The sequence below is a fragment of the Rattus norvegicus genome, chromosome X, assembly GCF_021556685.1.
Source record: "Rattus norvegicus strain SHRSP/BbbUtx chromosome X, alternate assembly SHRSP_T2T, whole genome shotgun sequence".
NCBI classification, from domain to species: Eukaryota; Metazoa; Chordata; class Mammalia; order Rodentia; family Muridae; genus Rattus; species Rattus norvegicus.
In genome coordinates, this window is record NC_141554.1 from 49,606,740 (window position 1) to 49,678,828 (window position 72,089).

Sequence of the window (72,089 nt, forward strand, 5' to 3'; positions counted from 1 at the left end):
ACTGAGATAATCCTGGAGATGCAAAACCTAGAGAAGAGAATAGGAACTACAGACCTAAGCATTACTGTAGGATGATGTCATACAGGTGAAGGCAGGTACAAGATAGAACAAGGCCGGTCACGAGAAGGAAGGATGGGTGGGAGAAAAGTTTGAGAGAAGAGGAGGAGGCTGGGGAAGGGGAGAGAACATGGAGGCTGATGTTAAGATACCTCTCTGCACCTTTCCAGGCTGTTATGAATATTCTTAAAAGGATGGATGTGTACAGGGCTTTGTGTGTCTAGGTGGGCAATTATATCTTGTCAATTGGTTGTAAGTTAATTGTGTGGATATATTGTACATTGAGCATTTAACACATAAATCTGATTGTTGGGTTCCAGTTTGCTGAGTAATGATTTCACTGGGTGTTGGGAGCAAACAGAGTTTGTGACAGGAAGTCTTGCTAATCTACAGAATGTTTGGGGCTAGCATGGTGTTGGGCCATGGCTCTATGACTCTATGAGTCTCAGGCATGGTAACAACTGCCAAGGGGACGGTGTGTGAAAACAGTAACAGAGAAACAGCTAGAGCACACAGATCCTTGGGAGTGGGAACTCGCAGGAACCAGAACGAGGTAACTTTTTATAATTTTACAGCAACACATTACACAACAGAATACAGGAGATGGAAGAGAGAATGTCAGGAGGAGTAGATATCAATATCTCGGTCAAAGAAAATGCAAAATCTAAAAAGTTCATGACACAAATCATCCAGGAAATTGTGGATACTATGAAAAGAACAAACCTAAGAATAATAGAAATAGAAGAGAAGATTGCCAGCTCAAAGGCCCAGAAAACATCCTCAACAAATCATAGAAGAAATTATCCCTAACCTAAAGAAAGAGATGGCCATAAATGTATAAGAAGCTTAAAGAACAACAAACAGGTTTGACCAGAAAAGAAATTCCTCCTGTCACATAATAATTAAAACACTAAATATACAGAAGAAATAATATTAAAAGCTGCAAGGGGAAAAGGCCAAGTAACATATAAAGGCAGGCCTGTCAGAATTACACTCAATTTCTCAACTGAGACTCTAAAAGCTAGAATGGTCTTGGCAGATGTCTGGCAGACCCTAAAAGACCACAGATGCCAGCCCAGACTATTATACCCAGCCAAACTTTCAATCACCATAGATGAAGAAACCAAGATATTCCATGAAAAAGCCAAATTCAAATAGTACCTTTCCGCTAATCCAACCCTTCAGAGGACACTAGAAGTAAAACTCCAAACCAATGAGGCTAACCGCACACAAGAAAACACAAGAAATAAATAATTTCACACCATTAAAAATAGACAAAGAACAGACACACACACACACTACTACCATCAACATCAAAATAACAAAGTTATAAAAATCATTAGTCATAAATATCTCTCAAGATCAATGGACTCAATTCCCTAGTAAAAAGACACAGGCTAGATGAATGGATATGTAAACAGAATCCATCATTCTGCTACACATAAGAAACACATCTCAGAAAAAATATGGATATTGTTAAAGAATAAAGGCTGAAAAAAGGCTTCCCAAACAAATGTACCTAAGAAACAAGCTAGAGTAGCCATTTTAATATCTAACAAAACAGACTTTCAACCAAAAGTAATCAAAAGTGGCCAGGGAAAAATACTTCATACTCATCAAAGGAAAGAGGTCACTTTTCACCAAGAGGCCATCTCAATTCTGAACATCTATGCTCTTAATGCAAGGGCACCATTCATTAAAGAAACAAAGCTTAAATCACACATTGAACCCTGTACATTAATAGTGGGAGACTTCACCACCTCACTCTCACCAATTGACCGATCATCAAGACAGAAACTAAACAGAGAAATAAAACTAACAGAGGTTATGATTCAAATGGACCTAACAGATACCTATCACCTAAACACAAAATATACCTTCTTATGAGCACCTCATGGAACCTTCTCCAAAACTGACCATATAGTCTATCATAAAACAAGCCTCAACAGAAACAAGGAGATTGAAATACTACATGCAATTTATCAAATCACCATGGATTAAATCTGGACTTCAAAAACAACAGAAGGCCCACATACTAGTGGAAACTGAACAATTCTCTACTCAATGATCACTGGGGTCAGGGAAGAAATAAAGAAAGAAATTAAAGACTTTTTAGAATTTAATGAAAATGAAGGCACAACATACCAAAACTTATGGGACACAATGAAAGCAGGGCTAAGAGGAAAGTTTATAGCACCAAATGCTTCCATAAAGAAATTGGAGAGTTTTCATACTAACATATTAAAAGTACACTTGAAGACTCTAGAAAAAAGAAGCAAACATATGTAGAAGGAGCAGATGGCAGGAAATGATGAAAGTCAGGGCAGAAATCAATCGATTAGAAACTAAGAGAACAATACAAGATTCAACAAAACCAAGAGCAAGTTCTTTGAGAAAATAAACAAGAGAGACAAACCCTTAGCATAAACTTACTAAATGGCAGGGAGACAGTATCCAAATTAACAAAATCAGAAATGGAAAGGGAGACACAACAATAGACACTGAGGAAATTAAAAAAAATCCTTAGGTCTTACTTCAAAAGCATGTACTTCACAACATGGGAAAATCTTAATGAAATGGACAGTTTTCTAGACAGAAGCCAATTAAAAAAGCTAAATCAAGACCAGGTAAGCTATCTAAATAATCCTATAACCCCTCAATAGAAGCAGACATTAAAAGTCTCCCAACCAAAAGAAGTCATGGGCCAGGTGGTTTTAGCTCAGAATTCTACTTTCAAAGAACTAATACCAATACTCAAATTAGTTCACAAAATAGAATCAGAAGGAACATTGCCAAACTGATTCTATGAATCCACAGTCACCCTGATACCTAAACCACACAAATCAGCAAAGAGAGAGAATTTCAGATCAATTTCCCTTATGAACATTGATGAAAAAATACTCAATAAAATATTTGCAAATGGAATCCAAGAACACCTCAAAGCCATCATTCACCATGACTAAGTAGGCTTCATCCCAGAGATGTGGGATGGTTCAATATACAAAAATCCATCATTGTAATCCACCATATGAACAAACTGAAAGAAAAAACATGATCATTTCACTAGATGCCAAAAAAGAAAAGCCTTTGACAAAATCCAACACCCATTCACGTTAAAAGTCTTGGATGGTTAAAAGGTGCTTACTTCTACACAATAAAGGCAATATGCAGCAAGCCAATAGTCAACATCAACTTAAATGGAGAGAAACTTAAAGCAATTGCACAAAAATCTTGGACAAGACAAGGCTGTCCACTGTCTTCCTATCTCTTCAATATAGTACTTGAACTACTAGCTAGAATAATAAAACAACAGAAGGAGATCAACTGGATACAAACTGGAAAGGAAAAAGCCAAAATATCACTATTTGCAGATAATATGATCGTAAATGTGATCCCAAAATTCTACCAGAGAACTTCTACAGCTGACAAACACCTTCAGCAAAGTGTCTGGATACAAAATTAACTCAAACAAACCAGTAGACCTCCTATATACAAATGAGAAAGAAATTAGGGAGACAATAACCTTCACAATAGCCACAAATAATATAAAATATTTTGGTGTAACTCTAACCAAGAAAATGAAAAACCTATGTGACGAGAACTCCAAATCACTGAGGAAAGAAATTAAGAAAGACATTAAAAGATGGAAAGATCTCCCATGTTCATGGATCAGTAGCATTGTGAAAAATGGCCACCATACCAAAAGTAATCTACAAATTCAATGCAATCCCGATCAAAATTCCAACACAATTCTTTACAGATCTTGAAAGAACCATTCTCAACTTCATATGGAAAAACAAAAAAACCCAGGATAGGTAAAACAATTCTGAACAATAAAAGAACATCTGGAGGTATCACCATCTCTGACTTCAAGCTGTATTTCAGAGCAATAGTAATAAAAACCTCACAGTACTGGCCATATAATCAGTTATAAAACAGGCCTTAACAGATACAAGAAGATTGAAATAATCCCATGCATACTATCAGATCATCATGAACTAAATAGAATTCCTAACAGTGAAATCTCAAATGACTGTGAAATACCTAAAGAAATGTTCAAAGCCTTAAGTCGTCAGTGAAATGCAAATCAAAACCAGTCTGAGATTCCTTCTTACACCCATCAGAATGGCTAAGATAAAAAAACACAAGGGACAGCAGGCATTAAAAGTCTCCCAACCAAAAGAAGTCATGGGCCAGGTGGTTTTAGCTCAGAATTCTACTTTCAAAGAACTAATACCAATACTCAAATTAGTCCACAAAATAGAATCAGAAGGAACATTGCCAAACTGATTCTATGAAGCCACAGTCACCCTGATACCTAAACCACAAAAAGATTCAGCAAAGAAAGAGAATTTCTCTGGCATGGTTGTGGCAAGGTTGTGGAGCAAGTGGAACAGTCTTCCACTGCTAGTTGGAATGAGTGCAAACTTGTAGACCAACTCTGGAAATCAATTTGGAAGTTTCTCAGAAACAGTACTACCTGAAGACCCAGCTATACCACTCCTGGTCATATACCCAAAAGTTACTACACCATTCCATAAAGATACATGCTCCACTATGTTCATAGCAGCTTTATTCATAATAGCCAGAAACTGGAAACAACCTAGATGCTCCTCAACTGAATAATGGATACAGAAAATGAGGTTCATTTACACCATAGAATACTACTCAGCCATTAAAAACAAGAACATCATGTATTTTGGAGGCAATTATAAAATATCCTGAGTGAGATAATCCAGATCCAAAAATGACATGTATGGTATGTACTTACTTATAAATGGTTATTAGTCATAGTGTACAGGATAACTACACTATAATTAACAGACCCAAAGAAGCCAAATAACAAGGGCCCAAGGGAGGATGGTTGAATATTTCTCAGAAGGGGTAGCAAAGTAAATATTGGAGATCTATGGAAGGAGGGAACAGTGTGGAAGAGGGGATGGGGAGGGTAGTGGGGCTTGGAAAGTTCAGATATAGGGAGATCAGGGTAGAGAGAAAGGAAATCGGCAGTGAGAGGCAATCTCTAGGATATGCCAGAGGCCTGGGATGGGGGAATGAGGCCAAGGAGTCTATGGAGGCAACTCTAGCTGAAACTCGTAACTGGTGTATATGGACCAATAAACAGCCACTTCCTGTAGCCAGGCAGGACTCCCAGTGGAGGAATAAGGACAGCAAACCACCCACAAATCCTTCAACATAAAATGTGTCCTGTCTACAAGAAGTGTAGGGAACAAAGATAGAGCAGAGACTGAGGGAATGGCCAACTAATAACCGGCCCAAACTTGAGACCCATATTGTGGGCAAGAACCAATCCCTGACACTATTAATGACACTGTTTTACTTGCAGACAGGAAGCTAGCATAGTCTCCTCTGAGAAGTTCTGCCTAACAGCCAATGGAAAGAGATGCAGATACTCACACCTGAACATTGGATGGGACTCAGGGAGTCTTACCAAAGAATTGGGAGAAAGATTGAGACCAGAAGAAGACAGGATGCCACAGGAAGACCAACAGAGTCAACTAACCTGGACCCTTGGGAGCTCCCAGAGACTCAATCACCAAAGAGCAAGCACCAGGTGGACCTAAGCCCCCCTGTATTTATGCAGCAGATGAGCAGTTTCATTCCCAACAGGGGGGAGGGCTCTACCTGAATCTGTTGCCTGAATCTGTGAGGATCCTGTTCCCCTAAATGGATTGCCTTTTTTGGTCTTAGTAGGAGAGGGTGTGCCTAGTCCCGCAGATGTGATGTGCAGCAGGGTGGGGCAGGGTGACACCCCCCTCTCAAAGGAGACGAGGAAGAAGGAATGGGGGGAGGTCTTACATGAGTAGGTACTGGGAGGAGAGGAGCCGCTGATATTGGGATGTGAGTAAATAAATACATAAAAAAGAAACTCAAAAGAATTTAACAAATTTAGAGCCACTGTTGGTGCAGTTTTGGAGGTCTCCAACTGAGGTCTGTTTCATTTGTTGTTCTCTGAAACTGCTTCTTGTTGTGTAGTTTTGACTCGCCTCCAACATCCTCATCTCAGTGTCCTACCTAGGTGCTACCATTACATTGTGTCCGTTAAGTCAGGTTGAGGTTGGCTAGGAAGAAGGGATGTTTCCATGTGTGGATGGGAAAACTTCATTGCTTTAACTGCTGAAGTATGAAGCACTGGGAACTCTGAGAGGCTGAGTACAGTTCCCCTGGTAGCACTTGTATTCCTCCTCCAGGCTTCTACCCTCCCCAGTGGATATCCTGGAACAGCAGGTATTTTTGAATAACGAATTCTTATCACTTTTCCTGGCTTACTCTTGTGAGTTAGGCTACGTTCCTCTCCCCCTTCATGTCTGAAGTTTGTAATACTTCCCCAATCCTGGGGATAATATTCCTTGAAACAATCATCAACCCATTACATGGGTGTATACACATTTCCTTGATTAAGCCAACTTCATTTGAGCCTCAACAGTTCTGCCTCTGAGAAATGGGTACCAACTACTGTTGGTGACTGGATCACAGTGGTAATTAACCATGGTCAATGACTTTTTTTATATTTTTGGTTGTGAGCCTAGCCTTTAACGGCTGAGCCATCTCTCCAGCCCAATGACTTTTGTTTTATGGTGTTACCCTGTGTTTCAGGAACAGTCAAGCAAAGACCTGCAACAGATTTCTTAAAACATACAAACTTTTATTAAACAAACCTGGACTCAATAATAGATTTTATAAATTAGACAGCAGAAAAAGTTTTCCTGGGTCAAATATATAGAGAGATATAGATAGATATATACACAAATCACAGTGATTTTTTTTTGTAATTATGCATCGGGATTAGAAAGTGAGAGAAAAACAGGCTTTTTCATTTTGCATGATAATTTCAGGCAAGCTGACAGGTGCTCGGCAGCAGGGGGTGCCCCTCCGCAGTGCATGTGGCACCTGTGTTATAGCAGGTCAAGTGGTGAGTCCCACACTCTGAGAAGGATGGAGGTTGACAAGAGGATTTGAGTCTGATCTGTGAAGACCAGGAGCGCTGGGGAGGCACCTGGTCACTTCCTCTAAGTCACACAGGTAATAATGTCTATTACATAACCAACTGGAGCAACGCCCCCACCTCCTGAATGACAGTATGAGGCTGGATGCAAGGTTGTAAGATTCACAAGGCAGATTTTATGGGAACATATAATGGTTGGGGAGCAGATCCTCCCCCTAAACTGATGGGGACACACACAACCTAATGGGGGGATCCCCCACACATAAACCTTGATTTTGTATTATAATTTTCAGGTGGTTTACAGTGTGTCTGACAAATAAGAATGATAGGTGTCAGATGTTCATCAAATGCTTCCTCTGAAGCTTCATCAAAAACAGTAACAACAAAAACAAACAAAAAATCCCAGGAAATCAACATATTTCAATTCTACAGTCAGGAGTTAGAGACCCTTTCTGTGATTTTCACCTCAACATCAAGACCCACACAATGCTAAATTTTCACTAGGGTTCACCTAGCAACACAGTGGTGATTGGTATGTTTTGGTCCAATGTCAGGATATTTGCACAGCCTGAGGGTCCTGTGAACAGTATTTAGCCATCAAGTCACATTTTACAGTGCAACGTGTAACAGCTAGTAGGCGAGACAAGCACCATTCCACAGCACTCAGTACTTTATCTGTACTAAACATTAAAATGTCAGTCTTAGTTGAAGAGCATGGAAAGTTGTTTTTAAATTATTATTGGCTAGTGATTATTTTTATCTTTTACACTTGGTTGGAATCAAGCAACCACCCGAGGAATTTAAATTTATTAACTATCCCATTGCTTCATAAGAACTGTGCTGGGTGCACACTCTCACTCCCTGGACTGAGAGTGAAGAACAGGACCTATTTCCCTCATCTTTTTCCGTGGCTGCTTTTGTCCCACCACCCCTTCCTAATTTATTTTTTGCATGTTAACTGTGTGAACTGGAGAGGATCCAGGTTGGGTTCCCAGTATCCACAGGGCGGCACACAACTGCCTGTAAGTTCAGCTGTATGGTCTCTGGTGCACTTGCAGGCTGTGTGTACCAGAGTCACATGTACACACATAATTAAAAAGATTAAAATAAAAAATTATGATTACTATGTGCTGTCTGATGTCACTGCAGTGACACCACATGTTATAATTTACGGCTCAATTAAGGGATTTTAATTTGATTTTTAGGATTGGAGTCAGATTGCAAAGTGCTTTAGGAGCACAAAGAGAGTGCATGTGTGCATGTTTGATCTCCCCATGTGGGTTTAGAATTAAGGCAAAGTTATCTATGCTAATTTTACGCTATTTCCTACTTCATAACAAACATCTACTGACAGGACTTGATTATAATTCTGCATTCTATCTCCTGTATGTGTTTGTTTGTTTGAGGTACTAACCCAGTTAGTTTGCATATTGGAAAGCACTGAGAAAGCTTGCTAAAAATACAGCTTTGTACAAACTTTCATAGAAGATCCCGGCCTGGAACCTGAGTTTTCATGGACAGACATGGCTGTGAGAACAAAGTTGAGATGGTGAGAAGAAAATGTCATTTACAACAGAGGAAGGAGGGGCTTAAGGGGTGGATCCTTAAAAGTTCCCTTTTGGGGATGTGGATACATTTATATTATCATAAAAAAGGCAATTTTTGCAACCAGGTTGCCAGGCGGCTAATGCTGTATGCAGAGTTCTGGCTTAACTTTAGGAAGGGATATTTTACTGAAAACATCTAAACTGGAAGATTTGAGGAAAGCCACACATTTGTGCTATAACTGAATAAGGGTCTGCAGGGCATGTGGCTTCCTGACTTCCAAGTTTAAAGTGATCAGAAAAGAACTAAATAAACAAATAACAACTCAATAAACAATGTACAAATATGATTGCAAAATGCATAGAAAGGCATTTTAAAAATGCATATATCTCACCTTTTTTTTGCCTGCAAGGCAACAGAATTTTCAGAAATCTTTAAAAGTTGAACATGTCACAGGCACATCAAAGTGCCAAAATTTCCAGTTTGCACAGTTTTTGTGCACATACACACTGACAGCTATAATCAAATGGGTCAAATTCAAACTTTAAAAGTTCAGTAGAAAAACAAACGAACAAACCAAATTCACAACACGAACACAAGACTCATGAAGAAGGAGAAAACCTACAATTTAACAGTTTTTGCGAAATTTTCACTGGGCAGGTTTCCAGTTGTTGAAATGAGGCTGGGTCCCAAGGGTGATGGATTGTGTTAACATTGCAGGAACTTGCATATACACACCCACACACACACACCAAACCTTCTAGTTTCACAGCAAGAAACGGATACAACAACAAAACGGTTCTGGTCATCAGTGTGGTGTGGATGTCTTCACACACTTCTGGCAAAGAAAAAGAAGGGGAGGAGGGATTGGTGATTGGCAACATTACTACTGAGTTACCTGTTGATCATACATAGTAAGAAACCCTGCAGACTGGTTAACTCACCATCCTCAGTTGCACTGAGTGTATTTTTCTCAACTACATGGTAAATTCAAAGCTATCCTCAGCTACATGATACCCTACTTTGAAATTCAGAAAAAAAATTTTACCTTGCAGACATGAGTTCTCATCCTCAGAAATTTTTGAATGTTTCCAGATCTTCATCAGATACAGAAGGAGTCTTGTCCAACTCACCCTCTGGATAAGTCTCAAAGTTGGAGATGTCACCATCACTGGATAACTTGGGCACAATGGGTGGCTGAGAGTCATGCAAAATAAACCAACAAAGCAACAAAGAAATAAAATAAGTGAATGAGGTGACACCGGGTAGCCCAGTGGGGATATGCAGTGCCTGTCACTTGGAATGTAAATCTATGAAGGGCTTTAGACACCCCAGAACTGTAGTCACATGGTGTACATGAACACAGAAACAGTACATATACATAAAACACTAAATAAATGACAATAAACCTCTAGTAAACGAATTTGGAAGACTGAGACACAGTAGTGGGAGCTCGCTGGGTGGTTAGGACCATATATGAAGCTGTTCATTTAATTCAAGGGTGTACGATATTCTCACCTTAAGTTTCCTCTGTGGCACGGACTCCCACTCCACACCTCGGAACCACCGGTGCCGCTTGATGTCTTCTGCCCCATTCTTGAGAGGAAACAGACACACTAAGTAAAAAGCATTTGAGAAAAAAACAGTGTGTGTGTGTGTGTGTGTGTGTGTGTGTGTGTGTGTGTGTGTATCATGTCTAAAATCTCCCCCTAATAAAGCAGTTTAAAAAATATAGTAAATGGCCAGGTATGGTGGCACATGCTTTTAACTCCAGCACTCTGGAGAAGGAGGCAGGTGGGTGTCTATAAGTTTGATGCCAGCCTAGTCTACATAAGAGATCCAAGACAGTCAGAACTATATAGTGAAACCCTGTCTTATAAATAAAGAAATACTCTAAAAAAGAAAAAAAATAATAAGTCAACCATGGGTGGGGGCATATGTAAGTCATCCCAGTCCTGGAAGTTAGGAGATGAGTGGGTTACAAGTTCAAGGCTATCCTCAGTAACAACAGAGTGATTTTGATTGTAGCCTGGGCTACACAAAAACAGCAAAATAGGGGCCAGAGAGATGGCAGCTCTTTAAGAGGAGCCAGGTTCAGTACACAGCATCTATATGGTGGGAGACAACCTCCTATAACTGCAGCTGCAGGGGACCTAAGCCCACTGTGGCAAGTAATGTGCAGAGAGTAGTACATACACAGAATTAATATATACAAACGAACAAACGAGCTAAAAGCTAACTTAACATTGAGCATGGTCTGGGAGCTTCTGAGTGGATGACGTCACCATTAGTGTGCAAACTGGAATGCTAAAGCATGACTCACCTTCATGTTGCCCAGGCGCCGGGTCCTGTCTACCACCAGAAGCTTCTTGATGAGGTCCCTGAGTGAGCACAGAAGACTCAACTTGGATCCAGAAAATGCCAGAATTAACTCAGGTGCAAATCCCACCTACACCACCACACAGTATCTCCATCATGGGAAAAGAACTTATCAGGATTTGTGGGGAGCAGGGCAGGTAGGCAGCTTGCATGCTGGGATCCAACCCCTAACAGTGACCTTAAACCCCTGACCTCCAGCCTGTACCTCCTACATACCAGGGATGTAGACTAGCATTCCGTTTACATGATGGGGGGTGGAGCCCAGCCCTTGAGGCATGTGAGTGCTAATTGGGCCATCAGCACTCTACCCACTGAGCTAAGTACTCTGCCAAGTGAGCAACAAGCACTCTATGCACCAAGATAGAAACTCTCTACCAACTGAGGTATAAGCATTCTCCTCACTTAGTTACAAGCACTCTGCCCACTAAGCTATAAGCATTGAGATACTGAGCCACAGGCACTCTACCCACTAAACTATAAGCACTCAGCCAACTCTGCCTCAAGCACTCTCCACTGAAATACAAGCAGTCTCTCCACTGAGTTACAAGCACTCTGCCCACTAAGCTATAAGTCTTCCAGCCTGTGTATTTCACCTGCAAACCTTTAGCACTTATCCACTCCAGTATCATTCCTTCTTGTGTAACTAATTGAGAAGGCTGTTTTGCAGGCCACACCTGTGTTCATTTACACAGTTCTGTATGGGGAAATTGAGTTTACAGGCTGCACACAACTGTGGAACGAGTTCCCAAATAGCTGTTATTCTCCTGTGTCTTTATTGTGGATAAAAGATAAGAGAACGCAAAAGATTGTAAAGTGGACTAAATCAAAGACTTGGAGAAGTTAAGGCAGGGTGGAGACAGAATGGCATGGGTATGGCTGGATGGGTGTGTGTATGTGTGCGCATGCGCACACACATGAGCACTCATATACCCAAATATCCTGCAATCCATTGAATCTATGATGATATCCAGAGCATAGACTCAGTGAAAAGGATATTCGTAGCTCAGTGAGCATGCTGCTTACACTCAGTGAGTACAGTCTTCACCCAGTCCTGGATCTCATCTGCTAGATCACATACCCTAGATTCTGGGGGCACAAGTCTGTTTGTCACCCTGCTTTCAGGAGGCTGAGGGAAAAGGATCAGAAGTTCTGGGCTATGTGGGATCCTGCTGCCTAACTAAGAGAATATAATAAACAGTTGGAAACCAAGGCTCATTCTGGTTAGAAAATGTTCAAATCTGACCACATTCGAATCAAGTAAAGTTGAAGATATTTATATTTTTTAACATATGTTCTTCTTTTATCTTTTTTATTAGTTTTACCATAATCTTCATGAACTGCACAGTCAGAATGAACACTGAGCAATAGTTTTTGAAGCAGTGTGTTGACCTCTACATATCTTGAACCAGAAATGAAAAGGGACACATAACAACAGAAAGTGAGGAAATTCAAAAAAATTAGTTCCTATTGGGAACTCACCAGGACTGGATGAAGACTGTACTCATAAAAGCTTATATTCAACAAAACTGGAAAATATGGGGGAAATGGACAATTTTCTAGATATATATCCGGTATCAAAGTTAAATCAGGACCAGATAAACTATCGAAATAGTTTCATAAGCACTAAGGAAATAGAAGCAGTTATTAAAAGTCTCCTAAACAAAAACAAAACAAAAAACAAACAAACAAACAAACAAAAAAACCCCAAAAGCTCCAGGCCAGACAGTTTTAGTGCAGAATTCTATCAAACCTTCAAAGAAGACCTAAAACCAATACTGTCCAAACTATTCCACGAAATAGAAACAGAAGGAACACTACCCAATTCCTTCTATGAAGCCACAGTTACGCTGATACCTAAACAACACAAAGACCCAACAAAGAAAGAGAACTTCAGACCAATTTCCCTTATGAATATCGATGCAAAAATACTCAATAAAATTCTCACAAAGCGATTCCAAGAACACATCAAAATGATTACCATCAAAAATAACCATGATCGACCCGCGGATCCCGGCCCGCAGCAGCTCTCTGCTCCCAGACCCGGTGAGAGAGAGACCCAACCGCCTGGTCAGGTGGGCACTCCTGAGGCTGAAGAGCGGAAGAGACCACCAACACTGCTCACCCCTGCCCACATCCCTGGCCCAAGAGGAAACTGTATAAGGCCTCTGGGCTCCCGTGAGGGAGGGCCCAGGAGCCGCAGGACCCCTGCCAGAGACACCGCTGGACCCTGAAGGAAACAGACCGGATAAACAGTTCTCTGCACCCAAATCCCGTGGGAGGGAGAGCTAAACCTTCAGAGAGGCAGACAAGCCTGGGAAACCAGAAGAGACTGCTCCCTGCACACACATCTCGGAAGCCAGAGGAAAAAGCCAAAGACCATCTGGAACCCTGGTGCACTGAAGCTCCCGGAAGGGGCGGCACAGGTCTTCCTGGTTGCTGCCGCTGCAGAGAGCCCCTGGGCAGCACCCCACGAGCAAACCTGAGCCTCGGGACCACAGGTAAGACCAAATTTTCTGCTGCAAGAAAGCTGCCTGGTGAACTCAAGACACAGGCCCACAGGAACAGCTGAAGACCTGTAGAGAGGAAAAACTACACGCCCGAAAGCAGAACACTCTGTCCCCAGAACTGACTGAAAGAGAGGAAAACAGGTCTACAGCACTCCTGACACACAGGCTTATAGGACAGTCTAGCCACTGTCAGAAATAGCAGAACAAAGTAACACTAGAGATAATCTGATGGTGAGAGGCAAGCGCAGGAAGCCAAGCAACAGAAACCAAGACTACATGCCATCATCGGAGCCCAATTCTCCCACCAAAACAAACATGGAATATCCAAACACACCAGAAAAGCAAGATCTAGTTTCAAAATCATATTTGATCATGATGCTGGAGGACTTCAAGAAAGACATGAACACACTTAGGGAAGCACAGGAAAACATTAATAAACAAGTAAAAGCCTACAGAGAGGAATCGCAAAAATCCCTGAAAGAATTCCAGGAAAACACAATCAAACAGTTGAAAGAATTAAAAATGGAAATAGAAGCAATCAAGAAAGAACACATGGAAACAACCCTGGATATAGAAAACCAAAAGAAGAGACAAGGAGCTGTAGATACAAGCTTCACCAACAGAATACAAGAGATGGAAGAGAGAATCTCAGGAGCAGAAGATTCCATAGAAATCATTGACTCAACTGTCAAAGATAATGTAAAGCGGAAAAAGCTACTGGTCCAAAACATACAGGAAATCCAGGACTCAATGAGAAGATCAAACCTAAGGATAATAGGTATAGAAGAGAATGAAGACTCCCAGCTCAAAGGACCAGTAAATATCTTCAACAAAATCATAGAAGAAAACTTCCCTAACCTAAAAAAAGAGATACCAATAGACATACAAGAAGCCTACAGAACTCCAAATAGATTGGACCAGAAAAGAAACACCTCCCGTCACATAATTGTCAAAACACCAAATGCACAAAATAAAGAAAGAATATTAAAAGCAGTAAGGGAAAAAGGTCAAGTAACATATAAAGGCAGACCTATCAGAATCACACCAGACTTCTCGCCAGAAACTATGAAGGCCAGAAGATCCTGGACTGATGTCATACAGACCCTAAGAGAACACAAATGCCAGCCCAGGTTACTGTATCCTGCAAAACTCTCAATTAACATTGATGGAGAAACCAAGATATTCCATGACAAAACCAAATTTACATAATATCTTTCTACAAAACCAGCACTACAAAGGATAATAAATGGTAAAGCCCAACATAAGGAGGCAAGCTATACCCTAGAAGAAGCAAGAAACTAATCGTCTTGGCAACAAAACAAAGAGAATGAAAGCACACAAACATAACCTCACATCCAAATATGAATATAACGGGAAGCAATAATCACTATTCCTTAATATCTGTCAATATCAATGGCCTCAACTCCCCAATAAAAAGACATAGATTAACAAACTAGATACGCAACGAGGACCCTGCATTCTGCTGCCTACAGGAAACACACCTCAGAGACAAAGACAGACACTACCTCAGAGTGAAAGGCTGGAAAACAACTTTCCAAGCAAATGGTCAGAAGAAGCAAGCTGGAGTAGCCATTCTAATATCAAATAAAATCAATTTCCAACTAAAATTCATCAAAAAAGATAAGGAAGGACACTTCATATTCATCAAAGGAAAAATCAACCAAGATGAACTCCCAATCCTAAATATCTATGCCCCAAATACAAGGGCACCTACATACGTAAAAGAAACCTTACTAAAGCTCAAAACACACATTGCACCTCACACAATAATAGTGGGAGATTTCAACACCCCACTCTCATCAATGGACAGATCATGGAAACAGAAATTAAACAGAGATGTAGACAGACTAAGAGAAGTCATGAGCCAAATGGACTTAACGGATATTTATAGAACATTCTATCCTAAAGCAAAAGGATATACCTTCTTCTCAGCTCCTCATGGTACTTTCTCCAAAATTGACCATATAATTGGTCAAAAAACGGGCCTCAACAGGTACAGAAAGATAGAAATAATCCCATGCGTGCTATCGGACCACCACGGCCTAAAACTGGTCTTCAATAACAATAAGGGAAGAATGCCCACATATACGTGGAAATTGAACAATGCTCTACTCAATGATAACCTGGTCAAGGAAGAAATAAAGAAAGAAATTAAAAACTTTTTAGAATTTAATGAAAATGAAGATACAACATACTCAAACTTATGGGACACAATGAAAGCTGTGCTAAGAGGAAAACTCATAGCGCTGAGTGCCTGCAGAAAGAAACAGGAAAGAGCATATGTCAGCAGCTTGACAGCACACCTAAAAGCTCTAGAACAAAAAGAAGCAAATACACCCAGGAGGAGTAGAAGGCAGGAAATAATCAAACTCAGAGCTGAAATCAACCAAGTAGAAACAAAAAGGACCATAGAAAGAATCAACAGAACCAAAAGTTGGTTCTTTGAGAAAATCAACAAGATAGATAAACCCTTAGCCAGACTAACGAGAGGACACAGAGAGTGTGTCCAAATTAACAAAATCAGAAATGAAAAGGGAGACATAACTACAGATTCAGAGGAAATTCAAAAAATCATCAGATCTTACTATAAAAACCTATATTCAACAAAATTTGAAAATCTTCAGGAAATGGACAATTTCCTAGACAGATACCAGGTATCGAAGTTAAATCAGGAACAGATAAACCAGTTAAACAACCCCATAACTCCTAAGGAAATAGAAGCAGTCATTAAAGGTCTCCCAACCAAAAAGAGCCCAGGTCCAGACGGGTTTAGTGCAGAATTCTATCAAACCTTCATAGAAGACCTCATACCAATATTATCCAAACTATTCCACAAAATTGAAACAGATGGAGCCCTACCGAATTCCTTCTACGAAGCCACAATTACTCTTATACCTAAACCACACAAAGACACAACAAAGAAAGAGAACTTCAGACCAATTTCCCTTATGAATATCGACGCAAAAATACTCAATAAAATTCTGGCAAACCGAATTCAAGAGCACATCAAAACAATCATCCACCATGATCAAGTAGGCTTCATCCCAGGCATGCAGGGATGGTTTAATATACGGAAAACCATCAACGTGATCCATTATATAAACAAACTGAAAGAACAGAACCACATGATCATTTCATTAGATGCTGAGAAAGCATTTGACAAAATTCAACACCCCTTCATGATAAAAGTCCTGGAAAGAATAGGAATTCAAGGCCCATACCTAAACATAGTAAAAGCCATATACAGCAAACCAGTTGCTAACATTAAACTAAATGGAGAGAAACTTGAAGCAATCCCACTAAAATCAGGGACTAGACAAGGCTGCCCACTCTCTCCCTACTTATTCAATATAGTTCTTGAAGTTCTAGCCAGAGCAATCAGACAACAAAAGGAGATCAAAGGGATACAGATCGGAAAAGAAGAGGTCAAAATATCACTATTTGCAGATGACATGATAGTATATTTAAGTGATCCCAAAAGTTCCACCAGAGAACTACTAAAGCTGATAAACAACTTCAGCAAAGTGGCTGGGTATAAAATTAACTCAAATAAATCAGTTGCCTTCCTCTATACAAAAGAGAAACAAGCCGAGAAAGAAATTAGGGAAACGACACCCTTCATAATAGACCCAAATAATATAAAGTACCTCGGTGTGACTTTAACCAAGCAAGTAAAAGATCTGTACAATAAGAACTTCAAGGCCCATACCTAAACATAGTAAAAGCCATATACAGCAAACCAGTTGCTAACATTAAACTAAATGGAGAGAAACTTGAAGCAATCCCACTAAAATCAGGGACTAGACAAGGCTGCCTACTCTCTCCCTACTTATTCAATATAGTTCTTGAAGTTCTAGCCAGAGCAATCAGACAACAAAAGGAGATCAAAGAGATACAGATCGGAAAAGAAGAGGTCAAAATATCACTATTTGCAGATGATATGATAGTATATTTAAGTGATTCCAAAAGTTCCACCAGAGAACTACTAAAGCTGATAAACAACTTCAGCAAAGTGGCTGGGTATAAAATTAACTCAAATAAATCAGTTGCCTTCCTCTATACAAAAGAGAAACAAGCCGAGAAAGAAATTAGGGAAACGACACCCTTCATAATAGACCCAAATAATATAAAGTACCTCGGTGTGACTTTAACCAAGCAAGTAAAAGATCTGTACAATAAGAACTTCAAGTCACTGAAGAAAGAAATTGAAGAAGACCTCAGAAGATGGAAAGATCTCCCATGCTCATGGATTGGCAGGATTAATATAGTAAAAATGGCCATTTTACCAAAAGCAATCTACAGATTCAATGCAATCCCCATCAAAATACCAATCCAATTCTTCAAAGAGTTAGACAGAACAATTTGCAAATTCATCTGGAATAACAAAAAACCCAGGATAGCTAAAGCTATCCTCAACAATAAAAGGACTTCAGGGGGAATCACTATCCCTGAACTCAAGCAGTATTACAGAGCAATAGTGATAAAAACTGCATGGTATTGGTACAGAGACAGACAGATAGACCAATGGAATAGAATTGAAGACCCAGAAATGAACCCACACACCTATGGTCACTTGATTTTTGACAAAGGAGCCAAAACCATCCAATGGAAAAAAGATAGCATTTTCAGCAAATGGTGCTGGTTCAACTGGAGGGCAACATGTAGAAGAATGCAGATCGATCCATGCTTATCACCCTGTACAAAGCTTAAGTCGAAGTGGATCAAGGACCTCCACATCAAACCAGACACACTCAAACTAATAGAAGAAAAACTAGGGAAGCATCTGGAACACATGGGCACTGGAAAAAATTTCCTGAACAAAACACCAATGGCTTATGCTCTAAGATCAAGAATTGACAAATGGGATCTCATAAAACTGCAAAGCTTCTGTAAGGCAAAGGACACTGTGGTTAGGACAAAACGGCAACCAACAGATTGGGAAAAGATCTTTACCAATCCTACAACAGATAGAGGCCTTATATCCAAAATATACAAAGAACTCAAGAAGTTAGACCGCAGGGAAACAAATAACCCTATTAAAAAATGGGGTTCAGAGCTAAACAAAGAATTCACAGCTGAGGAATGCCGAATGGCTGAGAAACACCTAAAGAAATGTTCAACATCTTTAGTCATATGGGAAATGCAAATCAAAACAACCCTGAGATTTCACCTCACACCAGTGCGATTGGCTAAGATCAAAAACTCAGGTGACAGCAGATGCTGGCGAGGTTGTGGAGAAAGAGGAACACTCCTCCATTGTTGGTGGGATTGCAGACTGGTAAAACCATTCTGGAAATCAGTCTGGAGGTTCCTCAGAAAATTGGACATTGAACTGCCTGAGGATCCAGCTATACCTCTCTTGGGCATATACCCAAAAGATGCCTCAACATATAAAAGAGACACGTGCTCCACTATGTTCATCGCAGCCTTATTTATAATAGCCAGAAAATGGAAAGAACCCAGATGCCCTTCAACAGAGGAATGGATACAGAAAATGTGGTACATCTACACAATGGAATACTACTCAGCTATCAAAAACAACGAGTTTATGAAATTCGTAGGCAAATGGTTGGAACTGGAAAATATCATCCTGAGTGAACTAACCCAATCACAGAAAGACATACATGGTATGCACTCATTGATAAGTGGCTATTAGCCCAAATGCTTGAATTACCCTAGATCCCTAGAACAAACGAAACTCAAGACGGATGATCAAAATGTGAATGCTTCACTCCTTCTTTAAATGAGGAAAAAGAATACACTTGGCAGGGAAGGGAGAGGCAAAGATTAAAACAGAGACTGAAGGAACACCCATTCAGAGCCTGTCCCACATTTGGCCCATACATATACAGCCACCCAATTGGACTAGATGGATGAAGCAAAGAAGTGCAGACCGACAGGAGCCGGATGTAGATCGCTCCTGAGAGACACAGCCAGAATACAGCAAATACAGAGGCGAATGCCAGCAGCAAACCACTGAACTGAGAATAGGTCCCCTATTGAAGGAATCAGAGAAAGAACTGGAAGAGCTTGAAGGGGCTCGAGACCCCAAAAGTACAACAATGCCAAGCAACCAGAGCTTCCAGGGACTAAGCCACTACCTAAAGACTATACATGGACTGACCCTGGACTCTGACCCCATAGGTAGCAATGAATATCCTAGTAAGAGCACCAGTGGAAGGGGAAGCCCTGGGTCCTGCTAAGACTGAACCCCCAGTGAACTAGTCTATGGGGGGAGGGCGGCAATGGTGGGAGGGTTGGGAGGGGAACACCCATAAGGAAGGGGGGGGGGAGGGGGATGTTTGCCCGGAAACCGGGAAAGGGAATAACACTCGAAATGTATATAAGAAATACTCAAGTTAATAAAAAAAAAAAAAAAAAAAAAGAACTTCAAGACACTGAGGAAAGAAATTGAAGAAGACCTTAGAAGATGGAAAGATCTCCCATGCTCATGGATTGGCAGGATTAATATAGTAAAAATGGCCATTTTACCAAAAGCAATCTACAGATTCAATGCAATCCCCATCAAAATACCAATCCAATTCTTCAAAGAGTTAGACAGAACAATTTGCAAATTCATCTGGAATAACAAAAAACCCAGGATAGCTAAAGCTATCCTCAACAATAAAAGGACTTCAGGGGGAATCACTATCCCTGAACTCAAGCAGTATTACAGAGCAATAGTGATAAAAACTGCATGGTATTGGTACAGAGACAGACAGATAGACCAATGGAATAGAATTGAAGACCCAGAAATGAACCCACACACCTATGGTCACTTGATTTTTGACAAAGGAGCCAAAACCATCCAATGGAAAAAAGATAGCATTTTCAGCAAATGGTGCTGGTTCAACTGGAGGGCAACATGTAGAAGAATGCAGATCGATCCATGCTTATCACCCTGTACAAAGCTTAAGTCGAAGTGGATCAAGGACCTCCACATCAAACCAGACACACTCAAACTAATAGAAGAAAAACTAGGGAAGCATCTGGAACACATGGGCACTGGAAAAAATTTCCTGAACAAAACACCAATGGCTTATGCTCTAAGATCAAGAATCGACAAATGGGATCTCATAAAACTGCAAAGCTTCTGTAAGGCAAAGGACACTGTGGTTAGGACAAAACAGCAACCAACAGATTGCGAAAAGATCTTTACCAATCCTACAACAGATAGAGGCCTTATATCCAAAATATACAAAGAACTCAAGAAGTTAGACCGCAGGGAAACAAATAACCCTATTAAAAAATGGGGCTCAGAGCTAAACAAAGAATTCACAGCTGAGGAATGCCGAATGGCTGAGAAACACCTAAAGAAATGTTCAACATCTTTAGTCATAAGGGAAATGCAAATCAAAACAACCCTGAGATTTCACCTCACACCAGTGCGATTGGCTAAGATCAAAAACTCAGGTGACAGCAGATGCTGGCGAGGATGTGGAGAAAGAGGAACACTCCTCCATTGTTGGTGGGATTGCAGACTGGTAAAACCATTCTGGAAATCAGTCTGGAGGTTCCTCAGAAAATTGGACATTGAACTGCCTGAGGATCCAGCTATACCTCTCTTGGGCATATACCCAAAAGATGCCTCAACATATAAAAGAGACACGTGCTCCACTATGTTTATCGCAGCCTTATTTATAATAGCCAGAAAATGGAAAGAACCCAGATGCCCTTCAACAGAGGAATGGATACAGAAAATGTGGTACATCTACACAATGGAATATTACTCAGCTATCAAAAACAACGAGTTTATGAAATTCGTAGGCAAATGGTTGGAACTGGAAAATATCATCCTGAGTGAGCTAACCCACTCACAGAAAGACATACATGGTATACACTCATTGATAAGTGGCTATTAGCCCAAATGCTTGAATTACCCTAGATCCCTAGAACAAACGAAACTCAAGACGGATGATCAAAATGTGAATGCTTCACTCCTTCTTTAAATGAGGAAAAAGAATACCCTTGGCAGGGAAGGGAGAGGCAAAGATTAAAACAGAGACTGAAGGAACACCCATTCAGAGCCTGCCCCACATGTGGCCCATACATATACAGCCACCCAATTAGACAAGATGGATGAAGCAAAGAAGTGCAGACCGACAGGAGCCGGATGTAGATCTCTCCTGAGAGACACAGCCAGAATACAGCAAATACAGAGGCGAATGCCAGCAGCAAACCACTGAACTGAGAATAGGTCCCCCGTTGAAGGAATCAGAGAAAGAACTGGAAGAGCTTGAAGGGGCTCGAGACCCCAAAAGTACAACAATGTCAAGCAACCAGAGCTTCCAGGGACTAAGCCACTACCTAAAGACTATACATGGACTGACCCTGGACTCTGACCCCATAGGTAGCAATGAATATCCTAGTAACAGCACCAGTGGAAGGGGAAGCCCTGGGTCCTGGTAAGACTGAACCCCCAGTGAACTAGTCTATGGGGGGAGGGCGGCAATGGGGGGAGGGTTGGGAGGGGAACACCCATAAGGAAGGGGAGGGGGGAGGGGGATGTTTGCCCGGAAACCGGGAAAGGGAATAACACTCGAAATGTATATAAGAAATACTCAAGTTAATAAAAAAAAAAAATAACCATGATCAAGTAGGCATCATCCCAGGGATGCAGGGATGGTTCAATATATGGAAACCCATCAATGTAATCCACTATATAAGCAAACTCAAAGAAAAAAACCACGTGGTTATCTCATTAGATGCTGAAAAAGCCTTTGACAAAATACAACACCCCTTTATGTTAAAAGTATTGGAAAAAAGTATTGGAAAGATCAAGAATTCAAAGACCATACCTAAACATAGTAAAAGCAATATACAGCAAACATTAAACTAAATGAAATGAAACTTGAAGAAATCCCACTAAAATCCAGGACTAGACAAGGCTGCCCACTCCCTCCCTATTTATTCAATATAGTACTAGAAGTCCTAGCCAGAGCAATCTGACAACAAAAGGATGTCAAAGGGATACAAATTGGAAAGGAAGAAGTCAAAATATTACTATTTGCAGATGATATGATAGTATACATAAGCGACCCCAAAAATTCTACTAGAAAACTCCTACATCTGATAAACGACTTCAGCAAAGTGGCCAGATATAAAATTAACACCAGCAAATCAGTATCCTTCCTCTATACAAAGGATAAATGGGCTGAGAAAGAAATTAAGGAAACAACACCCTTCACAATAGTCACAAATAGTATAAAATATCTTGGTGTGATTCTCACCACGCAAGTGAAAGATCTGTATGACAAGTATTTCAAGTCTCTGAAGAAAAAAAACTGAAAAACATCTCAGAACATGGAAAGATCTCCCATGTCCATGGACTGGTAGAATTAATATAGTAAAAATGTCATCTTGCCAAAAGCAATCTACAGATTCAATACAATCTCCATTAAAATTACAACTCAATCCTTCACAGATATAGAGCAATTCTCAACTTCATGTAGAATAACAAAATAAACCCAGTATAGTGAAAACTATTTTTAACAATGAAAGAACTTATGGGAGACTCACTACCTCTGACCTCAAGCAGTATTACAGAGCAATAGTTATAAAAACTGTATGGTACTGGTACAGAGACAGACAGGTCAATCAATGGAATAGAATTGAAGACCCAGAAATGAACCCACACACCTATGGTCACTTGATCTTTGACAAAGGAGCTAAAACCATACAGTGGAAAAAAGATAGCATTTTCAACAAATGGTGCTAGTCGAACTGGTGGTCTGTATGTAGAAGAATGCAAATGGACCCATTCTTATCTCCTTGTACAAAGCTCAAGTCCAAGTGGATCAAAAACCTCCACATAAAACCAGATACACTTAAACTAATAGAAGAAAAAGTGGGGAAGAGCCTTGAACACATCAGTACAGGGGAAATTTTCCTGAACAGAATACCAATGGCTTATGCTCTAAGATCAAGAATTGACAAATGGAACCTCATGAAACTGAAAAGCTTCTGTAAGGTAAAGGACACTGTCATTAGTACAAAATGGCAACCAACAGATTGGGAAAAGATCTTTACTAACCTTACATCCCATAGAGGGTTAATCAAATAACCCAATTTAAAATGGGGTACAGAGCTAAACAAAGAATTCTCAGCTGAGGAATATTGAATGGCTGGGAAACACCTAAAGAAATGTTCAACATCCTTAGTCATCAGGGAAATGCAAATCAAAACAACCCTGAGATTCCACCTCACACCAGTCAGAATGCTAAGATCAAAAACTCAGGTGACAGCAGATGCTGGCTAGGATGTGGAGAAAGAGGAACACTCCTCCATTGTTGGTGAGATTGCAGACTGGTACAACCATTCTGGAAATCAGTCTGGAGGTTCCTCAGAAACTTGGACATTTCACTACCTGAGGACCCAGCTATACCTCTCTTGGGCATATACCCAAAAGATGCCCCAACATACAACAAAGACACGTGCTCCACTATGTTCATAGCAGCCTTATTTATAATAGCCAGAAGCTGGAAAGAACCCAGATGCCCTTCAACAGAGGAATGGATACTTGAAATGATGACAAACTTTGTGGACAAATGGATGGAACTAGAAAATATCATCCTGGGGTTGGGGATTTAGCTCAGTGGTAGAGCACTTGCCTAGCAAGCGCAAGGCCCTGGGTTCGGTCCCCAGCTCCAAAAAAAAAAAAAAGAAAAGAAAAAAGAAAAAAGAAAAAAAAAAGAAAATATCATCCTGAGTGAGGTAAAACCCAAAAGGATATATATGGCATGTAATCACTGATAAGTGGATATTAGCCCCAAATCTCAGAATACCCATGATACAACTCAGCAACCATATGAAGCTTAACAAGAAGGAAGCCCAAAATATGGATGCTTTAATCCCAAGTAGAAGGGGGAACAAAATAATCATGGAAGGCAAAGGAGAGAAGGAAGAAGGGCTGGGGAGGAAAAAAAGGAGGGCAGAACCACGTATGGGAAGAGAAGGTCTAGAGGGCCAGGAGAATGAATAGAAATAAGTAGCAGTGGAGGGTGGGGAATTTGGGCAAACACTAGAAAGTCCCAGATGCCAGGGATGTGAGAGGCTCCCAGGACCCAGTGGGGATGACATCAGCTCAAATACCCAACAGTAGGGAGAGAGAACCTGAAGAGACCATATGCAGTAGATGGACATGGCCTCCAGTAGACGGACAGGGTCACCACCCATCTGAAAATATTCACAAAGCTTCAGCTATCAACCCAGATGTCCCACAACAGAAGAATGGATACATAAAATGTGGTTCATTTTCACAATGGAATACTACTCAGCTATTAAGAAAGAGGACATCCTGAGTTTTGCAGGCAAATGGAACTAGAAAATATCATCCTGAGTGAAGTATCTCAGACCTAAAAGTCATGCATGGTATGTACTCACTAATAAGTGGATATTAGCAAAAAAAAATAGTACAGAATACCCAGATTACAATACCACAGAACTCAAGAAGGTTAACAAGCTGAAGGGCCCAAGTGAGGATGCCTCAATCCCATTTGGGAGGGACAAGAAAGCAACCACAGCAGGGAGGAGGGAAGGACGTGGGTGGGAAAGGGAACAAGGAGGGGAAGAGGGGAACATGATCAAGTATTGGGTGAGGGGAACAGGACTGAAGCCCTGAGGGTTAGCAGAAAGAATGGAAACAGGGAACCTGAGAGGTAGGAGGTGGGTGACACTAGACTGTACCAGAGGCCTGAGATGTGAGAGACTCTCAGGACTTAAAGGGAGGGACCTTAGATGAAATGCCCTACAGTGGTGAGAGGAAACTTGTAGACTCCACTTCCAGCAGAAAGACAGGGCATCAAGTGAGGGATGGGGTTGCTATCCCCACAGTCAAAACTCTGACCCATAATTCTTCCTGTCTGAAAGAAATGCAGGGATGGAAATGGAGAAGATCCTGAGGAAAAGAAGATCCAGTGACAGGCCCAAAGTGGGATCCAGCTCAAGAAGAGGCCCCAAGGCCTGACATCATTACTGAAGCTATGGGTCGTTCACAAAAAGGGACCTATCATGACTGCCCTCTGAAAGACCCAACAAGCAGCTGAAAGTGTCAGATGCAGATATGTGTACCCAGCCAATGAACAGAAACTGTTGACCCCTCTAGTTGAATTAGGGAAAAGCTGGAAGAAGCTGAGAAGGGCAGAGACCCTATAAGAAGACCAGCAGTCTCAACTAACCTGGACCCTGAGTTCTCTCAGACACTGAGCCACCAACCAGGCAGCATAGACCATCTGATACAAGGCCCCCAATACATATACAGCAGAAGACTGCCTGGTCTGGCCTCAGTGAGAGAAGATGCACCTAAACCTGGAGAGACTGGAGGCCCCAGGGAGTGGGGAGGTCTGGTGGGGTTGGGGTAGGGGTGGGGGTGAGGGTCGGGGAGACATCCTCATGGAGACAGGGAGGGGGGAGGAGGTATGAGATGTAGAACAGTCAGAGGGTGGATTTGGAGGGGAATACAGTCTGGACTGTAAAAAAAAAAGATTAATTAATTCTTTTTACCCAGAATTGTCCCTGACTAAAGGGGCAAAAATGGAGCAGAGGCTGAAGAAAAGGCCATCCAGAGACCTTGGGATCTATCCTATCAGCAGACACCAAACCCAGATACTATCTTGATGCCAAGAAGTGCTTGCAGACAGGAGCCTGGTATGGTTGCCCTCTGAGAGGCTCTGCCAATACCTGATTAAGACAGATGCAGATACTCACAGCCAACCATTGGACTGAACCCGGAGATCCCAATGGAAGAATTAGGCGAAGGGCTGAAGGAGCTGAAGGGGATGGCAACCCCATAGGAAGAACAACAGTATCAATTAACGAGACCACTCAGAGTTCCCAGGGACTAAACCACCAACCAAAGAGTATACATGGGCTGGTCCACGGCTCCCTTTACATATGTAGCAGAGAACATATGTGGGAGGGGAGGCACTTGGTCTGGTGTAGGCTTGATGCTCCAGAGGGGGGAGATGCTTAAAGGGGTGAGATGGGAGTAGGTGGGTGGGAGAGCACCCTCTTAGAAGTAAATGGAAGGGGGTTGGGGTGGGAGATTCATGGAGGGGAGACCAGGAAGAGGGATAACATTTGAAATATAAACAAAATAATTAATTAAAAAAGAATTCTTTATGATATGTGCAATTTAAATAAGAGAAATAACCAAAAACATGAAGAAAAATTAACTCTTATGGTACCACAGAGCTTCATTCATGGGGGGGGGGGTCTCCTAGCTCAGTAAATAAACCAATGCCATTAAAACACACCATATGTTTGTATGAAATTGTCTCAAAAATTAATTAAAAATACTGGATTTATACATGGAAATGATCATGAAGAAGGATCTAGGGCTCTACTGTCTCCTTCAAGGTCCTACCTCCAAAAAACTAACTTTCTCCATTAAGCCCATGTTAACAGTTTAAGGAAAAGTTAAAAATTTAAACAAGTTTAATGAACTTAAAAAAGTTCATTAAGAAGCTGTGTATGGTGGTGCATACTTTTTATGTCAACACTCAGGGTCAGATATCTATGAGTTCAAGGTTAGCCTGGTTCCAGCCTAGCTAGGGCTATAAACTGAGACCCTGTATCAACAGACTAATTAATAACTAATAAATGAAATAAACAGATAGAAGGATAGAGGGAAGGATGAATGGATGGACAAACGTACATAATTAGTTCCAAATCTGTATTAATTTCAACACTGTCCATCTCAAAAGATATGAGATATGGAACAGGCCTTTTTTATATTAAATCTTAGTAAAATGAGAATAACTGAAACATTTTCCCTTCCTGGTGGAAACAAATGACTGACATAATTGCACTGATTCAGAGTTTGCCAGGAGTGTGTGCTTTCAGTGTGATTTCACAAAACTTTGAAAATAGACATGGGAACAGGGCAGGAAACTGGGAGTGCACTTACTTAGAGGTGAAATCCAATTGTCTGGGGAAATCTATTTTGCATGCAAGGATTTTCTGGTAAATCCCAAATGGGTTGTCATCGAAAAATGGGGGAAACCTGTCACAGAGAGAAGCATGGATATTTAGTAGAGAGTTAAATACAGAATTTTATCTATTTTGTAGCAACTATTATTTTTGCTTAATGGAGGCAAAAAAATTGTGTCAAATGGATACGATGCTCCACAACTGGCAACATGGCCATCTGAAGAGAGATGGGAAATAGATGATCTTAGCCACAGGAGGAGAGAGAGGGCATAGAGGGTCCTGAGGACCCCCAAAGAGCTTCAGTTAATAGCTTCCTCCTCAGCAAGGGGTGGAAGTGATTGTTATAAACCTTCAAGAGGCCAGGCTTAATAGAAGGAAGTTGGATCACTGGATCACTGAATACACTGTGTGTATTATAAATTATGTTGTATATAAATAAATGTGGTTTTATATTTAAGAAAATATACTTCATGGATTACACACACACACACACACACACACACACACACACACACAATATGTGCACATTTTTCAGAATATATGACTGTGACATCACTTGCATGTAAGGTCTCTGCCTAGAGGAGTGGAAGATCTTGACATGAGCACACCCTGGCTGCAGATGACCCTAAATGCAATGACAGTGACCTCATGACAGACTAAAAAGTAGATGCAGACTCACAGTAGCCCTTTGAATATGGGGGGATGGGGCCACAAAAGCCAAGCACACCTGGTACCTCCAGGAGCAGGAAGAGTGGATAGATGGAAGGGTAGGTGGGTAGATTAATGGGATAGGTAGGTGAATAGACTTGTGTATAGATGAATGGATGGGTTAGTGGGTGGGTGGGTAATTTGATGGATGGATAGATGGGTGGGTAGGTGAATAGACAGATGGATGATTGGTGGGTGGGTAGGTAGATGCTTTCTCTTGACAGATCTCATACTATTTTAGTAAAATCCTCCAAGCTTTTTTCTACCTGGTTTGATCCACAAAGAATGACCTTTCCTTTATCTCAATACCAGAGAAAAGCTCCTGGGGCTGGAAAAACTGTCACCTCCTCAGAGGAGCCAATAACTCTGCCATGGTGTTGGCCCCCAATTCCTCCAGCTATACCTAGATCTGTGGGAATCTTGTTTTCAATGTTTACGCAATTTTTATCAGGTATATACTAGGCTCCACAGAGACCAGTGACCCTCAGGAACAACCAACCTTCCCATCAACTGGGAGACAGAGACAGAGCCCGTCATTCCTGTATTTTGTTCATTGTCAAGAGAGGGAATTTAGGGTGGAAAAAAAAACTCAACCTCGTCTTCCTCATCTGCTCTTCCATCACTACTTATAAAGCTGTTTCTGATTGGTGTCATTTGTTCACCTTAGGTACTGCTTAGCCTGGGGTGTCCATCACACAAAGAAGATGGATGTTATACAGAAGGAACTATGAATATCTATGAAAATTTAAAGTCTTATTTAAGCAAAGTAAACACCCAATTACCCTCCAAATCTTGACAGTAGGGTATGTGAGTGCATCCACATGCCAAGTGTCTGCAAACTTAGGAGAAAGGAGATGCTAAGGTTCTTCATAGGATGTGAAGGAGACACTGGGTACGCAGCAACATCTGTGAGGAGGGTCACTCACCCAGACAGCATCTCGAATATAAGGATGCCCAATGCCCACCAGTCCACAGCTCTTCCATGACCTTTGCTCTGGATAACTTCTGGGGCAAGGTATTCCGGTGTCCCACAGAGAGTCCATGTCCTGTGGGGATGACAAAAGGATGAACCCATGAAACTTGGAAAGTGCTAAAAGATACAGTGATAAAGACCACATTGCATGTGTGGCATTGTGCAAAAAATTAACATATGGCCATACAGGTTGAACATTTCTAACTGAAAGAAACTGCAATGTTCCCAAATCTAAAAGTTTCTGAGCATCAATGATGTGACAAGTATAAGATTCTATGACATGCAAGTATTAGAGGCACAAGTCATAGTCACCATGGGCAGATTCATTCCCCAAGCAAAGGGGAGCTGTGCTATGAGCTTTAACTGTCAACTGACACAATCCAGAATCCCCTGGGAAGGGTATCAGTGAATGATTTCTGATATCAGACTGATCTATGGGCCTTGGTACACAAACCTGTTCCATAAAACTAATGAAATCCAAACTCTGGGTGTTCAATATGGCTTAGCTGGTAAATTGTTGTACAAGTCTAAGATCAATATACATCAGAGGTAGAAGAAGCTGGGTGGTGGTGACACACACCTTTAATCCCAGCACTCAGGAGGCAGAGGCAGGTGGATCTCTGAGTTTGGGGCCAGCCTGCTCTACAGAGTGAGTTCCAGGACAGCCAGGGCTACACAGAAAAACCCTGTCTTGAGTTGAAGGGTAGGAAAGAAAGTTATCCTATGACTCCCACACATGTACCACGACAGATATGTGTCCAAACACTCAGCATACATGCATACAACAACACTGCTGATTCTAGAATCTTTTCCTTGTTTTTAGCCCTGGCTGGCCTCAAACTTGCCCACTCCTTGGATTATAAGCATAGACCACCAAAACCCCTAATTGCTGCATTCATAACATAGACCGACCCTGTAATGGCATGTTCTTTGCTGGATGTCTTACTTACAAGCATTAACTTACATTTAATTTAGTTAATAGATAATCCCATGATCACTTCTTGTCCTCTACTAGCAATGCTCTTGCATGCACATACACAGAGAGACACATAACTTAAAACAAAAATATTTAGAAAGTAAACAAAACTGAACGTAGTGGAAAGAATACTAGAGAAGGAATGAGAGGTGGACAAATCAATATGCAGTATTGATCATTTTTAACATTAGTGATAGGGGCCAGGGATGTAACTCACTTGGTACAGTACACGGCTGGTGTTCAGTAGACTCTGGGTTCAAGTTCCAGCATAGCATGGAGGTAGAGGCAGGAGGATCAGGACTTCAGAGTTTTTGTGTATTTTGAGACAAGGTCTCTCTATATAGCCTTGGCTGTCCTGGAACTTGCTATGTAGACCAGGCTGGTTTCAAATACATAGAGATCCACTTGCCTCTGCCTCCCAAATGTTGGGATTAGGGAGCCTGTGTCAAAACTCAAAGAAATAAAAAATAAAATGACCCCTCTCACTCATCAACTCTGCAGTGCTGGCACTTCGCTGTAAGTCTACTATCTTCCTGTTTGTGTACCAACAAGCTCATTTCTGGAGAGAAAAATTTCCAGAATGTTGAGAATTCTCTCCAATCCCTCATCAAGAAAGATTTTGGTCAAAAGAAATTAGGACAGGTGGTAGGTATTGGGGGTGTGGGTGGGGGGTTGGTTTGGCTTTTGGTGCCACCCAGAGGCAAGAAAGATATACCAACAGTAGGATGTTTGGACAAATGTAGGATTTTTGCTTGTTTCTTTTCTACCCCCCACCCCCACCCCCCGAGCTGAAGATCGAACCCAGGGCCTTGTGCTTGCTAGGCAAGCGCTTTACCACTGAGCTAAATCCCCAACCCTTGTTTCTTTTTTTTTTTTTTTAAATTTTCCCCATTTCTCCCTGCTGGGATGGAGACTACATCCTATTCTTCCACCAGCAGCTCCTACAGTGCTGAGGACAGAACCCAGGGCATCATGCCACAAAGTTACAGCTTCAGGCTTTCTACTGTGTCCTCACAGGAGAAAGGAATAATTTTAAAGACCCCCATTTGAAAGAACAAAAATCTCTGTATTTTTGAGACAGGGTTTCTCTGTGTATCCCTGACTGCCTTGCAGACCAGGCTGGCCTCAAACTCAGAAATCCACCTTCCTCTGCCCACGGAATGCTGGCTGGGATCAAAGGCATGTCCTACCATGTCCAGTTTTAATTTATATTTAAAAAGAGCCAATGGGTGTGGCAAACAGCTGCTGACATCTGCAAGTTGCAGAGTACATAAAATAAAAAGTTGATTGTTTCTTTTAAAGAAAGATAAAATAGAAAAAATGATTGTTTCTGTCTTCAAAAGAAATGTTCAAATAAAAATAAAGCTATACAAGGTTACTAAACCCCATGTGGTCCAACCATAAAAAGAAATGTTATTCAGCCATGAAAAGGGCAGTAAGTGTGACGGGTGGTATCTTATGGATAGACACAGAGGGCATTGTATAAGTTGGACACAAAAAGTAAAAAAAATATTGTAATGGTGCTGTATATGTAAAGTATGTAGGCCAGGAAGATCCAGAGAGGCACACCACAGGGTTGTGAGGGGCAAATGAGGAGAGTTGGCATTGACTGCTTCATGATTCATGTTTACATATGATCAAAATGTTCTGGAGCTGGGACCATGGTAAAGTTGAGAGAGTGCTGGCCTAGTGTGATTGAAGCAGAGATACTCAACAGTCAAGGCAATTGTGTCAAGTTTGACAACCTGGGACCCTCACGGTAGCAGAGCACTAAGTTTGGTAAGTTGACCTCTGAACTGTACTTTCCTCCATCCAAAATAAATAATTGTAATTATTTAAGTGGGCTCCAGAGATGGCTCAGTGAGTAAGAGTACTTGTTCCTGTGGGAACCTGAGTTCGATTCTGCGCATCCACATGGTGGTGATACGACCACCTATAACTCCAGTTTCAGGAGGACCTGATGGCCTCTCTGACCTCTAGCAGTACCAGGAATGCATGGGTTACACAGACACACATGCAGGCAACAGTCACACACATAAAATAATAAAGTAACTTTTTTTAAAAAGGGAAAATTCTGTGCTCAGTCTAGGGCTCCCCTTGGCAATCCAACTACGCAGAAGGCTGAGGCCAAAGGCTAATGAGGTCTGGGAGAGCCTGAGCTGCATGGCAAGATTTTGTCTGCAATTAAAAAGAAAAAGGGCAAGGACATGAAGAGGAAGAGAAAGGAGGAATAACTGATTCTATTAAGACATCTTCAAGCTTCCATGTTTCCTTGAATTCATACATTACTCAGTTCTATCCCTTTTGCTCCAACCCTGAAACCCACAGAGGGACATATCAGGAAGACTTTCTAATAAAGATTCTAGTGACTCAGGAAGGAACTAACAGAGAAGAGGACACAAAACTCAAGAGCTTCTGTGCAGTATAGTACTAGGAACAGATGGGGAGAGAAGTTGTGGAGATGAAATGTGCAAAACAGGGTTCAGGTCCAGAATCTGTAAAGAACTGATCCACCTCAGGTGCAAAAGATAGCATGGTTCAAGGCTCGATGTCCCAGTGTAGAGGAATGTCAGGGTGGGGAGGTGGGAGGGAGTGGGTGGGTGGGTGAGGGAGTACCCTCATAGAAGCAGGTGGAGCAATGGGATAGTGGGTTTCCTGAGGGGAAACCAAAAAATAGGTTAACATTTAAAATGTAAATAAAAATGCAATAAAAAAAGGTGGCACAGTTCAATTCAGACACTTTTGCAGGGATAGAACTATAGGTCCATGATTGAGTACTTGTGGCTCAATGGGCAGAGGACTTGCCTTGCAGGCACTGAGCACAGATTCCACCCCAAGCATAAACAAGATGTGGAGATGCTCACTTGTCATACCAGCACTCCAGAGGTCCAGACAGGAGGATCAGGAGTTCAAGGTCATCCTTGGCTCCCTAGTGAGTGTCAGAATAGCCTGGGCTGCACATATTCCCATTGTCTCCTCTCCCTCTCTAACAGAATCAACTAGAAGTCAGTCAGTCACAGGTTCCCAACATTCTGTGTTCCTCTGGGCCCATTAATGCAGATTTTGAACTTTGTAGCTTGACTCACTTAGAACAAGATCAGGGCAGATAGAGCACTAGAGCTGATGAGGCCACAAGTAACTGTACCGGAGGCAGCTCCACTTACCCCACTGAAAGCTGAGTCTTTCTGTGTCTGCCCAAGGCTGGAGGCCTGCATGCCTCAGGCTGTGGAACTTTCTAGCTCTGACTTGTTTCTATAGCCTTGAACCTCTCTGCATACATTCATTTTTACAAAATGCCCCAATGACTGTCTGGCTGGTAAAGGGGACTTAGCACACCACAGCCATTCTGGGACCATAGAGAATCTGTCCCCAGCACAGACATCCTGTTGAGGCTGAAAAGTACCTGATTCTCTCAATATTGAGCCTTCTTTCCCTCCACCCCCTGGCTATGGGTTAACAGGAACATGACACCATCTTCTCATTATCAGCAAAGAGCTCCCTAAGAACAGAGTTCTACAAATAGAAAACTCTAAGGCAGAGGCTGGAGAGGCATGTCAGCCTTAATAAGACTGATGCCTGCTCTTACAGAGAACCTGAGTTCAACACCCAGTACCCATATGACTGCTAACATTCACCTGTAACTCCAGTTCTAGGGGATCTGATGCCCTCTTACGGCCTCTGTGATGCACGTATACACACTACACAGACACAAAATAAATACATCTTTATGGCAAAAAAATAGAACACTAAAAAAATTGAACTGCCCTATGATTCAGCTATAGTATACAAATATATTATATATACATATATATCGTTATATATAAATGTATATAGATAAATTGTATGACTGTACAAGTTTTCAATCACCTTGATGACACAATAATTTTCTCCTCTGCTTGCAACCTGGAGGGGCCTCTCCACTCTCATGGTTGTGCACTAGATATGCACTGTCCCTCCACAGGCTCAGGTATTTTAACACTTGGTGTTCAGCAGGCAGCACTGTTTGGGAAGGTTCTGGACAAGCTTTAGGTAAAGTGGAGCCTCACTGGTCACCAGCAGTGGGGCTCAAGGTTTGATAAATGTGATGGTTTGCATATATTCAGCCCAGGGAGTGGAACTACTGCAGTAGGTGTGGCCTTGTTAGGAGTATATGAGTCACTATGCACATGGGCTTTGAGACCCTCGTCCTAGATGTCTAAAAGCCAGTCTTCTAGCAGCCTTCTGGTGAAGATACAGAACTCTTCAGCTCCTACTGCACCATGCCTGCCTACATGCTGCCATGCTCCTTGCCTTGATGATAATGGACTGAGTCTCTGAATGTATAAGCCAGCCCTAATTAAATGTTGCCTTTATAAGAGTTGCCTTGTTCATGGTGTCTGTTCATAGCAGTAAAACCCTAACTAAGACAATAACCCTGCTCTACTTCCTGCTTGCTTTTCTATATGTGACTACAAGGTAAGCAGTTGTTCTCTACACATGCTCCTGTTGGCATATTTATCCCTATTCTTCCTTAAGCTGCTTTTAAAAATTATTTTATTATGGTATCAATGGGAAAAGAAATGGGAGACCCATCAAAATAGATGGAGGGAAGGGTGCATCACACCAGAGCCCACCATGCATCTTCTTGCTCCTTTCTGCCCACCCATTTAAATCAAACCTTTTTTTTAATTCACCTCTGATTACCCCATGACTGTCCCCACTCACCTATCCACCAGTTTCTTGGCGAAGCCGAAGTCAGTGAGTTTGATATGTCCTTCCCTGTCCAGAAGGATGTTTTCAGGCTTCAGGTCCCTGTATACGATTTCCTTGGAGTGCAGGTATTCTATGGCACACACAATCTCTGTGGCATAGAAGATTGCAGCAACTGAGGAAAAGCGGCCACGATTACGCAGGTAGGTGAACAGCTCACCACCAGGCACAAACTCCATCAGCATGTACAGGAAGCGGTTGTCATGGTCTGTCCAAAGCCTGTGAGACACAACAGAGTGCATGATGGGTGTTGAGTTGGGTGCTCAGATATGGACACTTACGGATGGATGTTGGTGATTGACAGACATTAATGACAAGATATGTATAATGTATATAGATTCCAGATATATAAGGGTAGATATTCCCATTAATATACTGGTATACACAGACATTAACAGGTGCATATATGCAAATATCAAAATATAAAAAGAGATATCAAGATCAACACACAAACAGATGCAAACATGTGCACATGTCCTGGTTAGCTTTAACTGTCATCTTTATGACCCAGAGTCACTTGGGAAAGTACTCAGTGAAGAATTCCCCATATCATCCTGGACTGTGGGCATGTCTATGGGGAGGGTCTTCATTTAGCTGATTAGTTGATTGAATGGACACCCACGGTGGGTGGTACCACTCCCTAGCAGGGGGAAGATGTGCTGTCAGTTCTAACACAGCCTGAAGTCACCTAGGTAGGGTCTCGGTGAAGCATTTTCTACATTAGATTGGCCTGTGGGTGTCTGTGGGAAGTGTCCTGTTTGATAATTGACATAGGAGGCCTCACTCATCATGGATTGGGCTTCTTGGGCTGGATGAAAGCTTTCTGCTTCTGGTTCCTGCTCTGACTCCCCACCCAGATGGCCTGTGACAGGAAAGGAAAAGCCAAGTTAACCCTTTCCTACCCTCAGTCAGTCCTTCTGGGTCACTGTTTTATCACAACAGAATCAAAGCTGACCAGCAAGTATCACTCAGATGGTAAGGTTGTACTTAGATGAACTGTAGATGCAGGTTGATAATAGAACTTCACAGGATGCTGAAACTGAGACAACCTGAGAGTCGAGTTCACAGGGGGAGCATATACTAAGAGGTGGTGCCTTAGGTGGGACCTTCACCAACACCATGAGTTTAACCAAGACTATGTATTTACGTATGCATATATGTATATATGTATCACCACCTATCCAACAATCATCTATTATCTAGCTATTCAATCTATCTATCCAATCATCCATCACCTTTCTACCATCTATTGTCCATCAATACATGATCTATCTTTATCATCTCTATCGTCTGTCTACATCTATCTACTATCACTACATATATTATCTATCTATCTATCTATCTATCTATCTATCTATCTATCTATCTATCTATCTATCTATCTAATATCATCCAAGTAATTCATTCACAACTACCACAAGGTTTTCATTCAGAAACATTGCTTTCCAAGGGCACAAAGCAATGTGTACAGAGCCCTCTAACTATAAGTCCCTAGGATGAGAGGATTCCCCCACCACCTGCAGTAGGGCACCCAGACACACTGGACCTTTTAGTGGCTGGGTATAAAATTAACTCAAATAAATCAGTAGCCTTCCTCTACACAAAAGAGAAACAAGCCGAGAAAGAAATTAGGGAAATGACACCCTTCATAATAGACCCAAATAATATAAAGTACCTCGGTGTGACTTTAACCAAGCAAGTAAAAGATTTGTACAATAAGAACTTCAAGACTCTGAAGAAAGAAATTGAAGAAGACCTCAGAAGATGGAAAGATCTCCCATGCTCATGGATTGGCAGGATTAATATAGTAAAAATGGCCATTTTACCAAAAGCGATCTACAGATTCAATGCAATCCCCATCAAAATACCAATCCAATTCTTCAAAGAGTTAGACAGAACAATTTGTAAATTCATCTGGAATAACAAAAAACTCAGGATAGCTAAAACTATCCTCAACAATAAAAGGACTTCAGGGGGAATCACTATCCCTGAACTCAAGCAGTATTACAGAGCAATAGTGATAAAAACTGCGTGGTATTGGTACAGAGACAGACAGATAGACCAATGGAATAGAATTGAAGACCCAGAAATGAACCCACACACCTATGGGCACTTGATTTTTGACAACGGAGCCAAAACCATCCAATGGAAAAAAGATAGCATTTTCAGCAAATGGTGCTGGTTCAACTGGAGGTCAACATGTAGAAGAATGCAGATCGATCCATGCTTATCACCCTGTACAAAGCTTAAGTCCAAGTGGATCAAGGACCTCCACATCAAACCAGACACACTCAAACTAATAGAAGAAAAACTAGGGAAGCATCTGGAACACATGGGCACTGGAAAAAATTTCCTAAACAAAACACCAATGGCTTATGCTCTAAGATCAAGAATCGACAAATGGGATCTCATAAAACTGCAAAGCTTCTGTAAGGCAAAGGACACTGTGGTTAGGACAAAACGGCAACCAACAGATTGGGAAAAGATCTTTACCACTCCTACAACAGATAGAGGCCTTATATCCAAAATATACAAAGAACTCAAGGAGTTAGACCGCAGGGAGACAAATAACCCTATTAAAAAATGGGGTTCACATTCTGGAAATCAGTCTGGAGGTTCCTCAGAAAATTGGACATTGAACTGCCTGAGGATCCAGGTATACCTCTCTTGGGCATATACCCAAAAGATGCCTCAACATATAAAAGAGACACGTGCTCCACTATGTTCATAGCAGCCTTATTTATAATAGCCAGAAGCTGGAAAGAACCCAGATGCCCTTCAACAGAGGAATGGATACAGAAAATGTGGTACATCTACACAATGGAATATTACTCAGCTATCAAAAACAATGACTTTATGAAATTCGTAGGCAAATGGTTGGAACTGGAAAATATCATCCTGAGTGAGCTAACCCAATCACAGAAAGACATACATGGTATGCACTCATTGATAAGTGGCTATTAGCCCAAATGCTTGAATTACCCTAGATGCCTAGAACAAACGAAACTCAAGATGGATGATCAAAATGTGAATGCTTCACTCCTTCTTTAAATGAGGAAAAAGAATACCCTTGGCAGGGAAGGGAGAGGCAAAGATTAAAACAGAGACTGAAGGAACACCCATTCAGAGCCTGCCCCACATGTGGCCCATACATATACAGCCACCCAATTAGACAAGATGGATGAAGCAAAGAAGTGCAGACCGACAGGAGCCGGATGTAGATCTCTCCTGAGAGACACAGCCAGAATACAGCAAATACAGAGGCGAATGCCAGCAGCAAACCACTGAACTGAGAATAGGACCCCCGTTGAAGGAATCAGAGAAAGAACTGGAAGAGCTTGAAGGGGCTCGTGACCCCATATGTACAACAATGCCAAACAACCAGAGCTTCCAGGGACTAAGCCACTACCTAAAGACTATACATGGACTGACCCTGGACTCTGACCTCATAGGTAGCAATGAATATCCTAGTAAGAGCACCAGTGGAAGGGGAAGCCCTGGGTCCTGCTAAGACTGAATGCCCAGTGAACTAGATTGTTGGGGGGAGGGCAGCAATGGGGGGAGGATGGGGAGAGGAACACCCATAAAGAAGGGGAGGGGGAGGGATTAGGGGGATGTTTGCCCGGAAACCGGGAAAGGGAATAACACTCGAAATGTATATAAGAAATACTCAAGTTAATAAAAAAACAAACAAACAAACAAAAAAAAAGAGTAAATAGTACAGCCCACCCCACACTTCATTTCTTGTTAGACCTCTGTGTACACATCCTTCTGACCTAAAGGAATGAGTGTACAAGGTGAGGGATCATGGTCTTCATGTAGAGCACAAACTTTCTGCGTGAAATTGACAGTACATCCATTATTGTACCTAGGGAATGGTGCCACCCATGGTGTGTGGAGTCCTTGTCAATCATCAATTAGATCACTCTCACAGACATATTCACAGGCTGGTCTGATGTGGGAAATCCCTCAGTGAAACCTTTCCCAGGAAATTTTGTGTTATGCCAATTGATAGTTGAAGCTTACCACACATTTTTCCCTGTCCTGGGAATAGTGCCATGCACAGTAGGCTAAGCCTAATATTGACTCTTGGTAAAATCATTTGTAAATAAGCCCAGATGCCTGCAGCAATGTAAGCTGACATTTTTATCAGCCATTTGAAGCCATTCCCACTATGCTGAGCACCCCGTGTTTCTTCAAGACAGACTACTCCATTTTTCATAGGCAACATGCACAGATTGGATGGATGACCTCACAAGAGTTCATAGTTAAAGACAGAATATAAGACTTTAAAGACCTTAAGTAGCATGCATATCATCTTTTGAAGTTCAAAGACCCACTAACACAACCCGCTAAGTTGTGTTCCCACAGCTGGACAGATACACAGCGTGATCTGCCATGCTGTGAGTACAGCATGCAGGCCAAGTGCAAATCTCTATAGCACTAAGTCACTTTGACCTAGTTTTTAACTTTTAACCCACCTGCTGAATCCTGTAAATGCAAAATAAAGAAAGCAAAAAAAAAAAGAAAGAAAAGAAAAGAAAAGATTCCTATAAGGCATGTGTAGTTACACAGCAGTGGGTAGAGTTGTCTAGTCTGACTTTAGCTAAGTGCTCAGGATTCATGCCGCCGGAATTCCTGTACTAAAAGTCTACATACCAAGGATCTTGGGACAGGGCTGTGTGGGGATGGGTCTTTAGATGAGGAAATGAGGTCTTTGGGGGTAGATATGACCTAAGGGAACTGGGTCCTCATAAGGAGAGAAGAGGAGACTGGGACACAACACTCACAGAGTGATGAGCCTCAGTTGGTGCTGTGGCTGAGAGGAATGCATTTTGGCTAATACTGAAGTCTGTGTGGAATTTAAGTTCCCTGTGTTTCAAATATTTTAAAAAATATGTATTTATTTGTATTTTATTTGTGTGTGTGTGTCCCAAAGTTAGAATTACAGATTACTGTGTGCTGAGAGATGAGTGCTGGAAACCAAACCCAGGTCCCCTGCAAAAGGAGCAAGCACTCTTAACCGCTGATCCTTCTCTCCAGGTCCTGACAGTCTAGTTTCTACACTACTCTAATGAATTTTGACTGTAGTGCACTTATATCATGCTTTGACAGCACAGATGACTCCAGAATAGCATGGCAATCATGCAGTGGTGTTTTGATAATGCCATGCTGGGTAATTTACCTTCTCTGAGGCTCCCTGGGCTTTCTGAGTCCCAGGCCAGCAGGAGGCCTTGTCTCAAACACTTAGTTTAAACTAAGGAATGGCAGCAGATGTTCTCAGATCTCCACATGCATATGCCCATATGGACCTTCACATTCTATATACGTATATAAATATTTATATGTTTATATACATATATATTTCTAAAATTCAAAAAAAGGATTTAATATTGAAAAAATCGCCAATTGAGTTTTATATGAAAATCAAATGAGGCTTACTCTGTCACCTGGATTATAAGCTGTAACAAAAGATGCAGGTTTTAAACTTTTACAGGGGTATGAACTTTGAAGAGACTGTTAGAATCTTGGCTCCTAGTCAGGTCACACAATAGTAGTTGTTATAAAAACTCATGAGTTGAGGCTTGAGGGACAGACCAGAGTTTAAGAGCACTTGCTACTCTTTTTTTTTTCTTTTTTCTTTTTTTCAGAGTTGGGGACCGAACCCAGGGCCTTGCGCTTGCTAGGCAAGCGCTCTACCACTGAGCTAAATCCCCAACCCCAGCACTTGCTACTTTTAAGGATGTGAGCTGGATTCTAAGAACCCAGTTGAGCAGTGCACAACCACCTATAACTACAGTTCCAAGGAAATATAACACTCTCCTGTGGCCTTTGTGGGTACTGTGCTCATGTGCATAGTTACATACAATTAATTATAAATCAAGACAAAGCCTGAATAGCACCTCTCACCTCACTTCACTGAGCTATAAAGCATTCTACATACCGAGCTATAGACTCTCTACCCACTGTTCTGCAAGCACTCTTCCCACTAAGCTACAAGCAGTGTATTAGCTGAGTTGCAAGCACTCTACCAACTGAGCTGTAAGCACCCCATAAGGTGAGCTGTAAATACTCTTCCCACTGAGCTACAAGCACTTTATTACAATGAGCTGCAACTGTTCTACCAACTGAGGGATAAGCTCTACCACTGAGCTATAAGGACTCAATCAACTGAGGTACAAGTTTTATATCCACTGAGCTACAAACCAACCACTGTAGTCACTGAGCTATAAACATTGTATTAGCTGAGCTAAAAGCACTCTATCCACTGAGCTACAGCCCTGACACCACCCATACAATGCAATCTTGAGAGAATAACCTTAGGGAGGTGAGGAGGTAAGAAGGAAGGAAGGAGACAGGAACTCACAGTTTAATGAGGAAGGGGTGGTTTATTTCCTTCAGGACTGCTTTCTCATTCTGCACATGTTGTTCCTGCTTCAGGCGGATGACATCTGGGATGCTCATAATCTTCAAGGCACAGTATCGCCTGCCTGTCTTCTCCTTCACCAGGTTTACTCGGCCAAAGGTTCCAGTGCCTGAGGAAGACAATGCAGCCAGTCAAGGAACAGGAAAAGCAAACATGCATGAGGAATAGACAGCGTGCCAACCTGGGGCCTTAAAGCTGAGCACAGGGAAAGAAACTTAGATGAGCACTGAGTTCTGTGTGGATATGTTTTCAGTCAAGAAGCCAGGGAGATAGGGCTGGGGATTTAGCTCAGTGGTAGAGCGCTTGCCTAGCAAGCGCAAGGCCCTGGGTTCGGTCCCCAGCTCCGAAAAAAAGAAAAAAGAAAAAGGAAAAAAGAAGAAGCCAGGAAGATGGCTCTGAGGGTAAAGAGCTTACCTTGGGGAATGGACAGAGAGACAGCCACTCAATAGTTTTCTGTGATGTCCACAAGCATGCTATTGCATACAACCACAAATATGAGCAGTAATAATAATAACTAAAACGTAAAAACAAATAATTGCCTGCTATGTGCACTGGAGATTGAAACACAGCCATGGGAAGAGCTGAGATGATGGACTTGGTGACTCCTGGTGGTGACCTTTAAATCCTAGCTCTTTCCATCTGCCTTGTCTTCCTCTTCCACTTCTATCTGCCTCCGTTTTTCTCCTGCCCCTTTCCCTCCTCTTCCTCTGGAATCTTCTGCTTCTTTTTGAATCTCTCTGCTCCTGTCCCTTTTTCCTCCACCAAGCTCTCTGCCTCCTCTGCCCTTTATCTTTTCTTCCCTTATTTCCCTCCATCTTCAGCTTCCCACATCGGCATCTCTCCCTTTGCCCCTTGTATTCCTTTTTTCTTCCAGCTCCACATCTATCTCTTCCTCTTTTCCTCTTACTTTCTTTAACATTTCAATCTACATACTAACTCATCCACCCTCACCCACCCACATCCATCTCCCCAATTCCTTCATCCACTTACCCAACCCCTCTCCATCCCAGCTTTTAAACACAGTTGCTTTCTGCCTTATGACAATTTGATGTATAGTGCTCTCACTTATGATGTAGGAAAGCTCAGAAAAAACAAACATCCTAAAATTTCATTCTTTTCTCACCATTAAAAAATACAGGATGTTCCTCACAGCAAGCTAGAGCCAGGTACAGGATCAAGGATACACCCACAGCTAGAGAGCAGGCTGAGGAGCCCAATAACCACAAAGACCACAGTCAGTAGTAAAATTGTTTAAAAGGAACGACAGACATGCTCTGTCATGCCCAGCCTCAAAAATATTTTTTGACTTCTGCTATCTAAGCTTATAATGAATTAATTGGGATATAAAATAGGTCTTGGGTACTTAGTTTTTTCTTAGTAGAAAAGGTGATTTCTTTTTTTTTTCGGGGCTGGGGACCGAACCCAGGGCCTTGCGCTTGCTCTCTACCACTAAGCTAAATCCCCAACTCCCAAAAAGGTGATTTCTATGAATCAGGAGATACTTGCTATAGAACACAAAGGAATGGAGGAGGCGCACAGAGTCATAAGTGGCTCTGAGTGGAAGTCAGGACTGGCTGGATCAGATGGATATAGTGTGGGTGGGAATATTTATAGACATTTCAATGAGGAATGGGGATAATCAAGCTGAAAATGCTTAAAATAACCTTGGCCTGCTCCAGGCTACCCCTGAATGTCTAGTTCACCAAGGTAGGAAATCCTACCCTGAATATGAGCATCACCATCCTTTTGCTGGGGTCCTGGACTCAGAAAGTAAGCTGAGCCCCAGTGTTCCCTCTCATTGCTCCTGCTTCCATGGCAGACTGGCAGCACTCTGAGCCAGCATAATTCCGTCTTCCCTTAAATTCCTATCATCAGGCATTTTGTCAGAGCAGAATGAGAAAAGCAAGTGTCATGACACCAGAACCCTTCCTTGCCTGTGCTTCTGATTGGTGGATCACATGTCATCTTTGTGCTCAAGATACAGCACATGAAGAGAGCCTGTGACAGCTGTACTGCGATGCACAGTCCACAGGACAGCTTCTGCATCAGATGGCTACCGACTTGTTTCCTTCATACTTGTGCCGGCAACTTGTGGGTGCAGAAACAGCTGGTGGTGTTGATTACACAGAGCAGAGAGCTGCAGAGCTAAAGCACAGGCCAAGAGAGAAACCTAACACTGTGGAAAAGAACAGTGCAGCAGAGTGCCAACTGCCAGAAGCTATCAGAACAAAGCCAACCAAAAAGTCTCAGGGTAAGGTGCTATTTACTGCCTAGTGGGAGAAACTTAGGTCACTGGGGGCATGCCATTGAAGGAGACACTGGGACTCGTCTTCTCTTTTCTATGCTTCCTGGCCACTATGTGGTAAGCAGCTCTGTTCTACTACAAGCTCCCATGATGCTCTAAATCTCCACAGGTCCAAACCAACAGAGCCATGGATGGATGCCTCTGACAACAGAAGCCAACATGAATCATTTGTCTTTATAATTTTATAATGTCAGTGATCTGGTCATAGCAATGGGAAGCTAGCTAATACACATTCCACACCAATTTTCAAAGTCTGTAAAAAGGACATGTGTTGTCATTGGACCCAACCATAAGTTGCCTGTCCCTACCCCACCTCCACCCCCAATCCCTTGGTTGTAATCCACCAATACAACCTACACTCACTCAAATGCATGTTGTATATGCCCATCCCAGTCAATGTCTCAGCTTCCCTATTTGATACAAAAGCACTCTATCTTTGATGCTTAACACACAGGCATTTATTTATACCAGTCACTACAGCAGAGTCCCTTGACTTGTAAGGCTACTCCCAGGTCATAGGCCATTAAGGTAACAAAACAACACCACCTGCATTCATTGTAAATTATTTTACAGCCCTTACAGATTCTGAGGTTGCCTTCCACACACAAGATGAGTGGCCTTGCCAATAAGAGAAACAAACAAATGAACAAACAAAACAAACAAAAAGCCCAAATACCTTAGAGGAAGAAGATCCAGTCCACACACATGCTCTACAAATCGTAGTCAAGTACCCCAACCATGGATATCTGGAACCTTTCAGAAGTATTTTTCTGTATGTCTGACATGGTAATGGGGAAATGTGATTTTTTTATGGGTAACAAGGCTCCTTGGGTAGCTGGGGAAGATGCTTCCTGAAAGTGGCCCAGATGCCCAAAACTGGGTTTCAAGAGCCAATGTGCACAAGCAGAGACAATTCCAGTACGCTGTGAAGACAGATGTTCCTTTCTTTTACTCCATCATATTGGAAAAATGTGGTTTTTGTCCAAGTTTAATACAGCATCTGACATAGAGGGAAAAAGGATGGGCTAGGGATGCAACTCAGCGCTGGAGCTCATGATTAGCACAAATGAGTTCCTTGGGTGCACTCCCAGCACCTCACAGAGCAACAACAAGAGCAATAATAACAATAGTGATGATACTACTACTACTACTACTACTACTACTACTACTACTACTACTACTACTACTACTACTAAGTTAGCTCTAGTGCTGTGTGTATAGCTTAGTGGCTGGTTATTAGCATGTATGAGGTCCTGGGTTCCAGCACATCTCCCAAAATAATAGAGATGATGATGATGATGATGGTGGTGGTGGTGGTGGTGATGATGATGATGATGATAAGTGAGTTATTGTTCTTGTGATGATGATGATAAGTGAGTTATTGTTGTTCTTGTGATGATGATGATGATGATGATAAGTGAGTTATTGTTGTTCTTGTTATTATTACTATCCCCCTCCATTCTAACTCCAGCCTCAGAAAGGAAAATATAAACAGAATAGTGCCCTGGAAACACAACCTAGATTATTCCTGAAGGAGCCAAGTGTCAGGTACAGTGGTGTGTCATTAGCTCAGATGGCCTCCTACAGATCAGCCAATCTACTAAATTATAAGCACCTTATCCACAGAATTACAAGCTCTGTATTAACTGAGTTCCACCCTCTCTCAGGGAGAAATCTTTTTAAAATAAAGGAAGTGTGATGGCATGGTGGTTATTTCAGATAGGAAATAAAACTAAAAGTAGGATATTTAGTGTAGTATGCATGGAGCCCAGGGCTCAATCCCAAACTTTGCATAAATTCAGTCTAGTGAGGCTTTAATCCTAGCACTTCTAAAGTATTAACAGTGGTTTGAGGGCAGCCTGAAATACACAGTGAGCTCCAGGAAAGCCTAGGCTACACTGGGAGACTCGAGAAAGAAAAGGGGAGGATAGAGGAGACTTGAGGGAGTAGGAGATTTTCTTAGAGTGGGGCTCTATATTTAATGCCCAGCACTTCAAAAATAAAAATGAAAATGTGAGTAAATACAGAGAACACCTAAGGACACATAAATTCTTAAGAGAATGAAGGTGTTGTCCTTAGTGTGTAGTTAGACTAAGACTAGAGCATCCAGGCTCTAAAGAAGATTGAAGCAAGAAGCACTGGCCTGCATGACTGATGCTGTAACTTCCTGCTCTCCTTTTGGGTGATGACCCCATTCCGGCCCTACCCCTGTAGGAAAATCATCGTGAAACTCACTTGAGGACCACCAGTGACTCAGGACGAGTACCTCTCAAAGAGGGGGGAGAAGGGGGGAGACAGGGAGACAGAAACAGAGAGAGAATGAATGAGAATATTGTATCACCCTTGGTGATTCAGGATGAGGATGCCAAGGGCTGAGCAGGTAATGGTCAGACACATAGCCAGGAGTTAGGGGTCAGGGAGGAGGACAGGGCAGATTATATCATAGGACAGCATTCAGGAGAAAATGGTCAGGAAAGGGAACCTGAAAAAAATATATCAAGGCAGAAAGCAATTCAAGATGGCTACCTTGGGTAGGATTCTAGATGGTTTAGCTATAAAGGTCCAGGGTGGGTGGCATTCAAGTGCCCCAGGTTACATGCTATTTAAGATGACATACATAAATTAAGATGATATTCAAGGCAAAATGTCACAGGTTAGGTGGAATTTAAGATGGCTCAGGGTGGGTGGGGTTCAAGATAGCCCAGGTAGGTTCAGTCAAGATAGGCATAGAACAGGAGACATCCAAGGTGGCACAGAGCGAGTAGACTTACCAGTCATCCTTCATCCAAGGGAGGAGACAGGTGGTACAGGTCCATCAACCCCCTATTCCCCATCTTCTGCAGGCCTCAAAGAAGGCCTCTCAACCTTGTCCTGTTCCTGGGTACTCCAGACATCCTGTGGTTATATCCCTCCAACCCATGATATTTCAGTCTCTGTTGGGGTGGCTGCTTGGTTTGAATGATAGCAAGGCCCCATCTCATAAATCACAATGAATTAGAAGGTGGCACTCAGGGAGGTGATGACATGGTGAGGGGCACTGTGTACAGCATTCTACCTTTAAGGACTTTGCAAAGAGAATGGACCAGTGTACTATGTGTGAACACAATCTCTCCTCTGCCTCTGCCCAATGGGTCTAGAAAGGGGCAGAGGCTGTCCTTGTACAAGGTGGGTGTATACACACACACACACACACACACACACACACACACAAACACAAAGTATATATTTGCATATTCATGATATGCAAATCCTACAGCCTACACCATTACTAATGACCAGGTTGTATGGTGATGAGAGTGGGGCTTACAGAGGAGACTTCATGGAGGCAGAAGAATGACATAGTTGCTCTCTTTACAACAGTATGCATGAATGCTGGTGACTGGTGCTATTGATGGGTGATTGATTTCTTTTCCCTTTTAAGCACTCTGGGTCCCCATCCATGTATAGGAGCCTTCCTCCTTAATGATCTGGACTGGAAGTATCTCCTAGATAGTTCTAAATTTAATGTCACTATGAACTACCAGATGACATTAATTAATCTCAGAACCCAAACTCCACATCTCCCACAGGACCCTCAGCAATTTCTCTTTAGTGTATAAGACACTAGCCTGCAGTGATCTGCCAGAGTATCTGACAGCTACTCATGTGATCCTTTATCTAAAGAGGATGTTCACATCCAGACAGACTGCAGTTCTCCTGCCCTTGTAGGACTGAGGATTTATAACTGGCTTTCCATAAGGCAGCAGGTCATAGAGGCACTGAACAGTAAACTGAGGCACAGGACACAAGAGATCACAGCTGAGTACAGGGAAACGAGTGCAGATGACCTGCTGGACAGAGAGGACCTGTTCAGCAAATTTAGATCTGAGATTCACTGAGTTACAAGAACTTTGCCAACTGAGCTACAGGCACTCTACTCACTTAGTTCTACCCACTGAATGCAAACATTGTACTGAGCTACAAGCACTCTACCCACTGAGCTATAGTCTACTGAGTCGCATGCACTATACCCATAGAATCACAAGCAGTCTTCCCATCAAGTTGCAAGCATTATCCCAACTAAGCTCTATGCACTATCTCAATTAAGCTAAGAAACACTGTACCCACTGAGTCATATCCCCAGCCTGGAATGTTCTCTATTTGAGTCTCCTAATGAATGGGAGAAATGAGCTCCAGGTCAGAGACAAAAGCATCAATACCTATTTCCTGGAGAATGCAGAGTTGGGTGTGTGTTGGGGACTAGGGATGCAGAGGTTGTCTTGTGAGTGTGTGGTGGTGGTGGTGGTGTGTGTGTGTGGTGTGTACTTGTTAGGTACCAGCATTTTAAGGCTAGCCTTGTCTACACAGCAAGTACCAGGACGGCCAGGGCTACACATGGGCGCCTTCAGTTTGATACCACTGACCCACTTGGCCAAACAACAAACTCCTAAAAGTTGAACCCCGATCCCTCACACTTGTGCTCCCTCCCCACCCCCCACCTCGCCCTCACACTTGTGCTCCCTCCCCACCCCCCACCTCGTTCACATAATAAATACGTGGATTTAAACAAAAGAGCCAGGTGTGGCTCCTTTAATCCTAACACTTTCGGAGGTAGAGGCAAGCACATCTCTAGAAGTTAGAGTCCCAGTGCTATGTAGAGGGTCCTTTTTTCATAAACAAACACAAAAAAAGGAAGAAAAGGAAGGAAAAAAAGAAGGAATGAGTGGAGAACCAGCTAAAGGGCCAAGAAAGAGAGAGGGAAGGAGTGGGGAGGAAGGAAGGAAGGAAGAAGAGGAGGAGGAAAGGAGAAAGATAGAGATTGAGATAGAGAGAGAGGAAGGAAGGAAGGAAGAAAGAAAGAAAGAAAGAAAGAAAGAAAGAAAGAGAGGAAGGAAGGAAGAAAAGGGTAGAGAACTAGTTTATGTGCTAAGTACCTGTGAGTGAGTGAGTGCCTATGGTCCCAGCACTAGGAAATCGAAGACAGGAGGATTGCCTAGAGTCTCCAGCCAGCTTGTGCAATGCAGTGACTTTCAGGTCAATGTCTCATAAACATGGGGGGGGGGGCTCTCGGCTCCCAGCACCCCATAACCAGTCTATGGTGGAGTGGGGCTCGGTTCCCAGCACTCAGGAAGGGGTGGTGGGGGAATGTGTAGTTTAAGGTCATCCTGGCTACACAGTGACGGAAAGACCAGCCTAGAATACAACATCATAAATAAATAAACGACATTCAAGCAGCTCAGTTTCCCTCAAAAGTCAATCAAAAGCCAAGATCGGATGAGTGTGAGTGTCAGCCTCCATGAGGGAACCAGGATAAAAGTCGGGGATCACAAGCCCTTTTACCCTCAGATCCATCTTACCGACTGAGCTGAGAAAGTGTTAAACGTCCCTCAGCCTGGCCCTGAACCCTGACTTGACTTCCTCAAGTCCAACACCAGGGTGAATGGAGAAGCCTCTAGAATCTCAGCTGCCAGCTGATCAGAGGACACCAGCCCCTCCCTCTGTCCTTCCTCCATCCTCCCGGAACACTTTCCTAATAATCAACACACCGGGCACAACTGCCCTAGCGACGGAGGTTGCGGAGGAGAAGCCCGGGATTCCTGGGCTTCAGACTTAGGAAGCTGCCGCCCATGATTCTCACGATCCTAGCTCCCTCACAGCACCCCGGCCCATTTGGGGATCCATCGGCTTCCCTAGCAACCTGTGGGGTCACGGGAGTACCAAGTTTGGAGCCACTAAAGATAAAACGAGACCAGGACGTACATAAAATGCTGGGAAAATGTCCCCGAAGGGTCCCTTGAGGGTCACGCGTCCCCTCGAGTCCCTCCAGGGGTCCACAATTGGGAGGCTGGATGCGATCCCGAGAAATCTTGGGAACGAGCGGGTGCGCAAGCGCCAGGGAGTCCGGGCGTGGTGTCCCAAGGGTGACTGGCACCCCAGTAGGGAGCCACTGAGTCCCCAAGGTGAAGTCACCCTCCTGATAGCTCTGTGACGTGGGGCTGCCCCGTTTCCGGAGGCCCAGGACTAAGCGTGTGGGAAAGAGAAATCCGAGGGTCGCTCCTGAGTCGCATCCCCACGCACAAGTTCTCACTCACCCACGGTGGCTATGGTGTCCCAATCTTGTAACGAGTGCCCCTCTTTCTGTGACGACGTCCTGGGTAGGGGATCCGCGGCGGGCGCTGAGATCTTTGCGTCCACGGGGTCATGGTCTCTGGCTGCAGGATCTTTTACGGCCGCCTCGGCACAAGCGGGTGGCTCCATGGGGCGGGGAACGCACGGTGTGACAGCGGCACAACGGCAGCCTGGGCATCAGCAGAGGGCTCACTCGCGCGTTCCGGAGCCCGCGGCCGAGAGGACAATGGAAGCGAACTCAGCGGGGCTCAGAACGATGGGAGGGGCTCTCGGAAGCCGCCCGAGAGCTCCACGGACGCGCGTGGGGTCCGCGGGACCGGAGCCAACCGCAACGCTCTTCATTCCCGGCGGAAGCCGGCTGGGCGGGGACCAGCTTGTGCTGGCGGGGGAATGGAGTGTCTGGATGACGCGAGTGGGGAGGAGCCTTCGCCGCGCTCCGCCCTCTGAGTACCTGACTGGGGAGGAGCCCGGACGTTGGCCCCACCCTGTCTATTGTTACCCGCGGGACCCAAGGGAGGTACCTGTACGGAAGTAAAAGCGATGGAGGTTGCTGCACAGGGACCCGGAGTCCAGCTTGCCCTGTCCCCTCTCCCCCCCACACACCGCGCGCCTTGTTCCTCTCCCTTGGCAGGAAGCGGGAAGAGGTGCGGGAACTTCCGGCTGCTGCGGGTGAATAGTACCCACAGAGCCTGAGCAGTAGGTAGAGGTACCAGGAGGAGGAGTCCGGGTGGGGCACGGTTTCTCCTGGATCTCAGGGGATTTAACTCCTGACGTTTTGTAGTCCTTGAGCGCCGCCCTCCCGAAAGCCGGGGCTCTCAATGGCACTGCAGCACCTGCTGATCCCGAGCTCAGGGATTCCTGAGTATACAGAGTTTCCAAGGACTTGTTATGTGTCATTAAACAGGCCTGAGCTCGCAGGGAGTGCTGAGAACTGGGTGCTTTACAGACCGCAGCCACCACCTGCAAGGTGAGGGCGGTGTTTCCCTGAGCCTGGAATGCAAAGAATGCGGTCCCGAGGCTGCTCGGAGCATGCGCACCTTACCTCACTGCCCTGCTCTTAGCTTTGAGGTACTCTGTCCTTGGAGATACAAGGCCAATAGGGTCCGGAGTCAGGGATGGAGTAGGGACCATCTATTTATAACCAGGTGCCCTGATGATGTCGTTGGGTAGCAAGTACACCTGACCTTGAAAGCAAGGAAGTCTGCTATTTTCTTTCCTTACTTTTTGTTTCATATTGAGAAAATTTTCTCATTCCATAAACACTGAGTACATGCTAGGACCTGATACTCCACTAAACAGAATGCACAGGGCCTGTTATTATTTTGGGTTTGATTACACTATGACAAAATTGTAGCAGGCTTCATGATGGAAGTTCCATTCAGGCTGTAACACTCAAAATGTAGACAGCGCCACCTACCAAAATTAAAGACCTAGTCCATCAAAGCCCTTAGTTCTGGGAAAGTTTCTAAATGTATTAAGTTTACATTTTGGCTTCTGCAGTTCCACTTTTGGCTAACTGTTCTTGTTAAAATATGTCAACCCAGAACGTAGTTTCTGTTTTAAAAGCTCACCCTGAGAAAGGTTTGAGGTACACTGGGAACCCAAGCACTCAATGTAGTCTCTGGCTAGCTAATAGAGACTTTATTTTGGCTCAAACCCGTGTCCAGTCTTTGGTGAACATTCCACAACAAAAAACATTTATTCAACTCAAAAAAATTGACCTTCTGATAAGCCAGATACTCTATGATACTGAATACTCGGGCAGTTAAAATCTGAGTTTGAATCTCTAGCACCCACATGAAGCATATACACATCTGCCTGAGGCAGGTTGATAGCTGGAATTGTTTCAGTGCTCTACTCTGCCTATCTCCTGCATGTGTACATTACCACTCACCACCATTGCCCTAACAGGTGTTGTTCTCCAGAAACCCAGGATGATGTCAGGCCTAGCACCCAGGAGGCCTGCAGGCTCAGTATCTAGGGCTGCCCCACTGTGACTGTGATTTCCACTCCCCCTTCTCACATAATGGGTCTCTTTTTTAATGCTTTGCTTTTTGCAGTCTTTCTTTGTTCCCACATAGCCATAACTTAGTCCCCACAATCTTGTGGACCCAGGGCTCTCGAACTGGGTGCTCCTAACGGTGCTGCTTCTTGCTCTGCTGACATCACTTGCTTGATGATTGCTGATCACATGGCTTCAGGGTCTCAGGGGGTCAACTCTGGTGGAGTTGGGGGTCACCTGGGGTCACAGCACTTGCACATGCACCTGAAAGCAGCTTGTGCTTTGGTCGTGACCCCATGTATTATTTAATGACATCTCAAACTCTGACAAGCAGAGCTGGTTTGTTAAAAACAAAATGCCCCTGATAACTGAAGTGAAACTGCCTCAGCATATATGCTATGCACATCTCAAAAGATTTATGGTGGCAAGGAATCTACTCCTACTGGGAATATGGTAGAAATACAGAAAAGTAAAGAAAACGTGGGCAGTCAAAGGTTGGATATGGGGCTAGGGTTGGGGTCAGTGAGTAGAGTGTTCATAGTTGAATACTTGTGACTCATTGGGTAGAGTTCTTCTAGCTCAGAGGGTAAAGCAATGGGAGCTTGTTTGGTAGAGTATTAGATCCAGGATGGCCCAGGATGAATGAGATCCAAAATGACCCAGGGTATATCAGATAGATCCAAGATGGGGCAAGTTAGTTTGGATCTAAGGGTGGTATCCAAAATGGCGCAGAGTGGGTGTGATACAAAATGGTGCAGGGGCTTTTAGGTGGTGCATTGTGTATGAGGTTCACATTGTGGCTTCCTTGTCAGGCCTCAGGGAGGATTCTTTCAGTCCCTTCCAGCTCTTAAGTGACTCATGGGTGGCCCCTTTTCTCCTCATGGGTGGCTGGGTTTCTCTTCCCTATCAGTGATTTTCGGGAAAATGCTGCTGCTTTCTGCCCTTTGTTCAGTTCCTATATTTGGCAGTGAGGTTGCAAGTGAGCTCCAGAGGGTTCTTGTTTTTAAATAAAAGTCACTTTCTTTGCTGTTGGTCAGGGAGCTTGTCACAGCAACAAGAAATTGAAACACAAGCTACATCAATGAGGCTGATATCAAATGCAGGAATTCCTCAGCCTCAGCTTCTTAAGTGAGAAGATTTCTTAGGATTTCAGATGTGTGCTTGTACACCCACCTGGGTGCTGTCTGAAAATATTAAAAACAAACAAACAAAACATCCATTTGATGGCTGCATCTGTAAAGGCACTTGCATCATGCCTGATGGCCTGAGTCTGTTCCTTCGACCCACAAGGTTAAGAATACTGAACTGATGACTCCCTGCATGCTAGGTAAGCACCCTACAAACTGAGTATACTTGCTAGTTTTGTGTGTCAACTTGTCACAAGCTGGGGTTATCACAGAGAAAGGAGCCTCAGATGAGGAAATGCGTCTATGAGATCCAGCTGAAAGACATTTTTTAATTAGCGATCAAAAGGGGAGAACCCCAGACTATTGTGGGTGGCCCTGAGTTCTGTAAGAAAGCATGCTGAGCAAATCAGGGTAAGCAATCCAGTGTGCAGCATCTCTCCTTGGCCTCTGCGTCCACTCCTGCCTCCAGGTTCCTGCCCTATGTGAGTTTGGTGATGAGCAGCAATGTGGAAGTGTAAGCTGAATAAACCCTTTCCTCCACAACTTGCTTCTTCATTATGATGTTTCATTGCAGCAATAGAAACGCTGACTAAGACACAGTGCTACAAGCACAGTACTCACTAATCTTCAAGCACCCTATCCACTGAGCTATGAATACCTTATCCTGGTAGCTATAAGCACTTTTGCCACTGAGCTGTAAGCACTACCTAGTGAGTGAGTATAGCTCAGCTCCAAACAGTCTCCAAAAGGCAAGAGAGCCTTGTGTAGACTTAAAACTCTATGTTTAAGAAGGATTTATGGGTTTGGTGTAGTATCCATAGATGCATCTTGTCAACAAAGCATTTGGGTTTCCTGGTGGTCAGTTATATCATTGACAAGCAGGTGGGTGGAGCTCAAGTGCTTAGGTGAGAAGTAAGAACTTTTCAGTGAGGTGTCAAGTTACCTGTGTGCTGGTGGTGCTGCTGCTGGTGGTGGTGGTGGGAGGGTGTTGTAGTGGGGACTCAGTCACAGGTACCAGTGGAAACCAAAACAGCCAGGGAGGTTAAAGCTTCAGAGTTTATGACACTGGAAACTGAATCTGTTTTCTAAAACAGTGAGAAGTCCTTGACCATGGAGATCTGGATGCTGGAGTTGTGGAATTTATGGGCCTCCTTGTGGGTGCTGGGAACTGGGTTTGGGTCCTCTGTGAAGACAGGTGATACTTGGTACTTGCAACTGCCAAGCTGTCTTTCTAGCCCTATAAATACCTTTTATTATATTCATCCATCCCTTCATTCATTCATCCATCCATTCATTCAGTGTTTAGTGTCTAAGAGCTTCCTGCTTTTACAAGTCTGCATATATTAACTAGTTCATGGCTGGATGGGCACCTGTTGTTTACTTTTAGATCTGTGGATTATCCCTACTTTACTGTGAATTCACCTGGGACAATCCTTGAAAACACTCACACATATCCCCTAGTCTTAGATCATCTGTGAAGCTCCAGATGTTCAGGGTCACAGCATGGAGCTCGGCAGAGTAAGTTTCCCTTGGGCAGCAACCTTCCCTCTGGTAACTCTATCTCCTCTCCATCTCTGCAGATACCACCTTGGTTTCTTGTGAAAAGAGCTGCAAATTTCCTCTTCTTTTCTTTCAGGTGACCACTTGGTGGCTACAGCCTAGGGTCAAGGACTATAAAGTAAGAAAACTTGGGAAACTTTGCAGACCCTCACTTAAAAACTTGCTAAAAGGTGCATATTGCACAATTGTGAGACTAGAGCTTAGGAAACTGAGGCAGAGGGATATCTGTAAATTCTAGGCCAGCCAGGGCTGCATGGTGAAACCTTGTGTCAAGACAGAAAAACAAAACAAAGCAAAACACCCAAATCCCCAAGAACATTACATGAAATTCTATTCTGGGCGAAGATGTGGATTGTTAGGAGATTGTAAATGAATTTTTGTTTGAGTTCCCTACCTGGGAGGTGTTTACAAAACTATTACAGAATCTAAACAAAATCACACCCAGAAGGTAGAGACAGGTGGATCTCTGTGAATTTGAGGCCAGCCTGGTCTACAAGTTCGAGAATAGCCAGTGAGTGCTACACAGTGTCTTGAAAACCAAGAATATAAACAAACAAACAAACTAAATAAGGAAAAATGCACATTGCTTCTGTTCAGGTGAGAGGAATAGGAGGTGAAGTTTGCTGAAATTCAGTCCCATAACTGTAAACAGTTTTGATAAAATTGTAGAAATCTATGCTTGGATTGGAAGAAGAGAAATTCCTCAGCTTGATGTGACCCTCACCATGGGTGACAGAAAATGCCAAAATTATTTAGATTCTTGAAGGCACAGCAAGAAAATGTACACACCCCCCATAAACACAAAAACACACAAACAAACAAACACATATATCTAATCTCAACATACTTGGAAAATGTGAGGACAAAATCACAAGCCAAATTCACTTTCTCAGTGGAAAAAAAAAGATAAAGTTTTAATATTAGGCATCCTAAGACTCTACTCAAGTCTGGTGAGACCAATTCAATTCTCAGAACCCATGGAAAGCTGCACAGACAGAGCTGATGCCCTGAAGCTCTCCCCTAACAGTCATAGCATAACACTAAATAAAAGTAAAAATAAAAATCAACTCTGGATGGGATAACAGGATTGAACTCTGGTCCTCAGGCTTGTTCATAAACATTCTTACCTCTTAATCCACCTAGCTGTCCCCCAAATTGTGAATGTTAAAACCAGGTACTGTGTTTGTTTAGTGCTGGGATGTTTTTATTTCTTCATAAAGCTTTATTGTTTCCCTGTTAAAAATGTTTAATTTTACAGGATAAATCATAAAAGGTCAGTTTTCACATCAGCTTTCCCACCCAATCTAACTCACTCTCATAGTATTCATCTTTTTTGAGGAAATGTTTGTCACTGCTGTGAGGCTAGGCCAGATGCTATCTCAAACCACACCGACCAACTTCCTGTTGTTGACTCAGCCTTTCACAGAACCTTCGAAGTGACCCTCTTCTGGAACAGCTCCTGGTCATACCCCTTCTCAGTTTTCTTGTTAATTGATTCCTCTTTAAATGAGTCTGACTGGACAGTGGGTAACAGAAATAAGTATTTTTCTTTAGAAAACATCTGCCTCCTCCAAGGGAGTATCCTCCTGTGGTAGATTTTGTAATGCATTATCAAAAATCTGTACCCCATCCACCTCCCACAGTGATTATGGAGAAAAAACTATGTGAGATTTTTAAAAAGCTTTCAAAATATTTAAGTAACCAGGCAGTGGTGGTACATGCCTTTAATCCTGTAATTCCAGCACTGGGGAGGCAGATCTCTGAGTGGGAGGCCAGCCTGGTCTACAAAGTGTGTCCCAAGACAGCCAGGGCTACACAAAGAGAAACCCTGTCTTGAAAAATCAGAAACAAACAAGAGAAAACTAAGCAAATGGTTAAAGAATTGACAGTAATATATAAATAAAAACAACCCTTCAAATGGAAGGTGAATTTGAAAAGTCATGACCTCATATGAAGTGGAATCTTTTAGAAGAGTCACACTTCTAGAAGCACCCTGTGACCCAGGCCAAGCTTAGGATACTTGATTGTGACCTTGTAGTTTCTCAGAAGTTGGAGCAGGTCCTTAAGTTGGAGCAGGTCCTTCACTTTCAGCAGCATCTACAGCATTGTTCCTGGTTAGCATTAAACCATGGGTGTGATGCCAGCTCCTCCCTTCTTTTGGAGAAATGAGAAAGAGGAACACGTTTGCAATTCTATTTTTGAAGCTGAGACTTCTCTACTGTGCATCTGTAGTTTAAGCACCTCTAGAGGTGGTCTCCCTTCCCTTCCCCAAACCCTACCCCCTCCCTTTGCCCAGTCCATCCCTCTTCCCTTCTCCTTTCCCCCCATCCCTTTCTCTACTGTCTTCTTCCTGTGGGCTGTGTAGAGATTGTTTCTCTGCTCCACAAATGCATGTTCTCTGTTCTCTCTCATATAGTCCTGATTCCAGCTGAGCTGATGTCACTTATATCCATACCAGGATATTTCAGGGCCAAGGCACAAGGAATGTGCTCACAGGCAAGTTAAGAACTGGCTGTGAGTTCATTGTGAACTTCACAGATAAGGCATGACCTTGGAAACAAAGAAAAGAATACATTGTTGAATTGAAGCTTATGATAGGGTTGTTATCAAGTAAAATTGAAGAACATATTCTCCATTTGTACACTTATCCATCTATCTATCCAATCACTTACCCATCTATTTATCCATCCACTCACACATCCACACATCTACCAACTTGTCCACTTATTCATCCATCCATCTACCCATCCACCCATCTATCCATCTATACACCCCCACACAAATATATACACGCATACATATACTTATCCATCCATTCATTCATACACTCATTCATCCATTTATCCAAACATCCATATACCCATCTTCTAGTCATCCATTTAGTTACATATACACATCTACCAATCCATCCATCCAATCACCCATAAATATACCCACACATCTACTTATCCACCCACCCACACATCCGTTTACCCTTCATTCATCATCCTATACATTTATCTTTACACTTACTGAAACATCCACACATCTAGCAATACTCTATTCATTCATCCACCCACCCATCAATTCACCCATACTTATAGCCATTTATCCATCCATCTACTCACCCATACATCCATCTATCCATCTATCCTCTCATATATCCACACATCCACAATACATGACCACTCCCCTGCCCATCCAAACACCTATCCATCCATCTATCTACTCATAATCCACCAATCCATCCATCAATTTTTCCATTCATTCATTGTTGCAGGATATTTGATCATACTGTGAAACTCAAGATTGGGTTGTTTACTGGAAAAACCTGTTTCTAATTGTGGTGTGGCTCACGGCTAACACACACCTTTAATCCCTCTGGCTGGAATGTAGGCTTGTTCTTGGTACACACATTTAATCGCAAACAATGAAGGTAAAGTTAGTTTGTAGGAGGAAGCACCTTCTCCTATGAGAGGAGCGAGGAAGGGAAAGCTACTTAGTATAGTGGAGGGAGGGAGAAAGACAGAGACAGAGAACAAGACAGAGACAGAGAAAGAGAGGCAGTTTTACTGGGATAGTGTACAGAGACAGGTTGGAGAGAGAGAGAGAGAGAGAGAGAGAGAGAGAGAGAGAGAGAGAGAGAGAGAGCGCAAGCTAGATACAAGTGAAGACAGAATGAATCAGAGAATGAGAAGGATCCAGAAGTATAAAACTTATTGCCAAAGTTAATATGAGGCCAAGTAGAGAAAATTCAATAGAAGCCAAGAGAAGCAAGATTGAATCACTTAGCATGGAGAGGAGTTCTAAGCCAGAATTGCTGAATTGACCAGTCAGCAACAATTCAGAAATAACTAGAAAGGATGAGTTTATTCAGCAGTAAGTCTCAGAGGCTGAAAATATTCTAGGCCTAGATAAGATTGTATGGAGGTTAGAAGAATCCAGGACTAGGCCTAGGCTAGCAGATGGAGACAGTAAGCCTTTAAGACTATAGTTACATCAGGAGAATAAAAGAAAGTTTAACAATCCTACCACCTACCCAAGCACTCATCCATCCACTCACTCATTCAGACATCAATCCATCCATCCATCCATCCATCCATCCATCCATCCATCCATCCATCCATCCATTTATAAGTCCACTTCTGGATGCCAATGCATCACCTCTGGGTATTTTTCCATCAGTGCAGACACCCACCCACCCATCATTCAACCATCCATCCAGCTAGGCTTCTATCACAGGGTGCGTGTGTGTGTGTGTGTGTGTGTGTGTGTGTGTGTGTGTGTGTGTGAAATTCCTATCACATGCTTGTGTATGAAATTCCTGTCACAGGTGAGGTGTATGTGTGTGTATTTATATGTCTGTGAAATCTCCATGACAACAGGTGTGTGTAAAATTCTTGTCACAATTGTATGGTTATGTGTGTGTGTAAGAAAGAGAAATCTTTGTTATAGGTGTGTGTGAAATTTCTGTCAATGGTCTCTCTCTCTCTGTCTCTCTCTCTCTGTGTATGTATGTATGTAATCCTTGTTACAGTTTTGTGTGGGTGTGAAATTCCTGTTGCAGTGTTGTTTGTGAAACTCTTGTCATAGTTATGTGTATATGAAATTCCTTTCACGTGTGTGTGTATGTGTGTGTGTAAAATTCATTTCACAGATGTGTGTGTATGTGAAATTCATGACACAGGTATATATGTGAAATTTCTGTAATGTGTGTATGTGTGTATGTGTGTGTGTGTGTGCATATGAAATTCCTGCCATAGGTATGTGAAATTCCTGTCACAAGTGTATGTGTGTGTGTGTGTGTGTGTGTGTGTGTGTGTATGTAATGTTCCTGTCACAGTTGTGTGGATGTGTATGTGTGAGAGACGGGGGTGGGGTTTAGGTTTGGTCTGATGCTATGTAATCTTGTCAGTGGTGTGTATGTGGGGGTGTGAAATCCTTGTCACAGGTGTATTTGTATGAAAATCCTATCACAGGTGTGTGTGTGTGTGTGTGTGTGTGTGTGTGTGTGTGTGTGTGTGTATGTGTGAGAGAAAGAGAGACAGAGAGAAAAATTCTTGTCAGGGTTGTGTGTGTGTGTAATCCCTGTCACTGGTGTGTATATTTGTGTATGTAAGTAGGTGTGCATGTAAGTGTATATGTGCAAAATTCCTGTTAAAAGTTTGTGTGTGAAATCCTTGTCGTGTGTGTGTGTGTAAGTCTTGTCACAAGTGTGTATTTTACAGTTTCCTTCACATGTTTGTATGTGAAATTCTTGTCACAGATGTGTATAGCCTTGGAAATTGGGCCTGAGCAGGTTGAATAGCCATCACTTTTGTTCTTTTTTCTTCCAACAAAGCATAGATTTTATATGTGTGTATGCATGTATGTGTGCATAACTCTGTCTTTGTTTCTATATTTAATCATGGAGCTCCATGCCTGTAAACAGTGTGTGGGAAGTGGGGACAAGAAGGTTTGAGATTTTCAGTTGCCTTGATCTGCAGTGAGCCCACGCTTTAAAATGCAAAATAATGGAAACTGCTCTATGTCAAAAAATAGTTTTCTAAGAAAGAGCAGCTAAGATTCTCACATGGAATTTTATGGGCACCTTTCAAATGTCTGTAAATCACAATTTTTGGTTTTAGTGAACAAGTACATAGGGTTTCCATAGGCAGAAGAACTTACATGAAAAAAATACTAATGGGGTTGTCTTTTGCCTTGATGGAAGGAAATTGGGAAACGGGAAGCAAACAGTAATAAGATGACTCATTTACATAAGCACTCATGTGCACATATGGAAAGGCAGAGGAGGGCATGGAATACCCGCCTCTATCACAGTCCACCTAAACCTGGAATTCACTTGGCAGTCAGCTGTCCAACCCCCTCTCCCCAACCTCTCCAAGCCCCTTCCCCCTCCTCAATCTCCTAGTTCCTGGGAACCAAATTCTCTACTGTCATTGCTACTGAGTGAGTGTTACAGGGTCTGAAATCAATTATGTAGATCAGGCAGGCCAGGAACTCAGAGATCCCCCTGCCTCTGCTTCCTAAGTGCTGGGTAGGATAAAAGATGTGTGCCACTGAACCCTGCTGAAGGCATGCTCTCATCCAGTGACAGAGAGTGTATTTCTATTGATTTAAGCTGTCCAAGGGTTTTAGTTACCCTACACATTGCTTTGACAAAATACTTGAGTCAAGCAATTTAAAGGGAAGGAGTTTTTTTCTTTCTTAAGTTACAGTTTCAGGGTCCCGTACATCAGGTTGGGGTGAGGCATGGCAAACTGCATCCCAAATTCCACGGTGGAACATGGACAGAGTTTCACGAAGTTTTTATAGGAATAAAGCCATCAATCAAGGTTCTTTTCAAAGTACATGGGTGGGAGTATTAAGCTGGGAGGATGAAGCAGAGCAGGAAGTCCTTGCTTTTATTAGGCCTTTTGCTGTGAAAGAACAATTTCATCACAGGAGACAGACAAAAAAAGTTTTGTTTTAATCTGTTAGTCACAAGATGTCAAGTCTGACACAGGTGACTTAGGAATGGATATCTAGGGGGCTGAAAATAGTCCAAGAGAAATAATAATTAGGCTCTGGAACCTTAACATTCCAACTCTGCTCAGCTACAGACATTACCAGTTAATCAGCCTCCGGGGTTAACTTTGAGCTACTTCTTGGGAATTTTGCTTCCAGCTATAGTAACAGCACCACCTGCTGGCTGGGGACAGATAGTCCACACCTCAGAGTTATGGAAAAACGAAAGGAAGTTTTCTTCAAACAGTGTTCAGAAAGCTTGAAAGTTCTGCAGGACCAAAGAGGTGGGGATGGGGGTGGGAGTGTCACAGGAGATGGGTCAAAAAATAGCAGAAAGAAGAGGGTAGAAGGAAGGGGAGAGGGAGAGGACATTAGAGGAGTAGAGGATTTTCTCACCATCCTCAGGGCACGGCAAAACTGGTTTTGCTTCTGTCATTTTGTGGGCTACTACCATTGAGATTCATTCCCTTTCTAGCCCCCATACATACTGTAGGGCAATGGGTTCTCAGAGAGTCTAAATAAATACAATCAGAATTCAGATTTCAATCTGACATTGTGTATTTTATCTGACTACAGGCTTTCCTGCCGCCCTTTCTTCTCTGGGAGTGTAGAGGAAAGCAATAAAGAAGCCTTAGGCTGCTCTTATCTCATGACACCTTTTACAACCCCCCCCCCAACCCCGGCTTGTTTTGTGTTGCTGGAAAGAAGAAACTAAAGGATAATTTGTGACTGGAGATGTGGCTCAAAGGATAAGAGGACCTGGGCTCACTGGCTCAGAAAGCACTCAACTCACTGTTGTTGTCTTTTAAATTTAATTTATTGGTTTTTCAAGAAAGAGTTTTCCTGTGTAGCTCTGGCTGTCCTGGAACTCCCTCTGTAGACCAGGCTGGCCTTGAACTCAGATATTCACCTGCCTCTGCCTCCCAAGTATAACCTGCTATTTTAAAAAAAGTATTTATTTATTTATTTATTTTATATGAGTACATTGTAGCTGTCTTCAGACACACCATAAGAGGGCATGAGATCCCATTACAGAGGGTTGACTCCCCACGTGGTTGCTGGGAATTGAACTCAATTCCTCTGGAAGATCAGTGTTCTTAAGCACTGAGCCATCTCTCCAGCCCTAATCTGCTGGTTTTAAAGGTATGTACCACTACTGCCCAGATGATTGCCTTTAATTTAATTTAAAATTTTAGTTCTTTTAGCTTTTTATTTATGTTTATATGTTTACTTCCTTTCTCCTTTCACACTGACTGACCCTCCTAGTAGCTTTGGGTATATTTCAATGACCTGTGCTGGCCGTCCAGCTATGCCTTCAACTGTCTGAACTTTGCACCAAACCTACCAAAGAAATTAGAATTTTTTCAGGAAGAAAGCATAAAGGCCTCTGGGGTCAGCCACATGGAGATGCCGTAGGAAGATACTGCACATTGAATGAAATGATAGCATGACTGCTTCCAGGTATAGCTGAGGAGAACAGTCAGAGGCTTCTGGAATAGTCCAGAGCAGGGAGAGAAAGTAGTGGACTAAACATGGACAGTGTTGGTATTCTGTCTAAGCTCCACCCCCACAGCTACCTGGGACCAGCCAGGTATGCTCCAACACACAGTTGCCTGGCAATAGCCAGCTGTGCCTGACATATATAAGGAGCTGCTTGCCCCCTCCTCATTCTCTTTGTTCTTCTCTTCTCTGCTCTCTTCCCCTTTGTTCCTGTCTCTTCTCTCCCCACACCCCCTTCTACCCACGTGCCCATGGCCGGCTTCCTTCACTTCTCCTCTTTTCTACTCTTCTTCTCTCATTAAACCTCTCCATGCGGAACCATGTTGGCCTGGTGTACTTTGTCCTGGTGCAGGCCGAGATTTCTACCCCAACAGACAGTAGCTGAACCCGGCCATGAGAGGACAGGGGTGGAGGGGGTGAGGAGAGTGAGAGAAGAAGAGAAGAGAGAGGGAGCAAAGGAGACTGAGAGGATCAAGAAGACACATGGCATAAATGGCTGTACTATATAGGTAAGAGATGCTGGGGGAAGGGAAGCAAAGCCCCTGGGCTGGCTTGGTTTAAGGTATGGGGCTGGATGAGAATAGTAGAGGGGAATCACAGGTCCTGAGTGAGTCTAGAGGTCATCATGTGCTTTGGTATGCTAATAAGCACCTTAGGCATTTTTCCTTGGTTTCATTTAGAACTGACACACACATATACTTCTGCTAACTTTTCAGGTCTCCTTGCGGACCAGACAGTGCTGCCTTGCCCGGGCTTGTTTCTAAGTGTGTAGGTTTTGCATTAAATCCAACATCCCCCATTGGTCCCCAAAGCCTCAAATACTGACTATGGGGAATCTCTAGCCTTATTTGTGCATCTTAGTGTGGCATAAAATTTGCATATAATTTGTGGCCCCTCCTTACAGTACCACTAGCGGCCAGAAGAGGGAGACTGACATGCACACCCTAAGCTCCTGTAAGTGAAAAGAGTGAAACTTAGTACTTTACAAACGGGCCAGAACAGAGCAGGAACGGGAGGTGGGATGAGGCCTGGCTCGGCAGGCTTGGGCACAGAACCCGTGGGGGTGATGACGCTGTGTTACCTAATTGGTGGTAGTTTCCAGCCAAATCACTACACTTCCCAGCATCCCTTGCGCCAAGATCGGCATGTAAGGTGGGACAACAGGGCGGCAGTAGGTTCGCCCTGTTAGGGCCTCATCCGGGCTTTCTCTTCAGATATATTGGCTATCGCCACACATGTCTGACAAAGCACGACCTACTTGGATGAGTATGGTTTCCTTTGAGGCCATATCTCTCCCCTTTCTCACAGAAGGGCCCTGTTGCCGCCCCATAAGTCCCTCCTTCCGGAAGTGATTGGACTGGCTGCAGGGTCTTCTGGGAATTGTATTCTTTTAGCAGGAAATTACGAGATCTGAGCTCTCACTACGTGTTGCTTTACGACTATTTAGTTGACATTTAATAATATTTTTTCATTAATGGCTACAACTTAATAACCTATACAGGGACGCAATGTGTATCGATTAAATGAGATTAGGATTTTTACCACGAATAAAATATATCATTTTTACCTTCTGCGTTTTTTACCAGAGGGAAAAACATTGATTTTATTTAATTTCATGTCACATTAATAAATATTAAAAATAATTTTTAAAAGACACGGGACACAGGATCCCTCAGTCACGTGATGATGAAACCTCACAGATTTTCAATATTCTTTCACTTCAGTATTCCTTTGAAAAGATATCTTCAAAAAAATCAAAGCAGGAAATCTGAAACACTTTCATATCCATCTAACTTCAAATGTGTGGACAACAACTCTTAATTATATTCCTACTATGATCATCTGAATAACCAGGGGCATACGCACAATGCAACTTTCCTGATTAAATCTTAGTTCTGAAAAAATACATTCATTAAAGAGTTTAGGTTTGACTTTTTTGGTTTGTTTTGATTTTTGGATGCTCCCCATTAGGAATATATAGCACAACAGTGCCGCCAGACAGTGGGACTGAATGCACAAAGCCCTGAGTTCTACCCATACTTAGCATCACAAAAAAGTGGCCAAGTTTTGACTGATAAAATTTATATTAGAAAATCTTTAGAGACTTTAGTCTAGACATTTAATTTGGACCTCCAATCTAGACATTTAAAGATTTTTTTTTTTTTTGCTTAATCAAAAACAACACAGTACTGGCAGTGGTGGAGCTCGCCTTTGATCCCAGCACTGGGGAAAAAGTGGCTGTCGAGACTCAATGCCCCAGTGTAGGGGAATGTCAGGGTCGAGAGGTGGGTGGGTGGGGGAGTACTCTCATAGAAGCAGGGGGAGATAGTGGGTTACTGGAGGGGAAACCGGGAAAAGGGATAACATTTGAAATGTAAATAAAAAATGTTCAAAAAAAGAAAAAAAAGAAAAGAAGCAGCAGGTGTATCTTTGTGAGTTCGAGGCTAGCCTAGTCTACAGAGGGAGTTCTAGGACAGTCAAGACTGTTAGACAAAGATATCCTGTCTCAAAAAAACCAACAAAAACCCCCTCCCTCCGCCTGCCTGCCTCACTCAATAAATAATAATTTGTGCCTAGCTAGCTGCATTGCAAGGCATGGTCGCAAGGTGGCGATGCTCGATTGCCTTGGTATAACAGCGCCCTTCCGGAAACTAGGATTTTTGGCAAATCCATCCTTATGATCTGGTATGAAGGCTAATAATACCCCTGAGAGGTTTCTGCCTGCCAGCTGTCTGCAGAGTCAATCACGGATAGTAAGTTTTCACAGCTGAGGTGGGAAAACTGCAACATTATCTCGGGATTTTCTTCTAAATCCAGATAGAAATGCCTGTGTCATTTGCATATGTTCTCATTCAATTAAAATATTGATTACATGCAAGTTTTTTTCCTTCCAAACTGAAACGGTGATGGATGTTAGTTGTAAAAAATATGTATAATTAAAAAATTAACGAGATACTAAGCATAATAAACAAATTCAGGAAACTGGCTGGGTATAAAATTAACTCAAACAAATCAGTAGCCTTCCTCTACTCAAAGATAAACAGGCTGAGAAAGAAATTAGGCAAATGACACCCTTCACAATAGTCCCAAATAACATAAAATACCTTGGTGTGACTCTAACCAAGCAAGTAAAGATCTGTATGACAAGAACTTCAAGTCTCTGAAGAAAGAAACTGAAGATCTCAGAAGATGGAAAGACCTCCCATGCTCATGGATTGACAGGATTAATATAGTAAAAATGGCCATTTTGCCAAAAGCAATCTACAGATTCAATGCAATCCCCATCAAAATTCCAACTCAATTCTTCATAGAATTAAAAATAGCAGTTTGCAAATTCATTTGGAATAAAAATACCAGGATAGCAAAAACTATCCTCAACAATAAAAGAACTTCTGGGGTAATGACCGTCCCTGACCTCAAGCAGTATTACAGAGCAGTAGTTATAAAAACTGTATGGTATTGACCCAGAGACAGGCAGGTTGATCAGTGGAATAGAATTGAAGACCCAGAAACGAACCCGCACACTTATGGTCACTTCATCTTTGACAAAGGAGCTAAAACCATCCAGTGAAAAAAAAGATAGCATTTTCAACAAATGGTGCTGGTTCAACTGGAGGTCAACATGTAGAAGAATGCAGATCGATCCATTCTTATCACCCTGTACAAAGCTTAAGTCCAAGTGGATCAAGAACCTCCACACCAAACCAGATACACTCAAACTAATAGAAGAAAAAGTGCGGAAAAGGCTCAAACACATGGTCACTGGGGAAAATGTCTTTTACAAAACACAAGCTTATGCTTGTGCTTATGCTCTAAGATCAAGAATCGACAAATGGGATCTCATAAAACTGCACAGCTTCTGTAAGGCAAAGGACACTGTTATTAAGACAAAATGGCAACCAACAAATTGGGAAAAGTTCTTTACCAATCCAACATCTGATAGAGGGCTTATATCCAATATATACAAAGAACTCAAGAAGTTAGACTCCAGAGAGCCAAATAACCCAATTAAAAAATGGGGCACAGAGCTAAACAAAAATTCTCAGCTGAGGAATATAGAATCACTGAGAAGTACCTGAAGAAATGTTCAACATCCTTAGTCATCAGGGAAATGCCAACCAAAACAATCCTGAGATTCCACCTCACACCAGGCACAATGGATAAGATCAAAAACTCAGGAGACAACAGATACTGGCGAGAGTGTGGAGAACGAGGAACAGTCCTCCATTGTTGGTGGGATTTCAAACTGGTACAACCATTCCGGAAATCAGTCTGGAGGTTCCTCAGAAAATGGTGCATTCCACTACCTGAGGACCTGGCTATACCTCTCCTGGGCATATACCCAAAAGATGCTCCAACATATAACAAGGATACATACTCCACTATGTTCATAGAAGCCTTACGTATAATTGCCAGAAGCTGGAAAGAACTCAGATGTCCTTCAACAGAGGAATGGATACAGAAAATGTGGTGCATTTACACAATGGAGTACTACTCAGCTATCAAAAACAATGACTTCATAAAATTCATAGGCAAATGGATTCAACTAGAAAATATAATTCTGAGTTAGGTAACCCAATCATAAAAAAATTGCACATGGTATGCACTCACTAAGAGGTTGGTATTAGCCCAAAAGCTCGGATTACCCAAGCTACAATCCACAGACCACATGAAGCTCCAGAAGAAGGATGAACAAACTGGGGATGCTTCAGTATTCTTAGAAGGGAGAACAAAAATACTCGTAGGAGGGTATATGGAGACAAAGTTTGGACCAGAGACTGAAGGAATGGCCATTCAGAGCCTGCCCAACCTGGGTGTACAGTTCATATATATACAGCCACCAAAACTAGATAAGATTGATGAAGCCATGAAATGCATGCTGACAGGAGCCTGATATAACTGTCTCCTGAGAGGCTCAGTCAGAGCATGACAAATACAGAGGCGAATGCTAGCAGCAAACCGTTGAACTGAGAACAGGGTCCCTGTTGGAGGAATTAGAGAAGGATTGAAGGAACTGAAGGGGCTTGCACCCCATAAGAAAAACAATACAAAGCAACCAGAGCTCCCAGATACTAAACCACCTTCCAAAGAGCACACATGGACAGACTCATGGCTCCAGCTGTATATGTAGCAGAAGATGGCCTTTTGGCACCAATAGGAGGAGAAGCCCTTGGTCTTCCCAAGGCTGGATCCCCCAGTGCAGGGGAGTGTCAGGGGGTGCAGAAGGGGGAGTGTTTGGGGAGGGGGAACACCCTTATAGAAGAAGGGGAGGGGGATAGAATAGGAGGCTTGTGGCCGGAGAAAGTGGGAAAGGGAATAACATTTGAAATGTAAATAAAACATATCCAAAAAAAATTAACTTGCATTGTGTAGTGTGGTGCACGCCTTTAATCCCAGCTCTCAGGAAGCAGAGGCAGGCAGGATCTCTCCAAATTCAGGACCAATCTGGTCTACATAGTGAGTTCCAGATCAGCCAGAGCTATGTAGTAAGACTCTGTCTCAAACACAATAAACAAACAAACAACCCCAAACCAAACCAAACCACCACTAACACCACCAACACCACCAACAAAAATGCCAGATGCATGACATAGGCGACTTTTTCTGAGATTTCATACTAGTCCCCTGGTGCGATATTGGGTTTGTGGCCAACTTTGATGCCACTGGCTTCCTCCCGCTGCCTGAACATTTGATTAAAACCCAGTTAAATGCAAGTATTGAAGGAAGGACACCTACTAATCAATATTTACATTTACTGATGTGTAATGATAGAAATTGAAACATTCCATATGGGATGGTGGAAAACACCCTCCTGTAAGTCAACCCAGCAGATTTATGTGAAAAATTTCCTTTGCCTGTAGTTGGTGAACCCCATCTGTCAATATACATTAGTACCTGTCTTTCCAGAAAATGTCCTGAAACAAATATCCCTTGGCAGACAGAAGAGGAAGGTGTGTCTGAGTTTGCTGCTTGATATGCTTAGATAATCACAACCTGTGCCTTTACATCCTTCTTGGACACTCCCTGACTCCAGGGCCAGGATATAGCACATGACCTAGGCAACCTGTGATGTGTTCCTGTGGATTTTGAAAGAAATCCATTTTTAAACAGAGTCCCTGGCTTCCTTTTACCCAATCTGAGTTCCTGGCTGATATCCCAGGCCCTCAGGACTAGGACTGGGCTAATCCATTTATTTGTGTGTGTGTGTGTGTGTGTGTGTGTGTGTGTGTGTGTGTGTGTGTGTGTGTTTTGCAGATTTAGTACTAAAATGCATTGTGAGTTTTTTTAAACTGTTGTTCAACTCAATAACTTCTCTGAAAATGTGTCAGTGTTTTCTTAGGCAGTCTCTGAGGAATCTATTGTTCCCTCTAATAACAGTGTGATTTGTTTCCCAATGCCAAGGAATCTCATCAGTCACCAGTGGATTGTGTTTGCAGACAATTTCACTTTAGGATTATTTTTGGCTAAGAGCATCTGCCTATAAGTAGCATTAGTAAGAAAAGGAGCACCTTTTCCATGAAAATTAAATGATGCAAATAGTGACATCATCTGTAAATGTTACAGTTTTATAAGTTTAATTATCAGTTTGTTATTTCATTTATGTGAGACAAATAAGGGGTCACATAGTGAGAGTAGATAAAAAAGGAGAACATTTGTTCCAATAATTGAGCATATAAGCATGTGTATGTTTCTGTGTGCATAAATACAACAATATATAAAATAAAATAAAGCAGATACATTATTCTGCTTGGTGTTTTAAACATGCTGATACCAGGAATTGACCCAAATTTAGAGAGAAGAAAATGGGAAAAATACGGGTGATTTCAAAAGCAAGACTGTGGTTAGCATGAATGAAATAGAAGTAGCACAGAGAACTACTCCCTTTAAGAACTCTTGGGGTTCCCCTAAGAAGAAAAGGAAATTTTCTGAGGAGCCTGAGGCTGCTGCAAGCTGCACAAAGAGCAGCACAAAGAAAAAGAAAAAGTCGCAGAAGGCCCGGGAGGAGGATTAGAATGGACCTGCTTGGTGGGAGGGGCATACTTTATGGTGGCAGTTCCTCCTGCCCATGATAAACCACAATAAAAACGCAAAACCAGAAAAAAAAGAACTCTTGGGGTTAAAAAAACCTCTCAGATTCCACAGACAGGCAGCATCTTTAGGGACAGCTCCTGTTGGGGGACCCACACGAAGACCAAGTTGCATATCTACTACATATGTGTGTGTGTGGATAGGTCAAGGCTGTGTGTGCTCTTTGGTTGGTGGTTCAGTCTCTGAAAGCCCCAAGGGTCCAGGTTAATTGACTGTGTTGGTTTTCCTGTGGAGCTCCTTTCCCCTTCAGGGCCTTCAATCCTTCTCCCAATTCTTTATGGTGTCTATTTCACTAACTGAGCTGCTTGTCTTGCCTCAGTGGATAGGATAAACCTAGCCCTGCAGAGATTTGATGTGCCAGGGTTGGGGGATACCCAAAGAAGTCTCCACTCTCTCAGAAGAGAAGGGGATGGAGGTGGGGGAGAGACTGTGTGAGGAAGGACCAGGAAGGGCAGAATGTAAATTAAATAAATAGATTAATGGGGAAAAAACTCACACAGGCATACACCCACACACATAGTTAAATAAAAATGATATTAAAAACCAAAACAAAAACCTCTTGGGGCTGATTTTCTGTTGCTGTGACAAGATATCACAAACAAAAGCAATGTATGGAAGAAAGATTTTGATTCTTGCATTTAAGTTCCAAAGGGTGGTGAGTCCACTGGGGCGGGGAAGCCTAGCGGCGAGGGGTGGGCATGGCAGTGATGGGAAGCACACATAAAGGCCAAGTACAGCAGGAAGGGGCTGGTAAGATGGCACCAACAAGGAGCTGCGAGCTCCCATCTCCAACCAAACAGAAGGTGCTGGATGTTTTAGAATCTCAGATAGCCCACCCACACTGATGTACTTCCTCCAGCAAAGCCCAGGATGTAATCCTCCACAAGCAAGGCCAACAATAGGGACCAAGTTCAGCTTCCAGGAACTACACAGGAAGCCCACAAACACCTGTTGCTCCTGCTCACAGGGACTCACCCCCTCTTATTGTACTACAGTCACACATGCTCACCCTGCCCAGCCCACATATATGCATAATTAAAATAAAAACAATTTTTAAAATAAAAATTGTAACATATATATGTGTAATACAATATGCACTATACTCATAAAGACAATTTAAAAGTGTAAAAATAAAGCTTGTAATACATATATATGTTTGTGTATAGTACAATATGTAATAGATATAAGCATAATTATAATATATATATAATATAATAAAATTACATAACATAAACAAAACTAATGTTACTCTTTTGAAATAAAAGTTGTAATATTCATGTGTTTTGAGACTACAATGGGATAGTATTTGGACATAACCCATTTTGAGAGCCAATTTTATTGTGACTGTTAATTTTTGTTAGGAAATCAATTGACACCAATGAGGTGATTTTACCAAAATGTATTTTCCAGTTGCGTGCCACTATGGAAAACTCCAACCAGGAAGCAACCTAGCAGGCCCTGGGAGACACAAGGAATTCTGTACCTGTGAGTGTACTGATGCTTTGGAAAGTTCTCAAACACCCTATAATTTCTCACAGCTTTTATAGGTCACATGACAGATGGTCTTTGCCATCTGGCAGGCATGTTGACAGGATCTTCAGTTACCACAGGATGATTTTGCAGGGAGCAATAAAAATGTACAAATATTTGCTGTGAAGGCTTCCAGGATTGGGCTGGCAGGGAACAATAAAGGAACAATTCCTTTGTGAGCAAACAGAATCTTTTCAGGTAGCTGTGCCCATCACTCCTTCTGGAAGGTTCTGCCAGGTGTTTGCTTTGCTGAGATAAGGGTGAGGCAGAAATCCACACTTGAAGGTCAGACTTTAACCCATTCCATCTTTTCCCCTAAAATCCCGACTTCTATGCCAAGATCTCTATGAAGCTACCACTACATAGGGCAATAATTCAATTTTTGTTAGGTGCATGTTGACAAGTGCACAAAATATATATTCCTATCATGTGCTCTTTAGCATTAGTTTCCAAGTAATTTGAGCATCAATAAACTCCTATTTAACTAAATTGCAAAAAGTAACTGACATCAACAACAATAACAACAATAATAAATGTCAATGTTGGCTGTTTGTATCTCATCCATCATTTCAGTATATGAGATGCATAGGCAGGGGAGGATGTTCAGGAATTCAAGATCATGCTCAGCTACATAGTTGAGGCCACAGGGAACTATAGGAGGTTCTAGCAATAAATAAATGAAAATTTGTGTGTATGTGTGTGTGTGTGTGTGTGTGTGTGTGTGTGTGTGTGTGAGAGAGAGAGAGAGAGAGAGAGAGAGAGAGAGAGAGAGAGAGAGAGAGAAAGAGAGAGAAGAAAATAAATGATACTGAGGTCCTAGTATCCTCTTGAAGAACTCACACTTAGTGAATTGGTTTATTCCCAATGTGGATTTCTTGCAGCAAGACTGATGCCAAAAGTGAAGGGTTGTTGTAATTATGGGCTGTGGTAAATTCAATTTTGTATTGCAAAGCAATGGGATGGATGCTGCCAGGCTAGATATTCACTCATTTAATTTCATTTATTACCAGTGATCTTTTTGTCCCCTTGTGACCGCTGAATTGGCATTTGCATTTCCCCCTGAAACATATGCTTTGATCTTTCATTTTATTTTACTTCCTAGAGATATAAATATCAGGACATTTACTCATTTTTTGATATTAAT

At 42.5% G+C, this 72,089-nt stretch overlaps 1 protein-coding gene across 1 annotated transcript; it reads right to left on the reverse strand.

Moving 5' to 3' along the window:
* Positions 1 to 6,703: 6,703 nt before the first annotated feature.
* Prkx (protein kinase cAMP-dependent X-linked catalytic subunit) lies at positions 6,704 to 50,034 on the reverse strand. Its single transcript, NM_001033963.2, has 9 exons — positions 49,615 to 50,034; positions 41,179 to 41,347; positions 34,767 to 35,030; positions 29,040 to 29,159; positions 27,383 to 27,478; positions 10,893 to 10,950; positions 10,088 to 10,165; positions 9,618 to 9,766; positions 6,704 to 9,407 (listed from the first exon to the last, which is right to left on the reverse strand). Exons 1-8 carry the CDS (start codon positions 49,778 to 49,780, stop codon positions 9,641 to 9,643), a joined length of 1,077 nt encoding a protein of 358 aa, NP_001029135.1. The 5' UTR covers positions 49,781 to 50,034; the 3' UTR covers positions 6,704 to 9,407; positions 9,618 to 9,640.
* Between the last annotated feature and the right edge of the window lie 22,055 nt (positions 50,035 to 72,089).

Coding starts and splice junctions, on each gene's coding strand:
- Prkx (NM_001033963.2), bottom strand. CDS start 49,780: ATGGAGCCACCCGCTTGTGCCGAGGCGGCCGTAAAAGATCCTGCAGCC. Junction 41,348..49,614: donor GGACACCATAGCCACCGTGG/GTGAGTGAGAAC, acceptor TGTCTTCCTCAG/GCACTGGAACCTTTGGCCGA. Junction 27,479..29,039: donor ATATTCGAGATGCTGTCTGG/GTGAGTGACCCT, acceptor TCTCTGTGACAG/GTTTCCCCCATTTTTCGATG.